This window comes from Dryas octopetala, chromosome 4, assembly GCF_963921425.1.
Source record: "Dryas octopetala chromosome 4, drDryOcto1.1, whole genome shotgun sequence".
NCBI classification, from domain to species: domain Eukaryota; kingdom Viridiplantae; phylum Streptophyta; class Magnoliopsida; order Rosales; family Rosaceae; genus Dryas; species Dryas octopetala.
The window spans coordinates 1,462,821-1,522,144 of NC_141369.1; the positions used below are offsets into that span (position 1 = coordinate 1,462,821).

The 59,324-nt window shown below is 36.0% G+C and overlaps 4 protein-coding genes and 3 pseudogenes across 6 annotated transcripts; 6 read left to right on the top strand and 1 right to left on the bottom strand.

Moving 5' to 3' along the window:
- Nucleotides 1-5,173: 5,173 nt before the first annotated feature.
- On the top strand, nt 5,174-6,430 carry LOC147286020 (uncharacterized). Its single transcript, XM_086242760.1, has 2 exons — nt 5,174-5,395; nt 5,770-6,430. Exons 1-2 carry the CDS (start codon nt 5,212-5,214, stop codon nt 6,138-6,140), a joined length of 555 nt encoding a protein of 184 aa, XP_086098886.1. The 5' UTR covers nt 5,174-5,211; the 3' UTR covers nt 6,141-6,430.
- Nucleotides 6,431-7,973: 1,543 nt separating this feature from the next.
- Nucleotides 7,974-14,509, top strand: LOC147286021 (uncharacterized; annotated as a pseudogene).
- A 2,589-nt stretch (nt 14,510-17,098) lies between these two features.
- On the top strand, nt 17,099-20,287 carry LOC147286022 (mitochondrial import inner membrane translocase subunit TIM44-2-like; annotated as a pseudogene). The gene is made up of 9 exons (XR_015121675.1): nt 17,099-17,188; nt 17,622-17,666; nt 17,769-18,310; nt 18,402-18,470; nt 18,572-18,648; nt 18,904-19,004; nt 19,722-19,793; nt 19,883-19,945; nt 20,119-20,287. The product of XR_015121675.1 is annotated as a mitochondrial import inner membrane translocase subunit TIM44-2-like (transcript).
- A 901-nt stretch (nt 20,288-21,188) lies between these two features.
- On the top strand, nt 21,189-22,096 carry LOC147286023 (uncharacterized; annotated as a pseudogene).
- Nucleotides 22,097-23,568: 1,472 nt separating this feature from the next.
- LOC147286024 (pre-mRNA-splicing factor SLU7-like) lies at nt 23,569-26,685 on the bottom strand. 2 transcript variants are annotated; one of them, XM_086242538.1, is made up of 7 exons: nt 26,471-26,685; nt 24,872-26,016; nt 24,495-24,711; nt 24,253-24,356; nt 24,069-24,137; nt 23,889-23,966; nt 23,569-23,793 (listed from the first exon to the last, which is right to left on the bottom strand). In XM_086242538.1, exons 1-6 carry the CDS (start codon nt 26,577-26,579, stop codon nt 23,889-23,891), a joined length of 1,722 nt encoding a protein of 573 aa, XP_086098664.1. In that variant the 5' UTR covers nt 26,580-26,685; the 3' UTR covers nt 23,569-23,793. The 2 variants fall into 2 exon arrangements, with proteins under 2 accessions (XP_086098664.1, XP_086098663.1); XM_086242537.1 differs by having other exon boundaries at nt 23,569-23,966.
- A 5,016-nt stretch (nt 26,686-31,701) lies between these two features.
- LOC147286025 (uncharacterized) lies at nt 31,702-35,510 on the top strand. Its single transcript, XM_086239372.1, has 4 exons — nt 31,702-34,142; nt 34,240-34,345; nt 34,444-35,112; nt 35,415-35,510. The coding sequence occupies exons 1-4, from the start codon at nt 31,702-31,704 to the stop codon at nt 35,508-35,510; spliced, it is 3,312 nt and encodes a 1,103-aa protein (XP_086095498.1).
- A 621-nt stretch (nt 35,511-36,131) lies between these two features.
- On the top strand, nt 36,132-40,086 carry LOC147286026 (uncharacterized). Its single transcript, XM_086239373.1, has 10 exons — nt 36,132-36,266; nt 36,362-36,454; nt 36,605-36,718; nt 36,800-37,228; nt 37,901-38,157; nt 38,254-38,424; nt 38,526-38,633; nt 38,746-38,815; nt 38,931-39,026; nt 39,677-40,086. The coding sequence occupies exons 1-10, from the start codon at nt 36,132-36,134 to the stop codon at nt 39,770-39,772; spliced, it is 1,569 nt and encodes a 522-aa protein (XP_086095499.1). The 3' UTR covers nt 39,773-40,086.
- Nucleotides 40,087-59,324: the final 19,238 nt, after the last annotated feature.

Consider the following 59,324-nt stretch of genomic DNA (forward strand, 5'->3'; position numbering starts at 1 on the left):
AAGAACAACAACTTATTAATGAGAAATGATCAAGCCCGACCTGTCGGTACTAAAGCAGCACCATTGCCTGAAGCAAACGCTGTTGCTCATCGCGATTCAAACTGCGAAAGAGGATACCGAGGTCATGGAAAGGGCACAAAGTCTGACTGCCCGAGATATGGAATGAAAGGTTCTCAGAGGAATGGCCTGTATGACCGAGGCCAACGTGGCCATGGCGCACGTGGTAGGAACCATAGTCTCTCGGCCGCAAGAACTCGAAATGAGAGGAACACTGGTCCGGCCCGTCGCCACCAGAATCAGAATCAGAATGATCTCTGTTACCGATGTGGAGGAACTGATCACTGGTCCCGCAGCTGCCGTGCATCAGCGCAAGCTGTGAATGAGTATCACGCCAGTCGCGGAACTCGAGAGACCAATTTCGTTGAGGGATCATTTCCTATGGATACCACCTTAGAGGTCACTGATTTCCAGGCTGCTACTAGACACTTCGAAGACTAGAAACTCGATGACATGGATATGATCGGCGCTTGTGCCGTATTTATTTTCTGAATAATGTTTTTCTTATTCGCATTATTTTGGTGATTTATGATTTGGATTATTTGTTTTGGAAATTTGGTTATGCTCGAATATTACTTAATTCAATCAAGCTATTTTCATACATGTGATCTATTGAATTAAATTTATGAATAAGCATGTTTAGTGGGGAAGTTTGTTGTCTGGCAGACAGTGCTACTACGCACACCATACTTCAAGATCGGAAGTATTTTTCAAACTTATTGCTTACTCATACCTCTGTGACAACCATATCAGGCCAATCCAACCTGATAGAGGGCCATGGCAAAGCCCATTTTTATGTTGTCCAATGGTACTGAATTACCATTAATGAGGCCTTATATTCTCCAAGTTCCAGAAGAACGTTGTTGAGTTATAAGGATATTCGAGGCAACGGTTATCATGTTGAAACCACTGAGGAAAATGGAGTGGAATATCTTTGAATAACCTCCAATTTGTATGGCCAGAAGCATACATTGGAGAAATCGAAATGTCTCTCGAGCGGTCTTACATGACCACCATTAGATCGATTGAGGCCAATCACATAGTTAACCATAAGTTAACCAATTCGAGCAGTTTCTTGCTATGGCATGACCAGTTTGGATACCCAGATCAAAGTATGATGCGCCATATCCTCAATTCATCACACGGGCATCCCCTTACTAATAAGGATCTTGTGTTTAGTGACACACTATGCCAAACTTGCTCGCTCAGAAAGTTGAATACTAGACCATCATATGTAAAGACTAGTAAAGACTCCATCTTTCTCCTGCAAATGATACAAGGGAATATTTGTGGACTTATCCAACCACCATGCGGACCATTCAAATATTTCATGGTTTTGGTTGATGCATCGACAAAGTGATCACATGTTACACTATTGTCCACATGAAACGCTGTTTTTGCTAAATTTCTCGCCCAGAAGGCTCACCACACGGATTATCCTATAAAGTCCAGAAGACTTGATAATGCCGCAGAGTTTACATCTAAAACTTTCGATGATTATTGCATGTCCCTTGGGATTAATGTTGAACATCGAGTTCCCCATGTTCACACCCAGAATGGTCTCGCAGAAGCGTTCATTAAAATATTACAAATGATCGCACGAACCTTGGTTATGCGCACCAAGCTTCCAATTTCTACGTGGGGCTATGCAATCTTGCATGCAGCCATGTTGGTCCGGTTGAGGCCCACTGCTACCCAACCTTATTCCGCGTTACAGTTGGTGACTGGGTACGAACCTGACGTTTCGTACTTACGCGTATTTGGGTATGCAGTTTGCGTGCCAGTTGCGCCGCTACAACGTTAATGGGTCCTCAACGAACGATGGGCATATATGTCGATTATGAATCCCCATCCATTATACGCTTTTTAGAGCCCTTGACAGGCGATCTCTTTACCGCTAGATTTGCGGATTGTCACTTTGATGAGACAGTCTTCCCGCCGTTAGGGGGAGATAAGAACGTCACCGTTCCTGAAGAACGACGTGAATTGACGTGGAATGTCCCCACTATGTCTCATCTCGATCCCCGAACCGCACAATGTGATAGTGAAGTGCGAAGAATTCTAGATCTACAGAGTATAACTCATAATATGCCAGACGCATTCTCTGATCTAGCTAAAGTGACGAGATCACATATACCTGCTACAAACGTGCCTGCAAGGATATCCGTCCCCGAAGGACGTGTCGTCCCAGGAGGACGTGTCGTCCCAGATGGACGAGGTACATCAATAGTGGCTAACCAGTCATATGTCCCTGCCCAGAAGTGAGGTTGACTACTAGGTTCGATGGACTCTTATCCCTGGAAGAGGATACATTTGGCACAAACGAGTCTCCTTGACATCGCGATCTCAATCGATCCATCTTACAAAATAGTTCCGGATTATGGGTCTGTCCCAGAAGAGACGGCGTTGGGGGACGCTCCAACGTTTGAACCCACTCCCGAGAACATAGAGATCTCTATAAATTATGCATGCTTAAGTGAGCTCTGGAATCGAAAAGAGATTATAATCGATGATATATTTGTATTCGCGGTAGCTACCGAAATCATAACTAGCGATGACATCGAACCTCACTCCATTGATGAATGTCAACGTCGAGACGACTGGCCAAAATGGAAAGAAGCAATCCAGGTCGAATTAGATTCCTTGACAAAAAGAAAGGTGTTTGGGCCTGTCGTTCCTACACCTTCCCCATGTTAAATCTGTAGAATTTAAATGGGTATTTGTAAGGAAGCGTAATGAGAAAAACGAGATTGTGAGATATAAGGCTCGTCTAGTGGCGCAAGGATTTTCTCAACGCCCTGTGATTGATTACGAGGAAGTGTATTCTCCCGTAATGGACGTCATAACGTTCCGTTACCTTATCAGTTTGGTAGTTTCCGAAAAACTGAGTATACAGCTTATGGATGTGGTTACTGCATATCTCTATGGGGATCTTGATACAGAGATATATATATATATATATATGAAAGTTCCCGTAGGACTTAAGACACCCGATACAAATAGTTCCAGACCACGAAACACGCTCTCCATTAGTTTGTGGCGTTCACTTTATGGATTGAAACAATCCGGACGGAGGTGGTATGACCGTCTAAGTGAGTATTTGATCGGGATGAGATATGTGAATAATGTTCTATGCCCTTGCGTGTTATTAAGAACAAGTTCCAGCTTTACTATTGTAGTTGTTTATGTCGATGACATGAATCTAATGGGTACTTCTGAAGAGATCAAGGAAACAACTAAACACCTGAAGTTGGAATTCGAGATGAAAGATCTTGGGAGAACGAATTTCTGTCTCGGCCTGGAGCTCGAACACCGTGCAGATGGAATTCTAGTCCATCAATCGAATTACATCAAGAAGATGTTAAGGCGCTTTAATGAGGATAAAGCAAAGCCTTCTAGCACGCTCATGATCATCCGTAGTCTAGATCCTAAGAAAGATATGTTTCGTCCCGCAGATGATAACGAAGAGATATTGGCACCAGAAGTCTCATATCTAAGTGCAATAGGCGCATTATTGTACTTGGCTCAATGTACTAGACCGAACATCTCATTCGTTGTGAACTTGTTAGCTAGATGTAGCTCTGCGCCAACACGCCGCCACTGGAATGGCATAAAAGATATTTTCCGCTACCTTTGAGATACGACGGATATGGACTTATTCTATCCCTAGCTACGCATCAAGGAATGGATCGAACCCCCTCGATCCTCGGAATGATGTCCGCCTAAGGCGTGTTCTCAAACTGATTATGTCTTTACCATTGGGAATACAGCAATATCTTGGAGGTCTACGAAACAGACCTTTGTTGCTACCTCTTCGAATCATGCTGAGATTCTAGCCTTTCACGAAGCAGTTCGTGAATGTATATGGCTAAGAGCAGTTCCCAAGCATGTTCGAACTACGTGTGGGCTGCATTCCACCACTGTTGAACCAACGATTATCTATGAGGATAATGCCGCTTGCATCCAGCAGATGAAGACAGATTTCATCAAAGGAGACAACACCAAGCATATTGTACTGAAGTTCTTCTTCAATCAACAATAACAAGACAATCAGATGATCGAAGTCAAGCAGATCCGATCTCAAGACAACCATGCAGACCTCTTCACCAAGTCACCACGTTCTTGATGCATGTTCGAGGTATTGGTTTACGAAGATTGGCTGATTTACCTAGTATGTAGTCTTTAGGGGGAGTCGACATTAGGGGGAGTATCCCGAAGCATACTCGCTTGACCATCGTGTACTCTTTTGTCCTTCGTCCAGGGTTATTTTGTCCCACTGGGTTTTGTTACCTGGCAAGGTTTTAATGAGGCACATCTTGGCATGGTCACCCTACTCATACTACATCCTGAAGATGTGTTGATATGATATATATGCATTTGCTCATCTTTTCCCTTCGACCACGAGTTTTTCCCATTGGGTTTACCGGGCAAGGTTTTGGTGTAGCAACTCTAATGCACCCCGCTCCCATTGACATACTATCTGCTTATGATCCAGAAGATATGACTTCACCTACTTTCGAGGTTCTGATACGACTACTCCACACTCACGCGCGTTGCACTCTTTTTCCTTCGACCAGGGTTATTTTTGTTCCCACATGGTTTTTATTACCTGGCAAGGTTTTAACGAGGCAACTTAGAAGCGCATAGCAGAGACAACACTAATGACATGGAATATCCAAGGGGGAGTGTTGTAAATATATTGTTATATGTGGCTATTCCTGTAATTAGTTGTAGGGGCATAGTAGTAAATATTCAAAACCTAGTAAACCCTACCTCTATATAAGGATATTTATAACATGAATGAAAATGACAGATGATATTCTCTCTGCCTCCTCTTTTCCACAAAGCTTAATTTCTACATACTTTTACAACATCTACATATTTATATTAACTATATAGATATCCGGCCATTTGTATATTGGAAGTTGTAGAAATGATCACACGACCATGTTTTTGAAAGAGCACAATGTGTTGAGGTCTCTGCGAAGTGGGTTCTGTGTGTATGACTCTCGGGGATTCCATTACGACCAATTGGGTAGCCATGATAGTAGTCCTAGTCTTGAAGAAGAAGTGTCAAGTTGGATGAATGATAGTTGGATGAATGATGGGATTCAACACAACCAAGTATGCTTAAGATCAGGGGACGCTGCGTTAATGAAAGATGATGATATGGCTCTTCTTATGTCGGAATCGTCTTCCAAGTTTGTGAGGAGGAGAGTGAACTGTGCAATGGTGGTGGCCAACATGGCAGAGATCTACAAGGCATTTCGAGATGGTGATTCTAAGCCAATGGAGGCCACAAGACAGCTTTTCTGCTCTAATGCTTTCAGAAATTGCAGTAAGCTAGTTTAATTCCTTCCTAATTAATTAATTCTATATATCTTGATCTATTTGTTTAATTGATAAAGTGATAATACCATGCATATCCTTGGGTTTCAATAATATGCTATATATGGACAATTAATTAAGGAATAGTGTTACTAACTTATTACATGTCAGTAGATGAATGTTAGGAAAAACTTACCTATTACGGTTATACATTATATGTGTCTATTTCTCTCATTATGTGATTTAGCACGTAATGAGAGAGATAAACACAATGTTGTATACACCTGTTACATGAAATTCTTTCTCTAAATGTTAATATGCTTGTTATATACAATTAATTAAGGAACATACAGTGTTCATTACTACATGCATATGTATATGCAGATGATGAGAAGCCTATCTTGATATTGACACATGGTGACATGTTATCAACTGAGGAGAGGATTGAAGGGCGGCTAAAAATATGTGAATGCTTGGGTGTATCAGAGACAAGCGGAGTATATGATATCGTGTGCCTTACAGAGTATGGATTTCTGGCCCAAGAATCAGACCCTGTCTCAGCCTATGCCCTAACAGAAGCAGTATATAGGGCATTGCTCATCTCAGACAGGACCCACTTGCCAAAGAAAACCCACCACGACTGGGCATTGCTTATATTATACTGGAATATCACCCTCTTTGGTTTTCTCTTTTCTCTCCTTGCTCACATTTGCTTCAAGCTCGGTCATAGGGATAAAAAACTACTCAAATATTAATTAACTTGTTTTGTATGCATGTCATCAACTGTATCACATTAATTAATTAATTGTAGACAAGTTACTAGTAGCTAGCTAGGAAGCTGATCACTTGTGAAGTTGTACGTGTTAACTTAACTCTTATATTTGTCACGAATGTAACCTTTTTATCTTGTGACTTGAGAATCTGAGATGGCTAACTCCAGACTTGATGTACTACTCTACGAATTTTAAGTTAATATTGTGTATTATTCCCTTAAGGTCCATTTTGGATTAAATAAAAAAATTAATATCTTGGAATCTTAAGTTAAGATTTTTTAGTTTCATGACTCATTTGGCTTGTAACTTGGTAGCTAGCTTGACAATATTTACCCTGCAACTTTCCCTTTAGCCTCTTTTGTACAAGAAAGAATATGACTCATTGGATCTAGTTATTTCAAAATCAAAAATATTATATTTGGATTAAAAATGTTCAAAAACATTATAAATAATTAAAGGGAAAAATGCATTTTTAGTCCCTCTATTTTACCTTGCAATCATTTTTAGTTCTTGTATTTTCAAAATTGCCAATTTGGTCCTTGTGTATATGTTTGCAAGCAATTTTAGTCCACCACCACCAATTGTGGCGGCGGGTTTGTGGTAGATTTCACCTATTATGCCCAATAGAGAGAGAGAGAGAGAGAGAGAGAGAGAGAGAAAAAAAAGCTGATGGGGGAGAGATGGATGGAGGGAGGGTGAGGATGGTGGTGGTGTGTTACTATCGGTAGTGGAAGGGAATAGAGGGATGATTTTGGTGGTGGTGGACTAAAATTGCTTGCAAACATAAACACAGTAATCAAATTGGCAATTTTGAAAACACAAGGACCAAAATTGATTACAAGGTAAAACACAGGGACTAAAAATGAATTTTTCCCATAATTAAATATACACCCAAGAGACATACACAACTTTGGGTAAAATCCAAGGATTTTTCATTTTCAATTAAAACCCATTTTAATAATATCACGATGATTACTTTCCTTTTATAGGTTTTGCTTAATCAACTCTACTACTTAGAATCCTCATATTACCCCTATATATTCAAATAGTAACTTTTAATGTTGGATTAACAAATACCATAGTTTAAGCAATTTCTAATTTCAAATTATGATTATGAAAAATCAATTTGTTATTTCAATTTTAGTTTTAATTATGAATTTTAAATGTTCTGACATTTATGTTTGTGTGTCATCATTTTTGTTTGCATTTGATTTTGCTTGGGTGGTGAATTATCGTTGGTAGTCATTCTTACGTAGTTTATGGAGCCAATGTAAATTATTCTTTTTTCTTCTTTCTTCTTCTTCGATCTTCTTCTTCAAATAATTAAAATTTTGAAGACACGGTAAATAAAATGTTTTTCGTCTTCTTCTTTTTGTTCTTCGATTTTCTTCTTTTTTAAATAAAATTATTTTCATCTTCTTCTTTTTCTTCTTCAATCTTCTTCTTAAATAAAATTCTGAAGACATGGTAAATAAAATTCTTTTCATCTTCTTCTTCTATATTATGCTTAGCGATCTAGTCTTTTTTTTCCCTTCTATATTCTTCACTTTTTTCTTCTTCGTCTTTTTTTAATTTTCCAACCTAAGTCAGAGATATATTCTTCTTCTTCCATCTTTTTTTCATCCTAAGGCAAATGTATATTTTCATTCTTTTTCTTATGCATCATCATTGTTTTAGTCTTTTTCTTCTTCTATATTATCTTATTCTTCTTCATCTTTCATATTTTTCCTTTTTCATCATTCTTTTTCAACCTAAGTTAGAGACATATTATCATCAGTTCAGGTGAGTGTCTTGCTAAAAAGCCAAAATTTTACTATGAACCATAGTATGAGATTGACTATGTATAAGGACCACTGCAAATTGAAGTTGCTCTCCATTGCTCAAACAAGGTTTGTTTCTAAGCATTCTATATTTGTTGTTTTTTCTCAAAATTATTATAGGTTGGTGAGGAAATTCTCATGTCTAGACACTTTTTTTGTTTTTTGTGTTACTAGAGGGCAAATGCCAAAACAAAAGAAACAGACAACAACTATTAAGTTAATCATCATGCATACACAGTACACTATTTTCAAAGAATTAATTATTAGGGAAAACTGCAATTTAGTATCTCAAGTTTGCCTCGTATTGCAAGTTGGTACCTCCAGTTCAATTTTCAACGATTTAGTACCTCAACTTCAATTTTTTGGCAAAAAAATACCTCTGTTAAGTCTTCCGTAAAAAAAAATCGTTAAATGCTGACGTGACATGTTACTGTAATGACTTTAATTTATTAAAAATAGCCACATGGAAAAATAAATAATATAATATTTTTAAAATAATAATAAATTAAAAAAAAAACCTTTTAAAACCCACAATTAAATTTAAAAGCCAAAAATCACCCTAAACCCACAATCAATAGTTAATTTCTCTGTATTTTATTTGATATCATGATGCTCAATCTTTCTTGATCCACGTAACATGGACTAAATTGATGTGTGCCAGAAGTGCACATGCCCTCGTAACTAAGCACTTAACTTGATTCCCAACAATATGAAAATAATGGATTAACCATTAATTGTAGAGTTTTGTGTTATGGATGCATCAGCATGAATTAATTAATTACCTCCATTTTTATCGGTCAGGAAAATCATTTCATGAAAAATGGATGGGCCTATTAATTATCTCCATTTTATATGCCCATGATTTCACCTCACGTGCATTCTTGTAGATCCAAGTTATCAAGTTGCCCATGATTTTATATGCCCATCATTTCTTGTAGATCCAAGTGCATTCTTGGCCTATGTATTTCGGCTTGATATTTTGACTATATGTATCTATTTCAGGTTTGCTTCAACACTTGTGATGATTAGAAAATTTAACGAAGTAAAGGAAGGTCTACAACAAATGGTGATTAGTCCAAACTGGTCTTTATATAAAGAGGATGATCCGAGCAAAACAAGAGCAGTGAAGCAAAAGATATTAGATGAATACTTTTGGGATGAGATTGATTATATACTTTCCTTTACAGCACCTATAAATGAGATGATTAGGATGGCTGACACAGATAAGCCATGTCTTCACTTAGTTTATGAGGGATGGGATATCATGATAGAGAAAGTGAAGGCAGCTATCTATAGGAATGAGCACAGGCAACTGCATGAATATAGCAACTTCTTTGATGTGGTGTATATCATTTTAGTGGAGCACACCACTACATTGTTTGGCTCACTCTTTAAATCCTAGGTAAGTATTATGTGCTTCTTTCCTTTTAAAGTCTTTAAAATTTATTTTTAATTTTTTTATTATAATTTTATAAAATGATATCATTATTTACTTATAGGTATTATAGTCCAAAATGGCTTCAAGAAGATCCTAGCTGTGTTGCTCCACACCAAGATGTCGAGATTACAAGGGAAAGAAAAAAGTGTCTTGAGGAATACTTTTCGGATGAGCAAGCTAGAAGAGATATCAATGTGGAGTATGCCTATTTTTTCAATGTGCTTGGGTGACTTTGGAGCTATTGATGCTATGAATGATATGTTTCTCATGGAACCAATAGTGTGGTGGCCATAGCTTTGAATCTACTTGGACAACCTTGTTCCTCCTCGTGTTGTGAAAGGAATTGAAGTAAGTATAAGTTCATTCACTCTTTAAGAAGGAACAAGTTACAAAGAAGGTGTTACTCAAATGTGGGATGTTGGAGTAAGGGTCGGCAATGGGCCGGCCCAAATCTTTTAGGTTTGGGCTTGAATTAGAGGAGCCCAATAGGGATTTCGGGCCAGGCCGGGCTAGGCTAGGCCCGAACGTGCAGCCCATAATGGGCCCAAAGCCTGTTTACACACATATATATATCTTCAATAAAAAAAATATAGGATTTTGGCTATATTGTGATTTGAACATGAGACCTCATGTAACAAACTTCAACTCTCAACCAACTGAGCTAACTAATTTATTTGTCTAGTTTGTGAATCATAACATATTTAATATCTTTTTAGTTTATTTACTTCAATAAATTATTAATATGCTTATTAAGTTATTATATAATACTATTATGTTAGTGTAATACCATAAATAATAAACTTTTAAAATTATATACAACATTACAACTATAATAAAACATAAATGTACATGTGTATATACAACTATAATTAAAGTTATTAAACCACGATCATTCATTAATTCGACCACCGTTACCTCACTTTTACATCTTCGATTGAGCTAATTTTTTGCATAGATTATCTTTGAGTGGGGAACTAAAACATAAACGGTTCAGATTGTTAAAAACACGATTGAGATGTGAACCTCTACATATAAATACACTTGAAAAGTATAATTCTAATAACTTTCCCGTTGAAATCTTGTCTTTTCCACAATTGTGAAGACCACAACGTAATTTCAACAATATGAGCCGTTCATTTTTTATGTTCATAGTCAAAGATCATCCTTACAAAAAATCGGCCAAATTGGAATTCATTTACCCTTTCGATTATCATTAAAAAAACCACGATTGTTCATAAGTTGGACCATCGTTATCTAACTTCTACATCTCCAATTGAGCTAATTTTTTACAAGGATGATATTTGAGTGGAGAACTAAAAAATGAACGGTTCAGATAGTTGAAAATACAATTGCATCGTATGTTTATAAAATATAGGCTTATTCGCGCCAATGCCCCCTTAAAGTAACTTCGATTTTTAATTTACCCCCTGAAACTTCATTCCTCCCACTTTGCCCCCCGAACTTTACAATTTCAATATTCCGTCAACTCCGTCTATGGGTCTGTCAAAAAACGCTTACGTGTCCCATATTCGGAACTGACAACCCGCCATGTGGACAAAAAATTATTATAAAACTATAATATATAAAAAAAAATTAAAAAAATTAAAATTTGAATTAAGTAAAGAAAACAATAAAAAAAAAAATATATATCCCCAGCATTCCCTCTCCTACCTTAACCCCGACCCAACTCACCCCACCCCACCCGGAGCGTTGGCAACTAACCTGCCCGCCACCCAACCAGTCATCATCTTCCTCAGCCCAGCTAACCACCCATTCTATTTTCTTCTCTCCTCTTTTCCAGCTTCTTATTCTCTTCTCTGCAAATCACAACAAGCTTCACAGTCACCCTCACAACCACCATCTTCTCCACTCTTCAGCCCAACTGCATCCTCTCTTAGCCCAAACCACCACCGACCCACATAACCTGCAATCCGACTACACCCCCAGCTGACCAGACTGAAAAGAAATGGGTCGGTGGCGGGCCAGCACCACCGCAAACCGAGCCTCTCAGCCGGCTGGTGGTTTGGGTCCCAAACCGACCTACCCCGACTGATGCCCACCCCTACAACCCACCCCACCACCCTCCCCATCTTTCCTCACTGTCGGCAGCTCCTCCCCAGCTTCCTCACCTTTCCTTCTCTCTATCTTCCTCTCATTCTCTCTCCCTCTCCCTTTTCCCTCTTTCTCTCAAATCTGGGTTTTGAGGTAAACCGAGCCGCCAGCCACCCAATGACTTTTGTAATCGGCAACTTACCCGAAGGTCAACAACTTTGGGTTTTGACGTGGTCTGGATCTGGGCAGAGATGACAGAGAAAGAGAGGGAGAGAGGGGAAGATAGAGAAAGCTAGAGAAAGAGAGAGGGGAATAGAGCGAGAGAGAGAGAGAGAGAGAGAGAGCGGGAAGGAGAGGGAAATGAGAGGGAAAGAGAGACAGATAGAGGCAGGGGAGGTTGGTTGGTGGCTGGGTGATGTGGGGTGGGGTGCTGCACAGGAAAAAGGAGTCGTCGGGCCACCATCGGCGGCTGAGTAGGTGGGGTGGGGTTTTTCTATTTTTTTTTAATTTTTTTTTTAGAAAGTATTTATTTATTTATTTTTAATGTAAAAGACCTAATTGCCCCTTCCACGTAAGCGTTTTTTGACAGACCCATAGACGGAGTTGACGGAATATTGAAATTGTAAAGTTCGGGGGGCAAAGTGGGAGGAATGAAGTTTCAAGGGGTAAATTAAAAATCGAAGTTACTTTCAGGGGGCATTGGCGCGAATAAGCCTAAAATATATGTAATAAAAACTCTAAACCCCAAACTAAACCCCAAATAATACTTTTAAAACAATCGAAACCCCAAATAATCCATTTAAATATTTAATACAAAACTTGAGATTTCTTATATATTAAATTATTAATACATTATATTAAAGGTCCATTGATTTTAACTACTAAACTTTAATAACTTTTTGGTTTAGGTACCAAAATTAAATACCATTTTAAATTAGATACTAGTTGAATAGTCAAACCTCAATGAAATTAAAAAGCCTTCAACATTTTTATATTTACTTGCTATGCCATTGTGAAAAGTTCAAATCTGCCCTTCCCTCGTCAGCAACATGAATGACTTCCGGCCACTGTTTTCCGGCCGACCTCCGACCACTGTCTTCCGGCCAACCTCCGGCCGACCTCCAGCCACCGTCCTCCGGCCAAGCTCTACTCATTACACAAAAAATTAAATTAACATTTAACATGGAGGGGATTCGAACCCCTCTCATTCAAGAGAAATGAAATATCTCCCACCATTAGAGTAAGTTAACTACTATGCAAAAGTATTGCTTTAACCTAATTTATACTATACTATTATATATTTTTTTAAAAAAATAATTAATCCAATTAGTCACAACTAATCTAAAGTTGTGACTATCACAATTAAGTTGTTAATGTCTTTAGATTTAATTGTGACTGATTTAAGATGTGACTATCTCACAACTAAATCTAAAGTGTGACTGATTTAGTTGTGATCGAATGATATTCATAACTAAAAAATCCCTAAACTCTAACATGAAAACTAAAGACAATGCACCTAAAGCACCCCCAAAATTCATATAACAACCAATTAACAAAATTTGAAGTTGTGAATGATATTCATAAAAAAATAAGTTTAATATAAAACACCTACATGTTTAATTAACATAAAAGCTAACATAAAAAGGAAATTTGCATTAAACATATACCCTCTTAAGGAGGAAATTAAACATGTGACTGTTAAACAGAAATAATTTGACATTCATCTCTATCTTTGCTTCCATTTAGAAGATACCATCTTAAATCTAAGTTGTGACTGTTTCGTCACAACTTTAGATTTAGTTGTGACTGACTTTAAGGTAGAAAGGCTACCTATTCTTAAAGACAACTTCAGCCTAATTTTTTTTGGATGTACCATTCAAATAGACGGAGGAACTAGAGCCGAGCGCCGGAAGAAGTACTCAGTTGTTATAAAAAAGTCACTGTCGAGTGCTTGGTACCATTAACCAACTTCATAACCCAAACCTATATCCCTAAATTAAACAAAAACAAAATCATTAGAAGGACTACTATAATAAGAGAGAAAGTTTTTTTAAGAAATCTGCAATTACATATGAATAAAGAGTCATGCATTTGGCTTCCAATTCACACACAAAGGATTCAAATAGAAAAAATAAAAAATAAAATGAATGAATACAGAACACCTAAAAATAATAAAAAATTAACTGTGACTGTCACAATTTAGTTATGACTGTTTGGTAGTCACAACTGCATCTGAAACTGTGACTGTCCTACAGTCATAACTAAATCTAAAGTGTGACTAATATTGAAAGAGATAAGTTTAGGTTCTCAAAAGATAGACCCTAATGTCCTAAACTCCAACATGAAAATTATAGAAAGTGCACATAAACCACCCCCAAAACTCATATAACAACCAATTAACAAAATTTGAAGTTGTGACTGAGATTCAGAAAAATAAATTTAACATAAAACACTTTAGTTTAGCATAATATAAACATAAACAGGGAAATGCATGAAGACCATATAATACTAACATAAACAAGGGAATGCATCATATTATGAAGCTACTGATGTTTACACATACTTACTTTCAGCTTTGAGTTTATTGAATCTTTGAGTTTTACTTGTGGAATATCAATTTTACGCAGCCATATGTTGCAGAATCATGCTTAAGCTAGCTTCAATGGATGAATTTCATATAAAATGTAATGTAATGAAACCGTGTGATTGATGACCCCATCACTAATTTAACATCAATCTGTGCAAGTGCCATAGTTCTAGCTGCAATATTGATGTTGGATCCTTGATCAAGTCTTTTCTTATATATGGGAAACAAAATGAAAGTTTTGAACCCACTATAGCATTTTCAGTTTGTTCAAGTAGTATATAGGGTGGAGTTTGCTTTCATTATGAAGGTGGTCTGAAACTCTGAATGAAGGTTCATTGTTTTGGTTGTCCTTGAAACTGTGGTTAATGTGAAGAATGGCAAAAAGGGCAAGAAATTGGAGCAGCAAATGAGAATAACTACAAGACAAAATAGAGGAGGTGTAGATGAGGATTGATCAAAAGATAGAGGACCGCTAGAAATGACGTTAGGGTGGTCCCTTTTTATTTGTACGTTTGTAATGCGTTTCTCTTGTGCTCTTCTGAGCCAAAAAAAGGAAAGGAAAGGAAATAAAAAAACAGGGGAGTGATGCAGTCGTTTTCTTCCTGCAGGCACGTTCAATGCAGGGAAAACTGAGATGAAACTAAACCCAGTGTACGAGCCAAGGGCAAGATCGGAAAATTAAAAAGGCCTAAATGATTTGTGACCTAATCTAAAATATAACCATATAAATTAGTAACTCAAATGAAAAATTATGGAGCCTTACTGATTTTCTAAAAAATTATTGGAATTAGGTATTTAACCCAAATTTTCTCTTATATTAATTATAGAAAAATTATATAAAACCTAATTTATTGGAGTAAACAAACGAAAAACCTATTAAATATGTTATGATTCACAAACTAAACAAATAAACTAGTCAGCTTAGTTGATTGAGAGTTTAAGCTAGTTTTGTGAGGTCTCATGTTCGAATCAAAACATAGTCGAAATCTTTTTTTTTTTAATTTTTTTTATTGAAGATATATTTGTGTGTAAACGGGCTTTGGGCGGGCCTAATCTGGCCGAGCTTCGGGCGGGCCATGGGCTTCAAGGAGATGGCCCAAGCCTAGCCCAAAGGACTTTCGAGCCGTGCTGGGCCGGCCCAAATTTCGGGCTAGATTGAGCTTCAGGCCCAATGGGCCGGGCGGGCTTCGGGTGGGCTTTGGGCCTTGGGCTTTTTGGTGAGGCCTATGTTGGAGGAGATGTATTTGATAACGTGGGTGAAGAAGGTATTGGGATGCTTGAAATTGCTAACCTTTCTCTTGATGAACCATTATTGGAGGCTACTTTATTTACGAGGAAGACATCATGAATATTGAAGTTGATTGAGACTTATGTTTTTTAATTTTCTAGAGTTTTGATGTTTTAAATTTGGATGATCTTTTTAAGTCTTTTGAATTTGAGTGAAATGAATTTGAATTTTTATGTTATTTAAAGTAGAGATAATTAGGCTTAGATCCTTTAAAAAAACAGTTTTTATATGGAGACCAGGAGTGTTTTAAAATTTATAAAAAAAAAATCATTTTAATTCATAATAATATATAAGAAAATCATTTTAATTCATAATAAAGTATTTCTCCGATTTGAAGAGTATTTCCCCCTATTTAAAAGGTATTTCTCCTCCTAGGGTGTAGAGTGGGCTTTATAGAGGCTGCATGTTAGGTTTTAATTTCAAGATTTTGGGCGGAGCTCAAAATCTTAAAAGAAGTACAAGAACCGATCATCGCTGTTACACTCACCAAACAATCTCGCTGGAGTAAAAAGTGGGAGGCTATCAGAATGAAAGTTAAATTTTCACGCATACATGAAATATTACAAAATTTTTCTATCTATTACGTTAAAGAAGAAAAATAAAAAGATTTAATTAAAAACTCTAAATCACTACCGGTCTTAGTCTAAAAAAGGCTCATAAAATGGACTGCACTCTAAGTCACTCTTTAAAGTATGTTTTAAATTATTCATATTTTTATTATTATATATATTAATATATATTTTTAATTACCGTATCCATGACGTATCGTATCTTAATTTTTAGAAATTTATCGTATCGCTGTGTCTTGTGGTATTGTATCGCCGTATCCATACCCATATCCGTGCTTCATAGGGTCATACATGTGATTTTTATGAGATATAAGGCTTTGTCAAGTTGGGTCTCAGTTTACAGTCTTGAGCAACTGGTAGTAATAGCTTGAGTCTCCACTCCCATTCGAAGTAAAATGTAACAGCTTCTTCCTACTTTGTCAGTTTGTTCAAAGCGCTGCAAAATTGTTTTTGTCATCTTTAGTTCTTTTAATTGTTATAACATTTTCTTTTTCTAATGATTATTACATGTTCTCATAAGAATTTTTGGTCACATTATAGTCGTCATTATTCCCCTGGTTGCCGGAATCCAGAATTTCAACAGTCAGTCAAGGAGCTGAAAGAAAGAGCGGAAGAGCTCAAAGGGGTGAAATAAGAGCTGAAAGTTAGGTAATTATGTGATAGGGATTAATACCATTTTGCTCCCCAGACTATTACACTTGTATCAGTTTGCTCCCTAGACTTTTAATTTGGAAAATTAAGGACTCTGACTTTTTCAATTTTGTCAATTGAGGTTCTTTTGTCAATTTACACATTTTTTATCCAAATCTTTGAGGGCAAAATGGTCTATTCCAATTAGATCTTATCATTTTTTCCTCATGCATCATTTTTCCTCTTTTATTTCTTGCTAAATTTTGCTTAATCATCTCGAAATTTTAGATGAAAAATGTATAAATTGACGGAATAACCTTAATTGGCAAAATTGAAAAAGTCAGGGTCCTTAATTTTCCAAATTAGAAGTCTGGGGAGCAAACTGATACATGTGCAATAGTCTGGGGAGTAAAATGACATTAATCCCTTATGTGATATAGTCACTTTCATGCCATAAAATTTTTTAGTCTTCTTATTTTATAGGCTGAGAGTATGAGGCATACCCTTGAATGTCAAGGCTGGCTAGGCACTTCCAGTGGCGGCTCTGAGATGGTGAAATGGCGAATGCAGAACGAAGCAGACAACTGAGCAGCTGTACAAGCAGGTCGATGGTGTTTGGACGGAGGCTGAAGCAGCAGCAAAGAAGGTCTCATTTCAAATACCTTCAAAATAGGCGGTGCTTCAAATATGTAGAATTCTGGATTGTCTAATCTTTTTTATTAGGGTTGTATCTTGCCTAGGGCTCCTTCCTGGATGTGTTTGTGCTTTTGTAATTCTTACAATGCCCTCAATTTCCTAGACAAACATGTTTTCCCTGTTAAAGTTCAGATTTTTTTTTTTATGAGACTAATCAGAAAAACATGCTTGTCTTGGAAATTGAGGGCATTGTAAGTATTACAAAAGCACAAACACATCCAGGAAGGAGGATCAGATGTTTTTGCACCGGTGTGGCTCTTAGACCTATTGTTCTTATATGCACCAGTTGTTACGGTCACTTTGGCATTTGTTCATCATTTATTATCATAAGGAACTTGTATCTTTTCTAGTGAATATGTTTTCATTGATAATTATGCTTGCAGGTTTCTTCTAATGTTAAAGAAAAGATCTCGGCTGCCACAGAGGAGGTCTACTTGGTGTTTTTTAACTTACCTCTTACAAATGTTCTACTATCTACTTCAATCTGCTGAAGTTTATTGACTTTACCTTCTTTTTATTGTCCAATTTAGGTCAAAGAAACTTTTGTAATTGGGAAAGAACAGGCTTCAGGGCTTTCTGGTGCTTCAGCTGAGCATGTTGCTGATGCAGAAGATGGAACGAAGGCTTCAACATCTGGGGAAGATAAACAGCAGCACTTGGTATCCAGTGATACTGCAGAAACATTATTTGGCAAATTTTGGTCAAGTGCTTCTCCCTCAAATGTTTCCTCTGCCTTCCATAGACTTAAGGAAGCAAAGTTTATTGACTTAGCAAAAAAGGGATATGACATTGTAAAGGATGAGTTAGTGATAATCCAACTAAGAGAAAACACCTGGAGTATACTCCTCCCCCCACCCCACAAGGTGAAAGAAGTACAAGAACCGATCATCCTTGTTACACCCACCAAACAATCTCGCTGGAGTAACAAGTGGGAGGCTAACAGAATGAAGGTTAAATTTTCACGCTTACATGAAATATTACAAAATTTTTCTATCTATTTGCCTTTTCTGAGGATATGCGGGAACATTGGGAGCTAGACAAGCGATAGCCCAATTGTTCACAAAATTCAAGAGTATGCCTGCTAAGCATTGTTAACTTGTTATCTACGAATTATAGTTTTACCAAATATTTGAGTGCTGATCGAGTTGACAATCCTTTGACAGTATCAATCAAACTATTTTTCAAGAAACAAATACTGCTGCATCAATCAAGGAGATCTGTCTCCAAGATCTGTATGATCATATTGACCTTTTCTGCTTGTCATATCTATCTTCATATTTTGATGACTTTATTAATTTCTTTTTTGCCGATTGTAATGTTTTGGATGGATTAGATCTTACTCTTTACCAGAGTTTGTGGCAGAAGTTCAGGGTGCTGTCAAACCAGTGCTTAATGCTTACATGAAGGTTAGTACTGAGTGAGCTGAGCTTATGTAGGAATGCCAGAATTGTGTTACCTACCTACCCTCTCTCTCTCTCTCTCTCTCTCTCTCTCTCTCTCTCTCTCTCTCTCTCTCTCTCTCTCTCTCTCTCTCTCTTTCTCATGTTTTTTTTTCCCTTTGTTTATGGTTTGCTTTCAATATATCATCTCAGTGATGGCCCATGTGAGTGCCACTGGAGTTTCTCATCTTTATTGGAATAAAAAGTGCATTAAATTTACCGGGAGATATTGAAACACTGAAGAAGTATTGCAGCACTGAGGTGATTGAACGATGTAAAGTCGAGCGTATGGCTTTACAAAGCCATGATATCTTTATAGATAACAAGGTAATAAAGTTTGCTTCTCCTTATAATATATTAATGTTTCCATGCCAATTATATAGTTGAGAGTTCAATATTGAACAAATGTTAGATAGAAATCCATGCTTATCTTTTTGTCTTATAGTGTTACATATAATTTTGATATATATTTGAGACTGAAGGCTAGACTTCATAAAAAATGAGAAGTGATATTGGAGGTATACAACTTAAAAGATGAAGATGGGTCTGAAACTTTAATATATCATTTATATTTAGAATAGATATTATCAAATATCATTTTTCTTTAACATATCCATGAAAGTCATTTTTATATTTTGTTTTATAATCGTTACGCATATGAATCTTTGCTGAAGCTAATGTATGTATATAATAGCTAATCAATGTTTGATTTGAAGAAGAGACTTAAGTTTCTTTGAAGTTTGGATCATTTTGATGTGGCTGCCACATCATTTTAAAATCACGTGGCAATAATCGTTCACAATGCAATCTGTTTTTCATGACTTTGAGAGTTGATTAAGATTACTAAATAGCAGCTTTTGTATGCTCTAGGAGGGTCATTAACTGAAGTCGGTTGAGAAGTCATTTGTAGCCCAATTTTTGTTTGTATACTGATATGGTAGTCTTGGTAGAAATGAGTGATGGAATCTTTTTCAGGGCATAAGCTTGTATTTGGCATGGATATATTAGTCATTGTGTTACTGATATATGATTTTTGGGTTGCAGATTCTGCATATATCTGATGTGGAAGTAAGAGAGACCAAAATGATGGGAGACTCTCCCATAATCATTGTAGTGGTAGGCATTTTATATTTTCTTAAAACTTAAATTGATATAACAGAAGCAAATGCTGATAGCAACTGCCCTTCTCCATGAACATTTTACAGTTCCAAACGCAGCAAGTCTAATGTGTACGTGATAAAACTGGTTCCATAACAGGTGGTGGCAAGGTAAATAGTTAATACGTATATATTTAAATGTGTTATCTTCCCCACTTGGGCATTTCACTTGCTCGTGGGTTATGAAGAGCTGTATGAACATATACTATTGTGTCATCGTTCTGGTTATTAGAATTTTTATGTGTACGAACTCATGTTTTTGTGAAATCCTATTGGTTCTTTAGGATACAATCCACACGCTGTACTACGCCTGGGCCATGCAACAGGTGGATTAAATTTGGAGGGTAAGAGAGATGCAACAATTTGGAGTTCAATCCCTTAATTTAGTCCTTCATATTAAAGTCAGATGGTATTGATGGATGTTGTAGCAAACTTCCCTGGGTTGTTATTCACTGATAGGAAATTTTGTAGTAGATTATTTATCATTTATTGTTATGAATTAAACATAGTTGTGTACTAAGCATAATTATATATTTTAAAGGAATATTTGTTCTCACATATTTAAATTAATGAATAAATTCTTGCTGCCAAATAGAGTACAAATATGCTTTTTTCTCCATATTATTGGACTCAGTACCTGTGAAAATGAAATAATCTCTATTGGTTGCTGCTTGCAACCTTGGAATCGTTTACAAGTTGCACTAAAGGAAAAGTAGATGCATTGTACTGCACTTGCTTATTCACTACCACCAGTTGGGAGAGTAGCTAACAAAAAGTAGAAAAGAACATAAAAGGCATCCATGATCCATCTCCATCTCATCTCATATTAGCTATCTTGAAACACTAAGATGAGCCATAGTCTAAAACTTTATCCTTGGGCAGAAATCTTAACCTACTAAGGACCTGTTTGGCAGTGCTCGGGTTAGAGTTGGAGCAACCAAGTTGAACCAAAACCTACTCAAATTAATAAATTAATATCTAACTTAATCCAAATTCCTAACTCATAAATATATATATATATATATTATATGTGAAATTTGGGTTAAATCCATTCTAATCCAAATGGGTTGATATTGGGTTTGAGAATCGAATTAAGTATCTTGCATATTGAGTTTTGGGTGGGCTCTGCATCTTTCAATCCATCCAAGGCTCCAAGCTGTGAAAGTTGCACCATAGATTCTAGAATCAAGCTGCTTTTTGGCCTCTATAATAAATTAAGGCTTAATAACTGCGTATTTTTTATTTTCATGTCAAACGCGTAGAGTAAGAAGTAAGCTATAAAATTGCACAATGCGAAACCAGCCACAAAAATAAGAAAGAAAAGCCAAAAACCTTCCCTCTCGCCCTGTCTCTCATGTCTTGCTTGAGACTGAGGCTTCCACCAGCCAGAGAGGAAGGCTTGGAAGAGCTTCACTTCCAAATTGCAAAGCAAACTACACAAGCCCAAAGGCATTCACAAACCCAGAAGAAATCGTGTCAACACCATCACTAGTACTGCAGCAGCAGCTTCTGCTTCTGCTTTTGTTCGACTTCGACCCTACAAATTTCTCCAACTACGTTTTCAACGAAAACCACGCCTTGCCCTGCGTTTTCACTTCAGTCGTCGCCACCTCCTTCACAATAATCATCACCATGCACATGTATATGTTGACAAGCTCTTTAAAGTGTGCATGTATATGTTCACAAGCTCTTTAAAGAGCCTGCTGTGTCTGAGCAAGCAAAGTGCCTGCCGAGCACGTCAACCAAGTACATCAAGCCTCGTGAGCTGGATGCTGGGCCGGGATCAACAAGCTGCAAGCCAGCTGCAGCAGCTACTAATGAAAGTGAGGCGGCTCAATCAACAACTTGTGCTGAGGATGATATCTGGGAGTCACTGAGATTTGTTTCACCCCTTATGCATGGAATTGATGAAAGAGCAGAAGAGTTTATAGCCAGGTTCAGAGCAGAAATGGAGGTTCAGGAGAAGTTGGTACGTAAGTTGTAGTAAAATTAAACTCTTCACTAATCAGATTTGAGGAGGGCATATTTATTAGATTTGTAAATGAAGTAAAAGATTATTCTGGATAAGAATTTGTCTCTTGTCCCGCAAGCAGTTGATGCCTTGCTTAGAAGTTGGTTGGTGTTAGGATGTTACGTAATAATAGAAGAGTATAGGTTTATTTGCACAAGATTTTAGGGGTGGGGACGGTGAGGTTCGGTCCCGTTCTCCCTCGAAACCGGGCGCTGCGCCGGACATTCATACGCGGTGTGGTTCGGTGCTTAAAACCGTGAAGGGAGTAAAAAAACTAAACCAAATCAGACCATTCCATGTGCAGTGCGGTTCTCCACTGCGGTTCTGGTTTTTTTTTTATTACATTTACATATGTTTTAAATTTTTTAATGTTTTATAATTTATATAAAACATATATTTTGGGGTTTGGCCATGTTGGAGTTTCGTCTTTTTATTACATTTACATATATTTTAATGTTTTGTAATTTATATAAAACATATGTTTTGGGGTTTGAGCAATTGGGTTTGGTTAGACAAACTAGTTTATGTAACTACACTATATAGAGTATATAGAATATATAAAATTTTAAACCTTAGGGTTTATAGCGTTTAGAGAATGAGAGATGAGTTGCAACCAAACCCTATACCATAAGTTTTAAATCCTTATATCATAAACTCTAATATTCTATAGGACCTATACCATATCTTAAATCTTATACCATAAATTTTAAATCCTATACCTTATATGACATATACCCTACACACTTATACAGTATATAACTATATATTATACCGTAGAACAATAAACAATTAAAAAATTTAGTATATAGAGTATAAACTATAAATAATATAAAAAATATACTAATTTTATTATATAGGGTAATGGATATAACTAAAATTATATACTAAAATTATTAATTTATTAATTTATTATTATATTATATATTTAGAAAATAGGTCATAGGGTTATATAAAATATATTTTAGGGTCAAAACTCTAAAATATAGCTAGGTTAATATTAATTTTAATATTTTATTAGTGTTTAGGGTTTAGGGTCTAAAGTATATAAAAATGTGTACAAAAAGTGTATAAAAAATATATAAAAATGGTATAAATATGTATAAAAAATATATAAAATAATATATATATGTATAAAAATATAAAAATATATTTTTTACAATTATGCGGTACAATTCGGTGCGATTAAATGAGATGTGGAATCGGAACCAAAACCAGAGAGAACCGGTGCGGTTCGGTTTTTTTGGCGATGTTGACTTTTTTTAGTCAATGAAGTTTTTAAAGATTTTTTGCCGGTATGATTCGACCGGTTTTGGCGGTGCACGGTTAAAATGCCACCCCTACAAGAGATTTCATGATGAGTCCGCAGAAGGTTTCATGATGGATCTGCGGCAGAGTGGAAAAGAAAAAATAAGCAATAAAAAGCCAATTTAGGGGCTCGTTTGGCACTACTTTTAAAATTGTCAAAAGCGCTTTTAAATTAGTAAAAGCATTTTTGATAGCGTTTGGCAAAAATAATTAGAAGTGCTTTTGAATTATAAAAGCACTTCTAAGGGGTTTTTTGAGAAGCACCTGACAGGTGCTTTCTCAAGAAGCACTTTCAAATGCTTTTGCATAAATAATTTAGAAATTTTATAAAAATTTATATGTGCTTCTTAACATAAGCGCTTCTGATAAAAGCGCTACTAAATAAAAGTGCTTCTAAGAAGCAGTGACAAACGGGCCCTAGATATGACGTGCATCCAAAAGGTAATAATGGGATTAGTTGTACAAAATTTGGGTTTTCAACTTTTCTAGTTCGGAAGATTGTGCACCATTTACACTTTGCATTAATGTTTCTTACATGTTTTTACTTTAAGGTGACCTAACAACAGCATAAATTACTACAGCTTACAATAATCACACTTGGGAGGTTCTCAAACCAAACATGGAGGCTCCAGCTCTGCATGTTCTGCAACAACAGAACTAAAAGTTTTTCAATAAAACTCCATTAAAGTCTATGGAGTATAATTCTGAAAGTCTATGAACTGTGTGAAAAATCTGAACTCAGTTGAGAAAGTCTTTCATTGGATCATCATGGTGGACTTTCTTCATCCTATAAGCCTCCATATCCTCAGCAGTAACCTGAAATTGATAGACAATGGTGATGAAATCCACAAGAAAGCCACGCAGACTCCGCCACTTAAACACCAGGCAAATTCACCAAAGAAAGGAAAAAGAATATACCTCATCATTCCATCTAACATTGTATTTGCGCTTCCTCTCATCTCTCTCTTCTCTTTTTCTTTCATCCTCCTGTCCAAGCCAAAATTGTATAATATTAATTAACTACTCAAAACAAAAAATTCAAAATATAGACATGTTATCTTTTCAACTCGAAATTTCAAGTTGTATAGAAAACTGACAATACCTTTTTAAGAGCTTCAGCAAGTAATTTCTCATCTAAAACCAAATCATCAGGGATATCAGTTCCCCAAGTAGCAAGTCTTTTCTCTTCTGCTGGAGGAGGCATCTCTGTTTTCAGGTTCGTGACACGAGTTAGAAAAGAGGAGATAATGTAAACATGATTCAAATATTACATGTCAATATAAAAGATTTTATCTATTTAAAAGGGAAAACCATTTGGGGAGAGAGGGAAACCGGTGTACTAACCTTCAGTGGCCTCTTTACGAGCAATGTTAGCCTTCATAAGATCCATTGCAGCCTCAGCAGCCTCAATTCCAGCAGCACCTGTGCAATAGCTACTGCGAATCAACTGCTTACAACACCTGTAGCCCCATTGATGATCCTTCCACCATGAACCCCATACAGTGGTGTGGTTGTTGATATAGACATCTTCTTCATACTTGCTTCTGGGAAGTGCTGTTTCCTGTATTAAGGCAGATTGATCAGATATCTATCATAATTGAGTCTTTGGCAGACTGATTATCGCCCCTTGTGTTTGAAGCTTGATAATGAGGCAGATTAAAATTTTAAGTTGCAAAATAAAAGCCTAATTATAGCAACTCTTGTAGATGCAAAGCATTTACCTGCCCCTTGATGATCCTCCCAGCACGATCATATTCAACTTCTCTTTCACTCTGTCCCAGTAGAAGCTCCCTTGGAAATTCTTCTTCATTAGCTGCGTTGCCATACTTCTCCAGGACGGTGTCCTTCGTTTTTGACTTCAAGTTCTCCTTAATTACCTTATAATTCTTATAAAGCAACTCGGCCTGGGACGGGGCTGCTTGCATGTGAATATCTTGTCCCTTCTCAAATGCTTCCCAAGCATGGATGTTCATCTGCTTGAACTCCAAAGCTTGACCACTACTTCTATATCGGTTGTCACCGCTGTAAAACTTCTCATTTGGATCTGCATCTGGAAGGGGGTCCTCACGCATGGACCGGGTTTTGGGATCATAATGCGCTGAGTTGACATCAAGGTTTAAAAGATATTTTGCTGTATCCTCACGAATACGCAAATTCCTGACAGTTCCTGTGCTCCCACCACCTGTTGTACGCACACGCTTCTCAACCTTTGCAAAGTCCATTTGTTTGCTCTCATCAACCTTGGCTTCATCCACCCTCAAATCATCCTCATCCTCATCCTCATCCTCGTCCTCATCCTCGTCACTACCTTTGTCCTCATCATTTTGGTTATTATTTTTCTCCTCTAATTTCTTGAGTTGTTGTTCCTTTAAGTATTTCCTTCGAGCTTCATCTCTTGATTCATATCTCTCAATGACACGGGCATAGGTTGATGCATCATATCCATTCCAGCGGTCCCGTTTTCCATCATAATCAAGCTCAAAAGTCTCTATCTTCTCATCAGGAGCAATGTGTTTGTTCGTCCACTTTGCTCCCACTTTCCTGGGTCTTTCCATGCACGCCTTTGTTTCATGTGTCATGGCTCCACAGTTCTCACATGCACCCTTCCTATATTTATCAGCTTGGTATATCTTTGCACCTCTGTCATACCATGATTTTGTGTAATTTGGATCTGATTTCCATTTCCTTTGATGTTTTAAGCTAGGCCTCTCAGAATTGAGATACCAAGGTGCAGATGACATATACTGTGGAATATGAGGATTGATTTCCTTTCCATCCTCATCCAATTCAGCTGGTGCAAGCCCAGCCTTACGTGCTTCTTCCAATTCAATTTGCTTACGATGGTCTTCCCTAGATTTGAATGCCACTACAAGACCAACCACACAAGAATATCAATATAGGAGTAGGGGAGAAGAAACACAAGACTCTGAAAAACAAAAGTTTCAGCATAAACCAAAAAAGAAAAAAAAGTGATCTAGAATAACATAAATTTAGTCTGTATGAAGAGAAATAAAAAATTATTACATCCATAATAACACTACTGAAAAATCAATAATTCAAAAAAATAAAAAATTAGTAAACATAGCATGCTTTGAACTTGATAAACCTAAACTAACAAATTATCAACTCCCTTCCTGAGAAAACCCTAATATTCCATAAACGAATCTAAGCTCAAAAAACCAAAATCTCGATCAACAATGATAAATTACATGAAAAACTACACAAAGGAAGGATCTTTCTAAATTATTCAGAAAATTTTAAGAAAAAATTGTAAAAGTAATCAAATGTAAGATCCGTAAAGAAAGGCAAAGAGAAAGAACCTGAAGCGGTCGCCATGGTTGGTCGTCTCGAAGCTAAAGCTCCAAACAGCCCTAATTTTGAGATTGAAATCCGAAACAAAATCAATCTAAATTCCAAAACAACAAGCATATAAGTCGAGAAGCATCACTACAACAAAACCCATTCATCAATTCAACCCAAAACAAGCTCGAAGAGAGAGGGAGAGGACAGAGAGAGAGAGAGATGAGAGAGAGAGGCGGATGAAATCTGAGGTGATCACGAAGAGAGGGGCAGCTTAAACAACTTAAACCTAATGTATTTATTATCTAATATATGTATAAATATATTTACCTGCAAATTGGGTTCAAATAGACTTCGCAGTCTAGTGGTTAAGGCGCTGTCTGATTGCCTTCTGAACTGAGTTCGAAGTCCAAAATAGTATATTTCCTTTTCTTTTTTTTGGGTATTAAAAATTTAATTAAACAAACTTTTTTTTTTTTGAGTCAATAATTAAACAAACTAAATCAGATATAAATAAGTTTAATTAGGGTTATTAAATATTAAGGGGGTGTATTCAATTAGAATTTTAATGGACTTTTATAGACTTTTTAAAAGTTATTGACTTTGGTAGAGTTGATAGATTTTTAATGACTTTCATAAACTCCATATAGACTTTGACAGAATTCTATTTAGAGTTTTCTTGACTTTTCTCATAAATTTTGAAGGATTTTATAAAGTTCTAATAACTTTGATATAATTTTTTGTTATTTCTTTTAGGATTTTTCTAATATGTTTTTTATTTTTTTGTCCTCCGTGAGTGAGTGGAATGGGGATGAGCTTCAAGACTGAGATGCATGTGTTATAAATTGTCCTAATATTGCAAACAATATAAAAAGTTGGGACTAAAATTGTAGGGACCAAAATTATTTTGTTCCATGATTTATTATAAGTGTTCTGAATTTTATGTTTTTATGTTGTTAAATTGTCAAATTTTGTGTTTTAACGATTTGTTAGAATTTGTCTAATTGAATTGACAGGTTGAGAACATTATATGATGTGGTGGTAACATTATTTCTCAAATTATGAATATATAATCTTGTGAATTTGTTGAGTACTTAAAGACTGTGAAGTGGTTGGTTTGAATATCTTGCTATTACATTGTATTGTGGCAATGTAGTTGGTTCCAACCCAGGATGAGGAGTCAATTAATATAAGAGAAAAAGAAAATTAATATAAGAGAATATAGTAATTAGAAAAAAAATAAATTAAGAGGTGGGTGAAGAAATAAGATTAGGGGGTTTAGCATCACTCTTTAAAAAAAATAAATAAATACCACTTTTTTAATAGCTTTTTAATATTTGAAATCCTTTGAAATCTGCAGGGGGAACTTTAGAGAATTATTGACTTTGATATAACATAATTTACACTTCAAAGTCTATGAAAGTCTTTTAAAGTCTATGATTTAATAAAATCAATGACTTTTTGAATACCATGTTAGTTCAATAGACTCTTTAAAAGTCTTAGGGGGTGTCCCCAACTTAGATTTCATTGGATTTTAAAAGTCCAATGAAATCTAGGTGTCCTCAATTTAAATTTTAATGGATTCCAATGAACTTTAGGTATCCCTAACTCAGATTTTAATGGATTCCAATGAAATCCAGGTGTCCTCAAAAAGTCATGGATTTCATTAAGTGAAGGACTTTAATGGATTTGGATGGATTTGGTTGGATTTGAATGCATTTTTTACACATAACAAATTCCATAAGAATTCCACCCAATTCCTTTGGATTTTGATAGATTCTATGGATTTTAAAATTCATTAAACTCCTTTAAAATCTGAGTTGGGGACACCCCCCTTAATTGAATACCATAGACTTTTTAAAAGTCTTGATTGAATACCATCAAACTTTTATAAACTCTTTAAAAGTTTTGATTGAATATCACCAGACTTTTTAATTGCACCAAAATCATTTAAAATCTTAATTGAATACACCCTCCTAAGTTTTTAGTTATATAAACCTATATTGGTTATTAATTAGTTTAAGGACATGTTTCATATATAAAGTATAAACCTATATCAGTTTAATAAGGAAATGTTTCATATATATAAATCTATATGGCTATATATAAGTGTTTCCTATATAAACCTATATGCACTACAAGAAAAATGTCAATAGATATCACCCATTTTATATCAGATTTGAATGTGACTGATATTATAAAAATTATAATATCAGATAATTTTTTAACTGATTTCTAAAATTTATTAGATATCACATGGTTTTTTTCAACTGATATATAATATTGTCATTTTTCTAAGAACTTATAAAGACATCAGTATAAATTGTTAACTGATATCTTAAAACAACACTTATAATTTTTTTATCCTAACACTGATATGTAATGTGTTTTATCTGACTTAAATTTTTTTGTCCTACTCCCAAGTCCCAACGTGACACTAGCTTAGACATATACAGAATATACTAAAAATTAAAAACCTAAGTCGATCTATCTCTCCCGCTCACTTCGATCTCGATCTCTCGCAAATTCCATCTCGCAAAAACTGTCTCAGCTCATCGTCGGAGTCGCCGTCGCCGTCGCCACTCCAGGCCCAGACTTCATTGTGAGTTCGTCTGTCTCTCTCACTCTCACTTCTCTGTCACTCTCACTTCTCTGTCTCTCTCTCACCCTCTGACTCTTAGCCTCTCCATTCACAGACGTCAAAGAACAACCTGACCAGTCGCACCCCAGCCTCTCTCTTGCCATCGCCGCCACCGCTTGAAGATCCTTTCGACAGGTGAAGTATGAATTTCTGGGTAAATTAGTTTCTGAATTTTTGGGTAAATGAGTTTGCTCACAAGGGCGTTTTCTGTGTAAATTTGTTTGGGTAAATCAGTTCCTCAGTGATTTCTGCAAGGATCTGACTGGCATCCAGCAAATTCAGGTTCGCTCTTAATTTGGCTTGCCCTTACTCATAGGAAGGACATGCTGTGTAAACTGGTGTTGCATCTATGTATTTTGACTGTTTCAATTAGTATTTTCAACTGTAGTTCCATCTATACTTGGTAGAACATTTCTAGGCCTTAATTTTCAGCTTGGTTGTGATAGTTAATAGTATAACCCTGCTATTGTTGTTTAGTTTACTGTAGTGGGTTGCAAAATTTCTAGAATTTCAAGGTTAATGCCACTTCTGTGCATATCATGTGCTATTGGCGCTGCATGAGTTTGCTAAATATTAGATGATGGACTTTTCTATTTTCATGCCAGTTTGTTTGTTTGTTTTTTTGTTGTTTTTCGGTATTCACTTGCAAACTACAGTTTCTATCTTGGACAAAGGTGGGTCTTGATATATTGATGAGTACTGCGAGCCATGTGGTCCCTATGAAGAAAAATCCTATAGCCAATTAGATGGGATTATGGCTTGGTTGAATAGGTTCTCTTACTGAACAAAGCTATGGACCATCTAATTCATGATAGAGGATGTGTAGTAGTTCCCAATATGGCTGTTTGGTGGATACCATGCACCCTTCTATTAAACAGAGTCTAGGTAGGATTGTGTCCTTGTGCTCTCTGATTGCTGTCTCTGGAGATGTCATCTGTTTCACTATACTGGAACCTTTGTTAGAATCTTGGATCACTCGTTTTTGACCAAATTTTGGTGCCTAGGGTTGGGTTAATGGCCTTTTTTTTTGTACAAGAACTTTTTTTGTGTGTTGGATTTTTATTTAAGTGTATATAGATTTTATCTCCCAACCACCTAAACACAGAGGGCGAGTCTCGACATAACTGTAAGTTTACTCATTGGGTTCGAAAAGGGAAATAATCTCTCCACAAACAGGGCTATGGCTGTATACATTGGACTCTTTGTAGACTTTGCAATGGTGGGAGTTTCGTTCACCACGCCACAATTGTTTTTAACCAACTAAACAAGAAAAGGTCTCTTTTAATGTAAAAACTTTTTTTTTTCCTGTTGGTTATCTAGCTGATGGAAATTCTAGGACCTCTTGCATTGATTAGTCTTGCCTTTTTCTTTCTTTCTATAGTTAATTTTTAGTTGGATTCCCAGAGTTTTCTGCTCTCAAAGGTTGTATTAACTTGAGCTATTAGTTTATTGTTTATCGTCTTAAGTTTGGTAGAGGAGCTGTGCTTTCAGTGTATAGCAAGATTATTTCTTTGATGGAGACATGTTTATGGAAGGGACATTCTTTTGTCCCTTGCAGTTGGTGCATTTGAATGGTTCCACTGGTGCTTATACCATAAAGTGGATTGGTGATGTCCTATATGAGACTGGAATAGTTCTTGAATGTTCGAGTTCTAGGAAAAAGTTATTTTCCTTTTTAGACCATTCTAACAATTTGTACATACTATGCAACAGATCGATTGTAGTTTTTGTCTAGTTATTGCTATTTTATTGGAAATAAAAGTTTTGGTTTCTGTAAATAATAGAAAAAAAAAGACAATTTTGACACACTGTTAGTTGATGTATGCTATGCACCATCGGGTACTTATAGATTGTGTAAGCACATCTGATTTTCAGTAGTCAAGGTTGCAGTGGCGACCCTTCAGAAAGAGAATTCTTGTGTCTAAGGAATTTTTCTAATAAATTAATTAATTCACATTGTTGTTAATTGTTAAGATTTTTTGTTGTTAATTGTTAATTCACATGGGTGCTTCTGGTAGTTAATTACTGAATGAGGCTCCTTGTTTGACTTACTCTGTTGTGTTTTAGCAAATTATAAATTGTGCATTTCATTTTTCAGGTTTACTTTGTTTGTATTAGAAGACATAACCAGCAGCCCTTTTTACACATGAGGAATTGCTAACCTAGGTATATTTCTTAATTATTTACTTCGATCACATTCATGCTGCTGTTCAATTTTGGTCTTCTGATTTTAAGCTTGTGCTTGTAAATATGACATAAGAGCTGTTCTAGTATGCATATAAGTTTTTTATTTGAAAAAAATTGGGGGAACAATAAAGTGGCTAGTGTAGATTTCTGTATGGTACACTTGCTGAGTTTTAGGAATAATAGGTTGTCCCTCTAAAGTCTCTTATGAGCTTTTTGTTTTCCATATATAACATAGATGTTTTGAATCTTATATGTAAATTGCAGTACATGAATGTTTGTCTCTTAGGGTAAAATTAAAATGTATTAATGAGTATTTGTTTCATAAGAGGCTAGGTGAGAAATTTGCATTTTAATTTGATTGCACATTAATATTGAATTGGCTATTGTCTCTTTATGTGAAGTTAATATCGACAATTAAGGGCAATGGATAAAACCTGGATGCATGCTGATAGGATGACTAAGGAGTATGAGGTGGGAGTTGAGAATTTTTTGGCATTTGCATTAGGGAATGCTACCAATCATAAGTACATTCAGTGTCCTTGTGTGAAATGTGGGAACTTGAATAAGTTTACCATTAAGATAGTAAGGGAGCATCTTTACTTTAATGGTATAGACAAGCGATATAATAATTGGATATGGCATGGTGAGTGTGCTGCCCCTACATTTGTGGAGTCAGAACATGATGTATTTGGGTCTGAAACAGTCAACATGTACGAAGGTGCATTTGATAATTTCAATGAGAATCCGGATGAGTTTATGAAGTTTGTTGAGGAAGGAGAGAGACCCTTATACCCACATTGTCATAATTACAGCAAGTTATCTGCCCTAGTCAAGTTGTTCAATTTGAAGGCAAAACATGGTCATTCCGACAATAGCTTTACTGATATGCTGGTCATCTTTGGAGATATGCTTCCAAAGGATCATTTGCTTCCCTTATCTACGTATGAGGCGAAGAAGACATTGGCTGCTTTAGGAATGGAATATGAGAAGATTCATGCATGTCCGAACAACTGTATTTTGTATAGAAAACAATATGAGCATGACACAAGGTGCCCCAAGTGTGATCTATCTCGGTGGAAGGTCAACAAGGAAGAAGTTGAGAAGGAAGGGGTGGCAGCAAAACTGTTGTGGTACTTTCCACCTATTCCAAGATTTAAACGGATGTTTAAATCTTGTGAGACTTCAAAGAATCTGACTTGGCATGCTGAACACAAAATGAGTGACGGCATGATGCGGCATCCAGCTGATTCTCCAGCTTGGAAGTTGGTTGACCAAAAGTGGCCAAATTTTGCAAGTGAGCCTAGAAATTTAAGGCTTGCCCTTTCTGCTGATGGGATAAATCCGCACAGTTCCCTTAGCAGCCGGTATAGTTGTTGGCCCGTACTTTTAGTGACTTATAACCTTCCTCCTTGGTTGTGCATGAAAAGGAAGTTTATGATGTTAACCTTGCTGATTTCTGGTCCTAGGCAGCCGGGAAACGATATAGACGTGTACTTAGAACCTTTGGTTGATGATTTGAAGACCTTGTGGGAGGGAATTGATGGAGTGCACGATGGATTTAGAAAAGACATCTTCTTTTTGAGGGCTGTACTTTTGTGGACAATCAATGATTTTCCTGCTTACGGTAACTTGTCTGGGTGCACGGTTAAGGGTTATAAAGCATGTCCCATTTGCGGAGAAGACACAGATTCGGTTTTTTTGAAACATGGTAAGAAAATGTGTTTCCAAGGCCACCGAAGATTCTTGGACCGCAACCACCCATATCGAAAACAAAAGGCTGCTTTTAATAACAAGCAGGATGATCGTGAGGCTCCTACACCTTTAAGTGGCGAAGATGTCTTAGAAAAAGTTTCTGGAATCAATTGTAACTTCGGGAAGACTAAGTTAACTAAGCCAAAAGGTGGTGAATCCCTTATTTCATGTTGGAAGAAAAGATCAATTTTCTTTGACCTTGAGTATTGGAAGTCACTTCATATTAGGCATTGCTTGGATGTAATGCACATTGAGAAGAATGTGTGCGATAGCATTATTGGAACTCTATTGAACATTCAAGGGAAGACCAAAGATGGTGTGGCTGCCCGTTTAGATCTGGTGGAAATGGGAGTTAGACTTGACTTGGCACCCGAGGTTGGGAATAAAAGAACTTTTTTGCCAGCAGCTCCATATACTCTTTCTAGGGTTGAGAAAAAAACACTATGTAGGTGTTTGTTGGGTACTAAGGTCCCGGAATGTTATTCTTCAAATGTGCGAAACCTCGTATCCATGGAAGAGTTGAAATTGTTTGGTTTAAAGTCTCATGATTGCCACACGTTGATGCAGCAATTACTACCCATCGCCATACGTTCGGTGCTGCCCATCCACGTGAGATATGCAATAACAAGGCTATGTTTCTTCTTTAATGCTCTTTGCACTAAAGTGGTTGATGTGTCGAAGTTGGATAAAGTGCAATACGATCTCGTTGAAACTTTATGTTTGCTAGAGAAGATTTTCCCACCTTCGTTCTTCGATATAATGGTGCATTTAACCGTTCACCTTGTTAGAGAAGTTCGATTGTGCGGACCGGTTTGCTATAGATGGATGTATCCATTTGAAAGAGCCATGAAAGTCTTAAAGGGTTATGTACGGAACCGTAATCGACCGGAGGGCTGCATTGCTGAAAGTTACATCGCTGAGGAAGCTGTGGAGTTTTGCTCCGACTATTTATCTGATGCAATAGCAATTGGAATTCCTCACTCGCGGATGGGGGCACAAAACAGCAATAGACCTCTCTCAGGGGCTAAGGCACATTTAGTAGACCGCGAATCTTGGGAGCAAGCACACCGAATTGTATTGGAGAATGCCTCAGAAGTCGAACCTTATGCCGAGTAAGTGTATTTATCCACCACTTAGACTTATAACATATTGAATTTAATTTAATTTGAAATCATCATTTTGATGTTTTTGTTTGGAATCTGTTGGTAGAGAACACAAGGCCTACTTGAAAGAATTACATGCAAGTAAAAAAAAAAGTGATAGGTGGTTGCTAGAAGCCCACAACCGTGAATTTATCTACTGGTTACGTCAAAAGGTATGCTACTTTGTTACCTTTACAAAGCTTTGACTGTTACAAAATTTTGGTGTTTTGGAAAAGTTTTACAAAGTGTAACTCAATCTTTGTTACCATAGGTTTTACATCTAATTGAACTTGGAGAGGTGGAGATAACAATGTCATTGAGGCGGCTAGCTCACGGTCCACCAATGAGTGTGCTGAAGTATGAGGGTTATGAGATTGGGGGGTGCCATTTTCACACAAAGGCACGGGACAATATGCGTTCTGTCCAAAATAGTGGGGTTACCTTGGTGGCGAATACAATGCAGGTGGCGAGCGCAAAAGATAAGAATCCGGTCTACACTGACATGGTTTTCTATGGGGTTATCCAAGAAATTTGGGAGCTAGATTATTGTGATTTTCGGGTTCCTTTGTTTAAGTGTATGTGGGTAGAGAATAATAAGGGCATAAAGATAGATGACCTAGGGTTCTTATTGGTTAACCTTAATAGAATAGGTCATAAGAAAGATGCGTTTGCATTGGCTGCCCAAGTGAAGCAAGTCTTTTATGTAGATGATCCACTTGATTCGAGCTGGTCAGTCGTGATTGCAGCCCCTAATAAAGACTATTATGACTGTTCTCAAGAGGATGATTTAGGGAACAATGTGATTGATCATGAGTCCTTTACCAATGGCCTTCCATCTGTTGAGGAATTTGATGAGCTGATGAATGAGGATGACACCACTTACAAGAGGCCTGATTGTGAGGGAATATGGATACATCATGCAAATAAAAAGAAAAACAATGTAATAGAGAGAATGTAATAGAGCTGCTATTGTGCATTATTTGCAAAAAATGTAATGGAGAGAATATATGTATGTGTAATGGTACTGCTGCTGCTGGTTGTGTTAAGTAAATCATTTATATGTGTATTTTGTATTTGTGATCTTTTATTTGTATTTTGTATTTGTGATCTTTTATTTTGTATTTGTGATCTTGTAGTTGTGTTAAGTAAATCATTTAAGTAAATTATTCATATGTAAATTATTTTTAATTGTTAAGTAAATTATTTTTAATACTGACTTTATTTGTTATTCATATGGAACAGGAGCCACAGCTGCAAAACAGAAATGGCTACACCAAGGAAAAAGAGAAGTGCCAAGTGGAAGGCCAACTCAACACAGCTGGCCAAAAAAATTGTTGAAACAGCCAAGTGGAAGGCTAAAAAGGGCTCATCACCAGCCAAGTCCAAGGCTAAAAAGGGCTCATCACCAGCCAAGTCCAAGGCTAAAAAGGCCTCATCACCAGCCAAGTCCAAGGCTAAAAAGACCTCATCACCAGCCAAACCCAAAGCCAAAAATGTGTCATCACCAGCCAAGTCCAAGGCAAAAAATGCCAAGTCCAAGGCCAAGCAGACTGGTCGTGGGGTTACAACCATGCACAGAGTTGTTGTGAAGAAAGCACAAGGAAGAAAGGTGAAAGTGGAGTTTAACTCCTTTGGCGCACCTTGCGGAGATGGACGGACAACTTTTATGTCATACATTGGGGTTTTAGCTCGGACCACAGTGCCAATCATTTATAAAAACTGGCCAGCTGTAGATGACACCATAAAACAGAACATATGGGAGGATGTTATGGTAATTATGAAACCTTAGAATTGAACTTGCAACTGCACCTTCCTTTTAGCCTTTTTTACTTTATTTAGTGGATAACCATGTGCTTTTTTTTAATGATCCACTTGATGTAGGGTGCATTTGAGCTGGACCCGTCAAGCAGGAAACATGTTTTGTCGTCCGTTGGCATCAAATGGAGAACATTCAAGACTATGCTGACACGCAAATACATTCTCCCATTCATAAATGATGAGAAGATGTTAAAATCACCACCAAAGCAGTATAAAAGCATCGAGCAAGTCCATTGGGATCAGTTTGTTGCTGGCAGGGTTACGCAGTCCTTTATGGTATGTTATATATGTATAAAATTTAGATTTATGTGTTTTGACTTAACTGACTGGTAGGTACTTTATTTGACAATATGGTGTTGTCTTAATTGTAGGAAAAACACGAGGTTCAACGTCAAAAAACCCTCAAGAGGAAGTATCATCATAAACTTTCACGGAAGGGCTACATTGGATTGGAGGAGACTTTGGTAAGATTCTTAACAATCCATCTGTTGGCAGCACTTGCCTTATTTATAAGCCCACAAGTTCTGATATTTTTTTTTTTTAATAAAGGCCTCATCTTTTAGTGGTTTTAATTATAAACTTATAAATTGTGCATTATTTTTATTATAACTTAGAGGAAAGAAAGTTTTGGGGAGGATGACCTCGACCGTTCAGTCCTATGGAAGAGGGCACGAGAAGACTCTAATGGGAAATTGGATGAGGAAGTTTCTGAAGTAGTGAATATCATTGTAAGGATTTACATTGTGCTTATACATGACTGCCATTGCTTATTCATTGATAATTATTTAAATTATGCATTATAATGTCAGGATGATTTGCTGGAAAAGAAGAAAAATGGAGAGTTGAAGGTTGAGGGTGCTAATGATGTGCTGACAATGGCTTTGAACACACCTGAGCATTCTGGTAGGGTCAGAGCAGTAGGTGGGAATGTCAACCCTCATGTGTACTTCAACATACCTAAAAAACCGAGGGAGATAATTACAAAGAAAGAGCTGATTGCAATGTTTCTGAAGGACCGTGAGGGGCTCTTGGAGAGGCTTGAAATATTAGAGAAGAAACAACGTGGTGATTCACCTGTTACACCAAAGATGGTACCTGCAGGCCAAGGTTTGATGTCAGATAAAGCAAGCTGTGTTTACGAGGACAAGGCTAAGGGTGTGGATGTCGAGGTGAAAAAGAAAGCTGCTGATGTTGAAGTAGTGGAGGTTGAAGAGGTCGATATTGCAGAAACTGTCAAGGTAGCTGCTCTCGATCCCTCTTTCCATTATGATAATCTTGTGAACACGTACTTGTAAAAACATACCTTAAAAAATGTTTGCCTACAGTCTTAAAACAATCTTTTATTGACTGTTCTATAAGTTTGGCTTGGTTGGTGTAGTGGGTGTTACATAAAGCTGAATGATGGGTCACTAAATGGTTGATGCTCAGCATGTATAGTTCCATTTGGGTCAGTGTGGGTTTGGATTTAAAGCATCAACTAAAAACTGAATACAAAGCCTTAAACCTATATGAGCTCATTAAAGGCAGACCTTTCTAGCCATTTTTTCTTTGTATACAAGTTATCCAAATCCTTATATAGTGTAGGGAAGGATTTTTGAAGTCTTGGAAGGGTTATTAGCTTCTATGCTAGAGTTCAGCTATCCTATTAGCAGTAAATCCATGAAAGTACGTCAAAAAATTAGCAACTAACTTTTTTGGCACACTGCAATTGCAAATAGGAGCACTTCATTTTATATTGTTGTCTCTTGTAATTTGTGCTTTGTGGATTAATCTAATTTATATGTGGGCATTGTTTGGGACATACATGGCAGTGCCTACAGTCTTTTATTGACTGTTCTATAAGTTTCTGGACCTTATAATGTATCTTTATTATTCTAACGAGTGTTGCTTGTTTTTTCTTAACACCCTAGAAACAAAAAAAACAGGATCCTGTCATAAGGAAAGAGTTATTCAAGACATCAGAAGCTGGCAAGCGAGTGCCTCCGAATTGCAAGGCCTTATATCGTTTTGCGTGTGACGCGATGGCCACAAGTGGAAGAGCTATTGCAGCAGATTTAGAGGAAGAATTCTTTGGGCATGTCCGACGTCTATACATCTTGAAAGAGGACATTACTTCCATCATGGAGATGCAAGAATTATCGGCCACGTGCATCGTGCTTTACATGAGGTAATTGTGCTTGCTGATTCAATGAGTATTTTCTCTAATATTTAAGTTATGATCTAGTAGCTGGTAGGATATGAACTAATTGAAATAAATAATTAGGCACCTATATGAAAAGGTTTTGAACTCACACATGGAAGAAATGGTTGCATTTGTGGACCCCTCGCGCATCTCACTTGGAGTAGGCGACTCACAACAGCGATCACAATATTTAGCAGATCGCTTTCATATGGGCAAATCAGATCGTGTTTTTTTACTTCCATACAATTCTGGGTAAGTTTCTGAAATTACTTATCTATTGATTAATTTAAAGCAAATTGTTTTCATATGGGCAAATCAGATTGTACTTGCTGATTAATGTTAACCTTTTCAAGGGCACACTGGATTTTGACCATTATCAATGAAGATAAAGATGCAGTTTTTATCATGGACCCTCTTCCGAAGCAAACCCATGACAAAGAGTGGATGGCAATTGTCAACAAGTAAGACTTTACTTTTATTTGATTCATTGTAACCACTCTTTTTTTCCCCAGATTTATATACCATCTTTGTTTCAAGACATATAATTAAAATTTTCAATTTTTGTTGATTAAGTGCTATTAGACACTTTAATGGACTCACGGGTAGGACAACTAAGAAAACGCCCCAGTGGAGGCATCTATTCGTAAGTCCTCAACCTTTAATGTCATTAACCTTAATTTTATTTGTCTGACAAGTCCACATATGCATATGGCTTGAATATTAACTGTGTGCCATTTTTTTGGATATATCATGCATAGTGTCCAAAGCAACCTGGTGGTGTTGAGTGTGGTTACTATGTGATGCAGTACATGAAGGAAATTATTGAGGATACCAACCTTGATTATGCGACCAAGGTCAGATTTCCAATTAATAAAAAAAATATCTACCCAAGCTAGATTGTATTGCGTTTGTGTTGTTCATGCATTTGGATTAAATACTTAAAAGTATGGTTTGTAATATATGCAATTGAATAATCTGATCTGCCTTTTATCCTTTAAGTGGTTCAATAAACAATGTAGAAACTGCATGCATGCATACCCAAATTTTTGACTAAGTTCAACTTGGAGAAACTGCATCTTTGATGTTTGAGAGAGAGGTATTTGAAATTAATGTGAAAGTTAGAGTGGAGAACCTCTGAGAACCTCTGCTGCTTTGTGTCATATTGTTACTATATATTATTAATTTGAAACAGGGTTGCAACTACAGGGAGAAGGAATATTTGGTGCTTTTCTTATAGTGTGGTCTCTTTTCAAGGATAAGCAATTTTCTTAAAAGCACACATATGCATGAAGCAAGGAAATGGGAGGGTTGTTAGGCAGCAACTCATTTTCTAGTGCTGCTATTGTCCATTCAACTACTCTGACTTGCTTTTATTCTTTATGCATATGCATGTTTAGTTGAAAATTGAGATTAATAAGGCATGCATGTATTCAGTATATAGAACTTATGAGATCAATGAATTTGTGATTAAATTAAAGAATATATGTTCCTTTGATGTTTTCAGTGGTCCAATATGAAGACCAAGCGAAGCGGATACACACAAGATCAAATAGATGAGTTGCGTGTGGAATGGGGAGATTTTCTGAACAATTATCTTTAGACCGACAAGTTAATTGGTAGGTGGTGTGCATTTTGCCTTTTTTGTGGATAGAAGAAAGCTGTCGTGCATGCTCATTTTTTGTAAAGCATGGAAGAAGATTGAAGATTTGGTGCTTTTAATTAGATCATACATGCTGCCATGACTATTTTGTAAAGGATGGCAGAATTGAAGATAGAACTAGCTAGCTAGCTAGACATAGTGCTGATTTGCAGATTAATTAGGCTAGGTGCTGTCATGTTATTTTGTACATGTGGGCAGCGTTTGGTACATTGTTTTGGTTTTGTAAAGGTCTTAACAAGCAGGGTTTAGGCAATATTGCCTTAGTTATTAGGCTGGTGGCATGGTATGTTTAGACCTCTACAAAACAAAAAATATATATATATGGTTATCTTGTTGGATATTTGTATTGTTATTGGTGATTATGTACATGTAGGCAGCTTTGAATATTGTTATTGATGATTATTGAAATATATGGAATGAGAATGCATGGAAGATTTTATGGCTGCACAAATTTATGTACAGGCTCAAATTTATGTATTCATATCATTTTTTAGGTGAAAAAAAACTGATATAGCAAGTTGTATTCCAATTTTCTTTTGTGAAATCGACATACTAAACGATATCAGTTTTAGACTAATAATTGATATTTTATAACGCTTTGATATCAGGTTCTTTCTCAGATCTGATATAAAAACAATATTAAGATATCAGAACCTATTCCATACCTGATATTGATATCAAGATTATATATATCAGATTCTACTATAGACCTGATATTGATACTATAATTTTATATCATATTCTACCTCAAACCTGATATTGATATCGAGTTATATGTCAGTATTAGTATCCAATACGATATCTATTGACCAATTCTGTTGGTACTTGGATTTTATAGATATCAGAAATAATATCAAATTGGATATCCATTTTGTATTTAGGATATCAGGTTGAAAAAGAAAAATGATATAATAAACAATGTTTACATATCAGTTTAAAACTGATATCTAAAATACCATACATTAGATATCACGACACCCTATATCAGACGGCTACCCAAATAGATATCAGTCCACGACTGATATCTATCGACATTTTTCTTGTAGTGATGTTTTACAATTTATATAATAGATTTCATATAAAAATTCATTACAACATCACCACTACCTAGAACGTCACTGTTTTGGGGTTTGAAGTTTTTTATTACATACATTTTATAAGCATATGATGCGATCGTGTTTCTAACGATCCGAGCAGTTCAATTTTTAGTTCCCCACTCAAATATCATCCCTGAAAAAAAATTAGCTCAATTAGAGATGTAGAAATTAGGTAACGGTGTTCGAAATTATGAACGATCGTGATTTTTTAATGATAATCGAACGAGTGGATGAATTCCGATTTGACGATTTTTTGCAGGGATGATATTTGAGTATGAACATAGAAAATGAATGGCTCAGATTTTGTAATCACGTTGTGGTCTTCCCAATTGTTGAAACGACAATATTTCAACGAAAAAACTAATATAATTATAGTCTTCAAGTGTATTTATATGTAGAATCTCACATCTCGATCGTGTTTCCAACAATCTGAACCATTCATTTTTTTAATTCCTCACTCAAAGATCATCCATGCATAAATTTAGCTCAATCGGAGATGTAGAAGTTAGGTAACAGTGGTCGAACTTATAAACGATCGTGGTTTTTCTAATGATAATCGAACGGATAGATGAATTATGATTTGGACGATTTTTTGCAGGGATAATATTTGAGTATGAACATAGAAAATGAACAACTCCAATCTTTGAAATTAGGTAACGGTGATCAAGTAAGTTAAAATAATAAACGGCTAAGTGTTGGTGTAATAAAAATATTATTAGCTTCAATTACAATAAGGTATAATAATTTATAAAAATATATCATTCAAATAAATATATGGTTCAAGTAAAATAATTATGAAATAGGTAGTCTATATACCATATCAGAATCTCAATTGATATAATATATACTACAATTGATATGTAAAATATATTTAATTATCTAAAATATAGTTAGGTTAGTATTAATTTTATTATCTAAAATGTTTATAAATATATACATCTGAAAAATAATTTCACAAGGGCTTGTTAGTCTGGTGGGTAACCCATAGCAAGCTTTTCCAGAAGGTCTTATTTTCAAACCATAGGGATCTTATTTCAGTCTTCCTATGTTTATATTTTTTTATATAAAAAATAAAAATAAAAATAAATTATATATTAAATAGGGTATTAAGTTATTTAATAGAGTTTAGAGTATATGGCATATACTATACCCTATAACTATAATAATTTTAGTATATACTATATAAGGTTATATAAAGTTTAGTGTATAAACTATAGAGTATATAGGGTATTCTAATTTCATTATATATGGTATTATTAAAATTATATACTAAAACATTATTATATAGGATATAGGCCCATAGGATTATATACTCTATAACTATAATAATTTTAGTTATGCATAGACTATATATATATATCATACAACTACATTAATATACTTAGTAGCCTAGACTCTATAAGGTTATATAAAGTTTAGTATATAAACTATAGAGTATATAGAGTATTCTAATTTCATTATATATGATATTATTAAAATTATATACTAAAACATTATTATATAGGATATAGGCCCATAGGATTATATACTCTATAACTATAATAATTTTAGTATACATAGACTATAAGCTACTAAGTATATTAATGTAGTTGTATGATATTTATATATATAACTAAATTTCGGAAAATTATTCGGAATTTGCGGTAAAAATCGATTCGGTGTGTTTCGGTGATAAATTTTGATAATCGGTCGGTATACCAACTTTTTTCGGTTTTTACCAAAACCAAACTAAATTTTTTGGTATTTTTTCATTTTCGATTTTCGGCGAAGAAAAATCGATTTACCAAACCAAAAATTTTCGATCGGTAATCGATCGGTTGGTAAATACCAAACCAATGGGCAGCCCTATGAAAACGTGAATTGGAAGCGAAGGTGTACAACAGACCGGGCCGGGCCTTTTAAAGTTGGTCATTTGTGCTTCATGTCGTGCTCGGATCGGCCCATTTAATAATTAGGCCAGGCCTAGCCCAATTATTTTAAACTTTAAGTCCAGCCCAACGCATAGCCCAACTTATATAATCTTTGATGTCATTCCATTTTTGAATTTTCTATTACTGACATTCTATTTTCTATTCAATTTCACCACCAAAATCAAAATTAAAAATTAAAACAAGATTAATAGTAAATTTTTTTAAAAAAAATTTAAAAATATTAATATAAACGGGCCGGCCAACACAAAACGGGCTCGAGCCGGGCCGGCCTAATAAAATAGAAAACATTGGCCTAGCCCAGTCCATACGTATGGACCGGCCCAACCCGGCCCATTTATTAAAGAGACGGGCCGACCTCTAACTAGAAGTCTACGACAACAAATAAGGTCTTAATCTGTGTGCTTTGTTCTCTGGCTCTCCGATTGGCTGCTTTTGTAACGCACGGATCACCAACGTGGACGAGTTGTGTTTCTTTTGTGAGAGTATTTCATAACGAGTTGTGGCTAAATTTTGAAGAGACACAAATCATAGTTGAGCCAGGTTAAATGTTTTGAGCCAAGAAATAGAAAAAAAAAAAATTAAAACAAACAAACAACCCTTCCCTTCCTACTTAATTAGTTAACCGAGAACCCTCATTCCTGTTCCCCCAACTCCTCCAAACTAATACCAACCAACACCTAATCGAAGAGTCGCCGCCACCAGTCCCTTCCCACTACTGTCGATCCATGTCCATATCAACATCATGACCCCTCAGATTCTGGATCCTAGATCCGCCACTGATGCAAATGATGGGTTTAATGGTGGAAATGGGTTTGATGCATATTGCAGAGGTTATATAAGCTCAATGAATCCCTTACACATCAGGAATTAGCACCACCCAAACCAAACCCTTATTTCTCTTTATATCAGCCTCTCTGGCTCTCTTTTATTTTATTTTTCTGTCTTGTTTTTGTTCTCTCACCTTTATTAGATTAGTTGATTAGAAAAGCCCAATGGGTCCCACGTGACATTATGTCTTATTTGTTTTCATCACGTGTCTATCTTCTATCTTCTTTCATGTGCTTCATCTTGGCACAGTAGAGGCACACCATCTTTTTTTTTTTTTTTTTTTTTTTTGAGATATGAGGAAGAGGGAATGGAGAATTCGAATTTGGGACCCCTCCCAACATTGGGGGAGAGAAAACCACTAAACTAACAGCTAGTTGGTGCACACCATCTAATCTTATTACATGCAATTGAGAGTGCGTTATGATGAGTCCAAGTCTCTTTCTTCCTAGCATATACTTCCAACTTCCAACCTAACTTGTATATTCTAATCATCACCTGAATGTCATGAATAAATTGAATTATAAGCAAATTCATTATATAGTCCAAGTAAAATGATAGTCTTTTCAATTCCACATCTTGTTATTTAAATAAACAAATAAAACTTCAGTTGAACAAAATTATCTACAAAAAATAGATAAATAGCTATAATTTAGAGATAACATATATGATATACAATGTGCACATCAAACCTCTTCAGTTATGGTTGTACACTCCTTAATGCTTTGATGAAACCTCATTTGTAATTTTAGTGTGATTTAAGTTCAATTTAACCCAGAGATTCATGATAAGAAAATAAATTAAATGGGTGCACTTGTTAACTGTTAACATACTCGTTGCACGATCGGGAAAGGCTAGTTGTAATCGAATAGCGCTGGACTACCCAGGCTTCTAGAATTTAATCAATACTTGACAATGTGGTCAGATAAGTGCGTACAAATAGCATTATTCTATTGCAAATGCTATTTTATTATCATTTTTTAATAAGATTAGCTGGTACTTTTTACATTTTTTTGGTGCACATGTTAATGGTGAAAAGTGAAAGTTTCATAATAGTTCATAGAAGTAAAATGTAATTGACCCTTAATGTGTTTCTTGAAAAACTCTAATTAATTGGTTTTAAAGACCAATTATAGTAAATTAGACACAAGTACCAAACCACTGAAAAAATTGGTGAGAATGACCATATCCTAATAAGTTGGTGTAAAGGACAAAATGGTAGATGCATCTCCCAAATTGATGCATATCCCTCAGGTGCATCTGCAAAAAACATTGATGCATTCCCAAATTGTTCTTTAGGCCAATTTTACAAATGCATTGTCTTTTAGGCCAACAAAATTAGTAGTAAAGCCCTTAAATCTAAGGGACCCTTTAAAATAACAGTTTTCCAAGTACTTGAAAAATAGCATGTTTCGAAAAAAAATATACTAGCTACCATCTCGTTTCAACTTTCCCCATCCACTTTTTGCCACATGGATTCCATTTGCACTAACATCTATTGTTAAGAAAAATAAGTAGGTAATATATTTATTGATTACAAAAATTAATACAGCAAATAAATTACAGTAAAAATAAAACGAAAAAATAATCTAGAACTATAAAGATAGTAGTGAAGACAAAGAACTGACTTTATACGTAGATAGAGGCTTCCAAATTTGGCAATGACGTTCTAAAGATAGAATTTTCACCCCTTCTTTGTGCTCGAAGTTCAATAGGGCGTCTATCTCACAAGATTCAACTATCTATAAATCAAAGACCCATCGCAGGATCCTTGATTTCTAGTGAACTAAGATGTGCTCCTCTCCAATACAATATGTAGTATAAAAAATGAAAATTTATTGTAATAAGTCTGATGAAAGATAAGTTATTCTATATGGCTATGGGCTTGTGTTTATATAATAGAGATTGCACCCTTTCAAAAAGGACATCAATTAGAATCGGTTTTTGGTTCAAATTCAAAATGAAAAAATATGTCTTAACATTTGAATTTGAATTATGCAGTTAAACCGAAACAAAAAATAAAGGCTGGGTGCCTTTAGAAGTCAACAGAGCCCAAGAGCACCATGGCCCAATCCATACGTAACATATGATAATCACTTATGCTTATAAAGCCTAAAAGAAAACAACGTTTTATAAATGTCAGACTATGTTGTTTGCTTTCAAACTCTAAAATTACCCCACATTTGAATGCAAATAAACTATATGCAGACACAAAAACTGGAGAGGAAATAAAATATGTCATACATCAGGATAAGTGTCTTTTGAAATTGAGCTTTCCTTAGTAAAGACGCATCGGATCTACCTGATGAATCAGTGGACTAAATAACCTTGAAATGTTCACCATTTTGTAGTAAACCGAGACAATACGCCACACATATATCACATCTTAATACACTTCGGTTTGTGCTCATTTTGGTCCTGAACAAATCCCGATTTCATGGGAGCTTTAGAGGATATAGCCATATAATTCTCAAAAATTCGACCCCACATTTACTCCCACATAGGTAACATTAATTCAAAGTATTATGCCATATTTCTCTTGATTAACAAGAAATTAACGTCATTCAGTAGAAAAACATATCCTTTAAAACTTCTGCAGACAATAGACTTAGGTCATAGGAATGAGTAATTAGTGTGTTCAAATTTTGAGCCGTTCCCAACCAATTTGCCTATTGAACCTAGACCATAGGATCTCCAATCAACTAGGTTAGGTTTCGTCAAGTTGACTCATTGTGAGATTGACATTGAACTCATTCCCCTCGACATATACTTAATTTGCTCTCTTGGTAGGCCTTTGGTCAAAGGATCAGCTATATTTTCATTTGACTTCACATAATCAATGGATATAATCCCACCCGAGAGTGTTTTACGTCACTTTTGACCAAATTGAACTGAGTGTGCACCAAAATGACATTTTCGTGTGTTCGTGAGAAACCATGTAGGTTTATAAGGCCTAAAACGCTAATCACAATATGAGAAAGTGTTTCCCCATGTCTTCATTGCTGCCTGGTAGCGTTTTAGGTCACTTTTGATGAAATTGGACTGAGTGTGCACCGAAATGACCTTTCCGTGTGTTCGTGAGACATCATGTAGGTTCATCCTCCTCTCATCCCCTTCTCTGTGCTTGAAGTTCAATAGGGCATCTATCTCCCAGGATTCAACTATTTATAAACCAAAGACCCTGCACAAGATCCTTGATTTCTGGTAAACTTAATTAGATATGCTCCTCTGCAATACAGTAAGTAGTATAAAAAATGAAAGTTTATTGTAATAAGTCTGATGAAAGATAAATTATTCTATTTGTCTATGGACTTTTGTTTATATAATAGAGATTGCACCCTTTCAAAAGGGACATCAGTTAGAATCAATTTTTGGTTCAGATTCAAAATGAAAAGATATGTCTTAACATTTGAATTTGAATTCTGCAGTTAAACAAAAAATAAAAATTAAAAATTCAAGGTTGGGTGCCTTTAGAAGTCAACAGAGCCCAAGAGCACCAAGGTCCAATCCATACGTAACATATAACAATCACTTATGCTTATAAAGCCTAAAAGAAAACAACGTTTTATAAAATGTCAGACTATGTTGTTTGGTTTCAAACTCTAACAATACCCCTCATTTGAATGCAAATAAACTATATGCAGACACGAAAATTGTAGAGGAAATAAGATATGTCATACATCAGGATAAATGTTTTTTGGAATTGAACTTTCCTTAGTGAAGACGCATTGGATCTACCTGATGAATCAGTGGACTAAATAACCTTGAATTGTTCACTATTTTGTAGTAAACCGAGACAATACGCCACACATATATCACATCTAAACACACTTCGGTTCATGCGGTTGTGCTCATTTTGGTCCTGAACAAATCTCGATTTCATGGGAGTTTTAAAGAATATAGCCATATAATTCTCATAAATTCGACCTCACATTTACTCCCACATAGGTAACATTAATTAAAAGTATTTTGCTATACTTCTCTTGATTAACAAGAAATTAACGTCATTAAATAGAAAAACATATCCTTAAAAACTTCTGCAGACGACAACTTAGGTCATAGGAATGAGTAATTAGTGTGTTCAAACTTTGAGTCGTTCCCAACCAGTTTGCCTATTGAACCTAGACCATAGGATCTCCAATCAACTAGGTTAGGTTTTCGTCAAATTGACTCATTGTGAGATTGACATTGAACCCATTCCCCTCGATGTGTACTTAATTTGCTCTCTTAGTAGGCCTTTTGTCAAAGAATTTCTTCTTCGTCGCCCAAAAGTTGAAAAATTGGGCCCAGCCCCAGCCCCAGCCCCAGGCCGCCCATCCCCAGCCCCAGGCTCGCCCATCCCCGCCGATCTCCACAGAAACCCCAATCCCCGTCGAACCCCGCTCAGCCCCAACCCCGCCGTCGCTTCGCCTTCCCTCGTCACCGATCGCCCAAAACTCTCTCTCCCGAAACCCACCCCCTCTTCTTTCTCTCTCCCCGAAACCCACCCCCTCCTCTTTCTCTCTCCCCGAAACCCTCCCAGCTTCCTCTTTCTCTCTCCTTCCCCTCTCCCTGCCGCCTCCCTCGATTCCCATTCCTATCCCCACTAGCAACCCCCACCTGAACCCAGCTGCAACAAACCCACCCGATTGTGGGTTTTTTTTTTTTTTTTTTTTATTTGGGTGTTTCTTGTTTTTCTGTTTTCTGTGTTTTCTGCTCATTAGCTTTAGTTTTTTTTTTCAGAGGGATCAAGTGCAGGTGGCTAGGGGAATAGTAATACCCAGAGAAATTTTTCAGGTCAGACTTAAGACTCAATCGCTCCTTTAATGTTATTGGGCTGGTGTTTTTAATTTTTTGTTCTTAAATTTGTTTATTAGTGTTGAATAAATTAGTTTAATTCTGATCATTGTTCTTAGGGAAATTAGTTTGCTGATATTTTCTTATGCTAGATAACAAATTAGTTTTCATATAAAATTAGTTAGTTTTATATGTTTTTTAATTATAAAATTTATTAGGTAGTTTGTATGTAGATTAGTTAGTTTGTTAGTTTTTAAATATAAAATTTAGTTTAATTACATAATGTAGATTAATTAGTTTGAGAAATATAATTTAGTTATAAGGTGGAAGGCGATATGTAGTTCAGCCATCCTTGAGTACTGGGAGCCCCTCTATGCCACGGAGGGCCCGTCGATCTCACCGCTCTAGTCAGGTCACCGCTACTGCTTTCGCTTCCGCTTCATCTACTGCGACGTCATCCACTGTGACGAAGGGACCATGTAGTGGGTTGAAGTCCTCTCGGATCGTGCGCAGTACTAGGGCGCGGATTCCAGTCATGTGTGTGCAAAACGGCTGACGACCCTTAGATCCTAACGTTGACAGTTTGTTCTCGCACGATGTGGGGGCTATTACCCGTGCCGAGTGCGCCATGGTTGCAACCACTTGGAAAAAATTGCCGGCAGAGATTCAACACAAAGTGATCCGCTTCATCTCAGTGAGTATATAGCTCAATAATTAATTCAAAACGATAAATTTGATCATTCATAACAATCTAATATTTTTTTCAGGTTAACTTTGACATTCAGATGGATGATCCCCTCACTGTCACGTACATGACAGATTTACTCATCAAGTCCTACAGGCAGTGGAAGCACGAACTACACGTGCATTTCAAGGGATTTTCGTCGGCCGTTGAGGCATTGGCGAACCCCCCTATGGAGTTGGTAGAGCAGTCTGACCAGTGGCGTTTTTTGTGCGATCATTCATGAGCCCGTCGTTTTTTGTACGTTTTATCATTTTAAGACTTTAAAAAATCGATTATTGTTTTGTTATTCCATTATTGTATACATACACTAACACATTTATAATTTGCTTAATATTTAACAGAAGAAGTCAGTCGCCAACGCCAGAAACCGGAAAGGGAAGCCGTTTAACCATCATAGTGGTCCGACGCCCATCTCATATCAAGTAGAGTCGCGACGTTGGGTACGTCATTATTTAATTTAATACATATATATTCTTTAATATTGTTTGAGTCTTTGACAAAATTATTTTCTTTTTCAGCGTAGGTCGCAATTCCCGGAGATAGACACTTTCGGGGATATCTATGTTCATTCTGGTTGTGATGCGGCCAAGGCAAAACATGTTAGTTTTTTATATTTTAATTTTTTTTACAATTTTTTATATTTATTTTTCTAATTGGTTACTTGTATATATAACATTTTGAAGGATGAGATGGTGGCCAACTCGAGAATATATTTGGAGAGCTTGGCCGAGCAACATCCTCCGGGTACTCCGTTGGAGTCGATTCTAGTACTCGATCCCGATGTCGGACATCGTATTATGATAGACTCATTGGGTGTTAGGCCCGGTAAGTAAATACGTAGCATGGGATATGGGCGGATTCGTGATGTTTGATCCTCGTCTTCGTCTTCATCTTCTTCTCAGCCATCTGCAGTCGTCGCAGAGTTGTCCGCTCAAGTGAAGAAGTTGCAGGAGGACTTACAAGCTGAGAGAGCGGAGAAGGAGGCGTTGTATGCTGCATTGACCAAGGCGATACCTGGGTTTGTCCCGCCACCATTTTCTCATCAACCTTCGTCAGATATGAATGATGATGATGCTACTGGTTTAGAATAGATTGACCATTAGGGTTATTACTACTTTGTATGGATATTTGGATATATAAATTTATTAATTTTGTTTTATATAGTTTTTGAATAAAGATTTTTTTAAAAAATATTAAATTCAAATATATAATCTAAATAAAAAAACAATTTTTTTAAAAAATATATATATGTTTAGGCGACGAACAATTTTGTCGCCTAAACATACTTTGGGCGACGAACTTAACTATTCCTCGCCTAAAGCATGTTTAGGCGACGAACAATTATGTCGCTTAAACATGCTTTAGGCGAGGAATAGTTAAGTTCGTCGCCCAAAGCATGTTTAGGCGACGAAATTGTTTGTCACCCAAAGCATGTTATGGCGAGGAAATTAATTATTCCTCCCCCAAAGCATGTTGAGGCGACGGACAATTTCTTCGCCCAAACATGCTTTGGGCGACGAACCTAATTTTTCCTTGCCCAAAACATGCTTTGGGCAAGGAATAATATGCTTTAGAAGACGAACTAAATTCGTCGCTCAAGGTGTCTTTGGGCGATGAAAGTTACTGGTTCGTCACCCAAAATCTTGGACGTCATGGCTTGGGCGGCTAAACTGTCGACGAACTGAGTTCGTCGCCCAAACGTTTGGGCGACGAAATTCGACTTTGCAGACCACAACATTGAAGAAATCCAGGCATCCATTCCAAAACCAATTGGTAATGGGAGGAGTAGCCCAAACCCTTATAAGCCACTAGCTAGGCCCTCACATCTTCAATGTGGGATTTCTCTCAACACGCCCCCGCACGTGTGACGTCATTTAAGCCTAACACATTAACAATTTATATTGGGTGGCGTGGGAGCATGTGTGGCCGTTAGGGGCATCACGTGGATAACATGCTCTGATACCATGAAGAAATCTAGGCATCCATCCCAAAACCAATTGGCAATGAGAGGAGTAGCCCAAACCCTTATAAGCCACTAGCAAAGCCCTCACATTCTCTCAACAAACATCTCCCTTCAATAGCCCACTTAAATAAACAAAGAGTAAATTACAAATAATCTCCCCAAGTTTAACATGTGTGTCAATATAGTCAATGAAATTTTTATTTGTACAATGCCTCCCCCTAAACTATGAATGAGTGTTAAAGAGGACCTTATGTTACTTAGATCTGTTAACTTCTTGAATCACATACGTGAGAAACTTAACCACTTAAACAAGGTAGCTATAGTAATTTAATGCTATATAAGGTATATAAGGTAGCTCTGCAACTTGAACAAGAGGGATTGGGTATTGGTTTCAAAAATGTTAATGCCAAGGAAGAAAAAATTCTTACACAAGGTCCAACTCCCACATAGATGATTCTATTACCCATTTACAGTCTCTGGCTAAATTTTAATACAAACATTACTTTTTTCATTCTCCAGCAAAGTATACATTGTCATAAGAGCACTTTGAGATCCAATTAATATACAGTGAGTGAAGTTGTAAATCTTCTAGTATACCTCCCTAACTTTCCTAGTAGAAAGTAGGCTAACATGATAACCCAATCATATTGTGAGCAGTTTCCATATATCTAACATGATGAAACATATGACGAGGTGATAATATGTTGCAGACCAATGTGCCAAACAAATGATAATAATAATAATATAAAATTCTTTAACATGACAAACTGATCCCATATAGCATATGAGAAAATCTCATATCAACACCAAGCAATAAAAGCTAGTTCACATAATTTGATTAGCAAATACTGGTTTGGGGTTTAAACCCAAAGAATGTGGTTGAGCAAAACCAAACACCTAGCCTGGCGGTTACCATCAAATTCAAAAAGTGGATTCATTTTTTTGTTTGATGAGATTAACGTGAAGCCTTTTCCATATAGCAACCCAGTGAATTATAATGGATTGGGCAGGATGCTTTTTTTTTTTCTTTTAAGCTTTCTCCATGTCGTTCGCACAACCTAGGGACGCTCTATTAAAGCTTCCATCCCGGCCTCTGCACTCGCTTTTTTTTTTTTTTTAAGCCTTTGCCATTCACCTCGGCATCGGCACCGTCGAAACAAGCCTAGCCATCTGCCTTGAGTTTGCTCCGCTGCCGCTGCCGCGCACACAACAATCTTTTTTGGCTTCGACTTCGGCAAAGGCTGAGGCTGAGGCTTGCCGTCGCATCTGCTCTCTCTCTCTGTTATTTTTATTTTTATTTTTTCTGTTTCGTTTACACAACACAGAGAAGCATAGCCCTTCCTCTGGCTTGCTCCGCTGCTCCACAACGTAGGCCTCACTTCCCTACGCACCTCCATCACCGCGCACACCCCACTGCCCCAGTGCCTCCATTGGACTTGGCTTCAGCTTCAGCGACGCAAAGGCCGAGGCTTGCCGTCACTAGGCTCGCGAGCAGCAGGTGTTGCTCTCTCCTCTTTGTAATCCTCTTGCGATCGCGGCAACAAAAGAAAGGAGGCTGCAGCCTCTGCCTCGGAGAGGCTGAGGCTGAAGCCTTCCCATTTTTTTTGCTTTTCAATTTTGTGGAACCCTGCTCCAAAGACATGATTCGTGTCGCCGAATCAAAATCTAGGACTCTTTACAGATCCATTATGAAGTCAGTGAGGTAGAGTTCGAATGGGAATGAAACCTCGTTTCCCACACGGACGGCGCCAAATGTTGATACACAAATTTCGTCAAGCCATCAACTACAATAATTACAACATAAAACGACAATCACACAAGCGAACAAAAAGATGTATAGTGGTTTACCTTATCCCAATTAGATCTAGGCTACGTTCACTTGATTGTGATTAAGATTTCACTATGAATAATTGAAGAGTACAAAGAGTCTTAGAGGAGGCATTATGAATCTCCCCCCCCTAAAGAGGTGGAGGGCCTTATTTATAATAGATTATAAGACTCTCACCTTTACAAATATCCTAATGGACTATAACACATTTAAACCCAAATTTAATACAAACAATAAAGCCTTATATAGTCTAAGGTTCAATATTTTCTAGGGCTCAACATGACACAAAATGGGTATCAACACGTGTCATTGGTAAAATTTGTCTTCAACACTTCAATTCTTTTGTAAAATCCGTCTTTGGCTTTATATAATATTGTGAGTTCAAAAGTGTTGGAATCAAAAGTTTCCAGCTGATACTTATGCAAGTCTATTTCTACTTGTTTAATTGTGAGTTTTTAGACCAAAAAAATAAAATAAAATAAAATTGTGAGTTTAGTAGTTTACATTGGAGGCTGATTCAGAGTTTTATTTGAGGACTCTTGATAGTTCATGTCTTCAACATTTTACAAACCAGAAACTTTACTACTTTGCATTTATTTTTGTTTTATAAACCTTTGTATTGTGTGTTAATATGATATGCAATAATGGTATGAAGAATATGTTACTTGTAAAAGAGCCATCACATTGCAAAACGTAAGCATATTTATATACAATACATCAATTTTTTTTTGGGCTAATTACAAATTAATTAATAAAACTTTTCACAATTATATATTAATCAATACACATTTTATAATTTCATTTTAATCATTATTGACTAAAATGAAAAAAGATAAATTATAATATATTAATAAACATACATTTCTATTCAGATTTATATTTGTATTAAATTTGTGTTTGACTGCTACGCAACAAAACGGCTTAGCCCAAAACCCAGGAGCTAAACCCTAAGACATAAGCTCCAGAATCCTAATTCTAAACTCTAAACTCTATTTATATACCATGCACTCTATTTTTATACCCTAAATCTCATTTATATACCTTAAACTGAACCAAGGGCAACATCGTAATTTTACGCCCATAAGTAATGAAAAAATTGAATGGGCAAATTGATATTTTTCAATATATCAAAATACATGACATCATCAAGTGGTTGGACTTAGTGACTAAAGTGAGATATAATTTCAAAAGTCATTGACTTTTATGAGAAAATAAAATTTACATTGACTATTAGGTAATATTGAAATGTTGTATTGATTTTAATGTAATTTGCTATTATTTCCATGAAAAATCAATTTAATAGTTACTCGTAATTATAATTTTATAATTACAAAAATGCTCTAGAGCTAACCACTTAGTAAGATAATACGGCTAACCAACCATTTAAGCCTACTACACAATGTGATCTTGTAATCCGAATCGTTCAATTTTTAGATCCTTATTCAAAGATCAACCTTGCAAAAAATTAACCAAATTGGAAATTATTTAGCCGTTTGACTGTCATCACAATCATTTCAATGTTTTATCAAAAAAGTGTGTACGTCCATTTTTTTTTAGTACAATTAGCTTACTAATAGTTTGATTAAATGATTTCCAATGATTTTTTGCAGGGTTGATCATTGAATGAGGATCTAAAAAATGAATGGTTCGGATTATGAAATCAAGCGTTGTATAGTGGGCCCAAAAAAGGTGGTTAGGGTTGTATTATCTTACTAACTGGTTAGTTCTAGAGCGCTCCTCATTCATAACTAATATGACTTTTCTCAAGTCTAAGCCTTTTGGCACCCGTTCCCGCCAAGCGGTCTTTCTATTGCATATATAGATACTATGAGAATAATGGATGAGAACCATTTTTTTTTTTTTTATTGAGGGTGAGAACCAATTTAATGACTAAATGAATATTCTTTTTTTTTTTTTTTTTTTTTCTAATATAACTAAATGTATAGTAAACTGGGTACCTATATCTCCTTTTCCTGTGCTCTGATCTCTCTCCTCCGCATTGAGAGTCGGTGGCGCGATCCTACCCGAAATGGGTGCTCCCCTGAGATACGTCTCAGATATGAGGCTTTTGCCTCTTCCCCCTTTAATTTGTTTCTCCTTCCTAGCTCCTCCACTTTTCTTTCAATCTCACACCAAAACCTGAACAAAGCCCTAACCCTAGAATTGTTATGTTTCTCATTCAATTTCCCCTCGTTCCCCTTATCCTTTGCCTCCTCTTTTCCCCCATGCTCCATATTCTCTCCATCTTTGCCTTCCCTCTCTTTATTGCTCCTCCCCCTTTTCTGATTGAGCATCATGATTGGGCCTCTGCAGTGGCTTCTCCTAAACGCGTGTTGTCGCGTATCAATTGGAAGGTGTGTAGAGTTGTTTCGACTCAAGTGTACGCACTACCTCCTTCTACAATTCGTTGTAGGTTTTTCTTGATTTCTCTTGTTTTGGGTTTGCCTTGCTCACATGTGTTCTTCGAGTGGTGGTTGCAGTTTCTCAAAGATGTTGCTGTGTTCAATTATGGAGCTGTTAACCTTTCTTTTTTGGGTGTTTCTCTCATAGTTTGGTTCTGCATCTCTAGGATGATCTGGTTTGATCATTGGTTTTGGAGTTTTACAAGGGTTGTCATTTTGGATCCTTCTACCGGAGTTGGGGGCAGCTGCCTTCGTGCTCATCAGTGGCGGCATGGGTTTTGCGGCGGTGGATGATGCTCCTTGGTTTAGGAATAGGTTTTATTTCGGTTGTTATTTTTAGGCCATGTGCACTATTAGGCCTTCTATTGGGTCATGTATTTTGTATATGGATGGGCCTAGTAAGAGAGAATTGTGGAACGGGACTGTGCAGTTTTTGGCTAACATCAAACAAAATACAGTTTCACATCCTACCTTCTTAAGCCTTTTTATTGTACATTTACTTTGATCTAATGGAATTTCAATTTCGACAAAAAAAAAACTAAATGGATAGTTTTGAAAAAATAAAAATAAAAATAAATAAATAAGAGGAGTGCTCTAAAACTAACTAGCTAACAAGTTAATATGAAGCTAAAAATCTTTTTAGGCCAACCACATGAGTAATTTCAGAATTCGAACCCTCCATTTTTTAGGCCTTACTACAAAGATTATGATTGCAAAAAGTTTAACCAAATCATTAATCATTTGGTTATCTAACTTTGATCAAATAAATAGACGAACATTATGTTTTGATAAAAGTATATCAATGGTTGTTATTATAATCAAATGACTATACAATGTTAAATGGAAAGACCCAAAACAAAGGGGCCAACATGTTTGTGATGTAATCTAAAAAACTACATTTAAATTTAGTAGTCCAATTGAAATATTATATGGCCTTCATGCTATTATATGGTCTAAAAAATTATTAGGATTTGGTATTTAATTCTAATTTTTTAATTTTTTATTCTTAAAGATATTATTTTTATTTTATTTTTAATGATATTTTTTTATAATTATTTTGTAGGCAAAGAGACGATGTTGCTCAAAATTGGTATTTTTGACCAAAAACCTTTGATTGAGCCAAATAGAAAGTTTGAGATCCTTAATTGGAATAAAGTGAATGTCGCATCCTCAATTACGACAATAGGTATAATATGAGTCATTTTGCTAAAATTATCCCTAATTGAAAACTCACCCCTAAGTGAAAACTCACCCCTATGTTGACACGTGTCAAAATGTTATAACAAAAAAAAAAAAAACAACATTATTAGTTATTGTGCATGTTCGACCATCTTCTATCTTCATACATTGCAACATTTTTTTTAGAGTTAAATACAAAAATGGTCCTCGAACTTTACACTGATTCTCAATTTAGTCTGCTAACTATAAAAAGTATTAATTTGGTCCACGAATTTTCCAAGTTATACTAAAGCAGTACAAATGTTAACTTCAATCTAAAATTCACGGAATTTGTCACATGAAAATGTGATGAACGGACTGAAATGCTCTTGAAAATGTGGTCACTTGCTATGCACATTTTCGTTAAATTTTTCAATGAAAGTTAACGTTTGTACTGATTTGGTACAACTTAAAAAGTTCGTGGACCAAATTGACACTTTTTATAGTTAATGGACCAAATTGAGATGCACTGTGAAGTTCATGGACTATTTTTGTATTTAACACTTTTTTTTAATGTGAATCTCATTGTATGTTGCAATATATTTTTTTCTTCTATTGTGCTTCTCTTATCTATCATAACTGCACGACAAATATTGAAAGGACAGTCACTATTTAGGCATTTAGCATACATTGTAATATTTTTTTTTTTTATGAGCTAACATCTTTTGTCTCTCATGACTGCAGGACACATATTAAAAATACATTCACCATTTTTTAAATAAAAAATTTACAAACCACACACTACATAAATTCAGACATTGTCAGACAATCACAATTATAAATTCATTTCACATACTACATAAATTTAGACATTTTCAAACAGTCACAATTATAAACTCATTTTTTTCAAATTAGTGACTGCAAACAGTGTCCAAAACTAGAAAAAAAAACACTACAAAAACTTCAAAAACATTAACAATAAATTGTGACTATATAGAAAACTAAAACAGTGACTGTACGTGTGACAGTGTATGAAAACAACAAAACCAATTTGTGATTGTGTGATAGTATGTGCAAACAACAAAATTACACATATTAAACTTCAATCTAGTATTTTTCAATTACAAGAAGAGAAACCCTTATTGGCTAATAATAGTAAAATACAAATTCAATTTCAAGAAAATAATAGTAAAATCAGTGATTGTGTGACAGTGACTGAATTTAAGACTACAATAAGTTCATATACATCAATAACTAATTTAGTAACTGTGTAACATACACTATAAAATTTAAAGAATCATCCAAAACCTCATTTTTAAAGACAAACTCTTTTAGTAATTGTGCAACAGAGACTAAAATTTCAAATCATAAAATCAATTCAACAGTACTAAAGAACATGCAAAACCTGACAGGACCGCCCCTGGATTCCACCCTGAAACCCAGAGAGGTCCTGTGGGATCCAAAATCAAGGAAAATCCTACTGAAAATTTGGTAGAACCTCCCCTGAAAATGGACTAACCCAAAAATTATAAACCTGTAAAAACACTTCTAAAAACTTCAACCACCTCTACCACAACCAAAAAGTTCTTATTCACCAAGGCACATGATAATCAGAGCAAAACTAAACTTCCATTACAAAATAAAAGTTAATTCTCCAACTTAAGGGAAATGACACTGAAGAGCTGAAAGTCCTGCCTCAACGTGATACGGCCCAACCTCAGTGATCTATAACACCTGGGGGGAAAATGTTATAAACAAAATAAAGAAAACGTGAGATAACTCTCAGTGAGTGGACCACAATAAAGAAACAAAACATTAAGTTATTCATCCTTTCAACCCTTTTTTTAAAAAAAATCAAATCTCCACTAAGACCTCACGTCACTCTTTGAAATCCCCCAGTTTTGAAACCAACTTACGATCTTTAAGGAAATCATAAAACCATTTAAACTCCAGAAATTTAAGTAAATCAAAATATAACTTTTCAATAACAACCTTTTTAAAATAAAAGTCATAAAAACATTGTACGGAAATCTTGATAAAACTCAAAAAGGAAATTCTCAATCAAACTCATATTTAATAACTCCTGTAGATAATAATTAAATCCCACCATGCTTATACCCTGAAATAACCTGGCCATACACCTGTGCGAAATTACAGGCAGGCAATATCCTGGCCATACACACGCGTGGAATGAAATCCAACACGTGCAGGCAATATCCTGGCCATACACACGTGCGAATAAAATCAGCACGTGCAGGCAATCCTGGTCATACGTGCACGCAGAGCAGCCCCCAAAGGGCGAAGCATCCCGACACACGGCCCAAAGGCTATATGTGTGCCGTGATGGGTCCCAAAGACCTATCCAATCTGATAACCTGGAGGGTACTGCAAAGGTGGTTTGAAAACCATTTTTCATAACCAAAATCATAGATCCTTTTTCCACCGAAAATAATATCATTGTACTTTCCCAAAAAAAAAATTTAAATCCATATGCAACATGCATAATTCAAATTATATTCAATATACATAAATCACAATAATACTTTTTGACAAAACCGAATTATTAAATGAACCTTATATATAAAATGAGAAACTAAATTCTTTCCCAAAGCCCAACAACTCACTAAAATCAACATGTAAATATATGTTTTAAAAACTTTCTTATGAAACATTTGATATCCGAAATCTAACATTTTCATCAAATCCCAAATCAAATCAAGATATTATGCATAATAGGATTAATGAAATCTTTAATGAAATTATTTGA

Bases quoted from the DNA above. Each gene is read 5' to 3' on its own strand.
- LOC147286020 (XM_086242760.1), top strand. From the start codon at position 5,212: ATGAAAGATGATGATATGGCTCTTCTTATGTCGGAATCGTCTTCCAAG. The intron at 5,396-5,769 runs GTAAGCTAGTTT...ATGTATATGCAG, and splicing joins TAATGCTTTCAGAAATTGCA to ATGATGAGAAGCCTATCTTG.
- LOC147286024 (XM_086242538.1), bottom strand. From the start codon at position 26,579: ATGCTTGTTGTTTTGGAATTTAGATTGATTTTGTTTCGGATTTCAATC. The intron at 26,017-26,470 runs GTTCTTTCTCTT...TTGGTCTTGTAG, and splicing joins AACCATGGCGACCGCTTCAG to TGGCATTCAAATCTAGGGAA. The intron at 24,712-24,871 runs GTAAATGCTTTG...GCCTTAATACAG, and splicing joins GGAGGATCATCAAGGGGCAG to GAAACAGCACTTCCCAGAAG.
- LOC147286025 (XM_086239372.1), top strand. From the start codon at position 31,702: ATGGATAAAACCTGGATGCATGCTGATAGGATGACTAAGGAGTATGAG. The intron at 34,143-34,239 runs GTAAGTGTATTT...ATCTGTTGGTAG, and splicing joins GAAGTCGAACCTTATGCCGA to AGAACACAAGGCCTACTTGA. The intron at 35,113-35,414 runs GTAATAGAGAGA...CATATGGAACAG, and splicing joins CAAATAAAAAGAAAAACAAT to GAGCCACAGCTGCAAAACAG.
- LOC147286026 (XM_086239373.1), top strand. From the start codon at position 36,132: ATGCTGACACGCAAATACATTCTCCCATTCATAAATGATGAGAAGATG. The intron at 38,634-38,745 runs GTAAGACTTTAC...TTGTTGATTAAG, and splicing joins TGGATGGCAATTGTCAACAA to TGCTATTAGACACTTTAATG. The intron at 38,816-38,930 runs GTAAGTCCTCAA...TATCATGCATAG, and splicing joins CCCAGTGGAGGCATCTATTC to TGTCCAAAGCAACCTGGTGG.